The 72089-nt window shown below is 41.9% G+C and overlaps 1 protein-coding gene across 3 annotated transcripts; it reads right to left on the reverse strand.

Annotated features, from left to right (window-relative positions):
* Nucleotides 1-1156: 1156 nt before the first annotated feature.
* On the reverse strand, nucleotides 1157-45574 carry LOC108710367 (beta-1,3-galactosyltransferase 2). 3 transcript variants are annotated; one of them, XM_041587240.1, is made up of 2 exons: nucleotides 45335-45574; nucleotides 1157-2889 (listed from the first exon to the last, which is right to left on the reverse strand). In XM_041587240.1, exon 2 carries the CDS (start codon nucleotides 2875-2877, stop codon nucleotides 1909-1911), a length of 969 nt encoding a protein of 322 aa, XP_041443174.1. In that variant the 5' UTR covers nucleotides 2878-2889; nucleotides 45335-45574; the 3' UTR covers nucleotides 1157-1908. The 3 variants fall into 3 exon arrangements, with proteins under 3 accessions (XP_041443174.1, XP_041443175.1, XP_041443173.1); XM_041587241.1 differs by lacking the exon at nucleotides 45335-45574 and adding an exon at nucleotides 31085-31768; XM_041587239.1 differs by lacking the exon at nucleotides 45335-45574 and adding an exon at nucleotides 23494-24159.
* Between the last annotated feature and the right edge of the window lie 26515 nt (nucleotides 45575-72089).

Consider the following 72089-nt stretch of genomic DNA (forward strand, 5'->3'; position numbering starts at 1 on the left):
CCTTTAGGATTATAAAGAATCCCTATGCTCACATGTGCTTTATCATTACAAAATAGTTGTTGTTTGGGCAGGATTTATTGCTCCCTTTAGTAAGCAACACTGGGACTTACTATCTCTTACAAGGTCAGTTTCAGAATTTCCGATTGAAATTATATGTCGTAATGGATAATATATGCAATACATGCAAACAAGATAATTCCATAAGAAAAATAATTTAGTTTTTTTTTATTGCATAAACAGACAAGACAAACAAACAAAAATGAGCACTTTAATAAACCGGAATGTTTCACTGAAAAATTGTTGAGGTTTTGGGCCGATTAGGGCCTGACCAGAGTGGACTGGAGGTATTCCTTTAAAGGGCATGAAAAGGCAAAAAAATAAAATCCTATTTTTACTTTCTTTAATGATAATGAAATCTATCTCAATATAGTTTTCATAAAAAAATGTGTGCCGTTTTTTATAAGAAACCTGACTGTATGCAGTGAAACTCTCCCTTCATTTACTGCTGTGGATAGGAATTGTCAGACGGTCCCTAACTGCTCTGCAGGGAAACAATCATACTTATGAACAGCAGGGGGAGCCCCCGCCTTACTTCCCAGCCATGCAGAACTCAAGCAGCTTTGTTTGTTTCCCTGTAGAGCAGTTGGCGACTGTGTACAGATTTGTATTGGATGCTTGTCTTTACATCCCCTTTACCGTTTCCAATTGCAGCTGCAGGGACAACGATCATCAAGCCAGATTTAAACAGATAAACTGGGATTCTATTTGGAGGATTATTTTGCTGCAGCCACTGGTTCTGCAGAGTTGATAAAGGTTTCTATTAAACAATACAAAAACTATAAAATCCACATTAGATTGCATGACAACACAGGAGCCAGTGCAGTCTGTATATTCTGATTATTAATCAGTCTTGCTGTATCGGCTTCTGGTAGATATTATTTGACTTGTGCTGTTTTGATCATTTATGACGATCCCTAAGCAGCCCAGACCACACTGAGCGTGTGCACAGTCTTGGTCTTGCAAAGATGTATAACAAAGTTACAAGATGGTGACCCCCTGTGGCCAACTTTGAAAGCATAAATCATTTGTTTGATTAGGCTTGTGGTACAGTAAGTTCATGTTTTTGTTTAGAATACAAAACACAGCATTTCTAGTCTTATTCTATTTTAGACTTTACTTCCCCATTAAACAGGTTATTGTTATCAGCTGTATAACTAGCAGTTACTGTGCTTCCCAGAAAAAGTAATTTGGGGACCACCAAACTTTGGAAAGGAGATATTTCTTTATATATTATACAAACGGCCCTCTGGGTTCACTATACTTCTGCCTACCCACCAGAAGTAACACAGTTTCTCTATAGAGATGCCCCTGGTTGTTGGGTTTACCTGCTTCACTCCTTTGTAAAAGTCAACCCATCTCCAGCAATGGGCCATCTTCTCCACCCTAAAATGCATCTAATGTTCATTTATCAGCTTTCCGTCTCTTACATTAGAGGCTACCAGTGTCACTGTACTCATCTCATGTACGGTGCAAGGAGGAAGAGGATTAAGGAGCAGTGGTATAATTATAGAGAAAGAAGACCCCAAGGTTGAAAAGGGTCTGTAGCAATAGGGAGCCTGTGAGGAGGATGTCGCAGGTGAACCACAATTTAACACTTTAGAGGAAGCATTTTTGGTGGAATGAAGGGCAGTGCTGGGCTCACAGACAGGAAACATTACTATGTTAGAGCAAAATTCTCCAAAACAGAACTTTGGAGAACCCAGAAAAAACCATAGTTTAGGCAAACTTCTGTGAAACCTGTGAAAATACTGTTATGTTTAACCAACAGCATTAATAAGAAGGGACCAAGGAATAATATTATGAGTCCATTGTTTACATAAGTTGAAGGCGCCATTATAAGACCTCCTACTATCCATTGCAGTCTCCCAGAGCCTTGAGGAAATCAGGCCATAACTTCAACAACTCGTCAGGACTGTAATGATGAACAGTAACAAGTTTGGTAAATCGACACCTATTATATTCTACCCTTTCTCCTATGAACCATTCTCCCCCAGACTTGGAGAGGTGAACCCCCATCCTTTCTAAGCAGATACCTAAAAAGACATCCTCAAATGGAAAAATGGTCATCCCCTTTGCTTCTTTGTAGATCCTTGGTGACAAGTCCCCAGAAAAGACATAGCCTGTGCCAGAACAATAGTAAGGATATAAATTTTTAGAGTACATTTCATATGATATATACCACTTGCTGTCCTTGTTCCTGAAGGGTGCGCCTCTCACTACCAGCCCTGTGAAGAATTCCAGCTTGAGGGGCTTCTCTGGCTGTAGGATCTGTCTTACCAGGAACCAAGGGTTGAAGAACATGTCACCATCCACCTTCATGACATAACTGGCTCGGGGGCAGAGACGACTCACCCACTCTATACCCATCAGTGTTTTGATGGTCAGATTACGGTATGTGTCCAGGAAATCCTGTTGGATGATGTCATGGAATGTAGAACTCTCTTGTTCCACAGATACTTCAGTGTCATTAACAAAGGACCTTCCCAGAAGGAAAATCCTCTTGATGGAGATTCCAGGGACTAAGCTTTCATTGGCCCAAGTCTTCCTCAGGACGTCCCTGATGAGAACATCTTGTGGCATTGAAGGAATGAGCAGCAGTAAGAATGGGGGGTCTCCTCTACATTTTGATGGCTCCTCGATGAGATAAGGGTACAAGGATTCAACAGTTCTGGGATGCACTGTGCTCGGAACCAAATTCATATTGATAGAATGGTAGTGGAATCCCATGAAGGCCATTGTAGCCAAAAAAAGAAATAAACAGAGCTTCAATATTTTCGATTTGATTGTCCATAAACTTTGAGTAATACTTTTGTTCATAGTAGATGTTTCCTGTTAGGCACAAAAACAAAAAAATTATATTATTATTAATTATTATTATTAATCTGCCACTCATGGCAAAATTTGTTTCCTATGGTTTCTCTGGGAAGGGAGTGTGACTGTGGGATAGCAGGTATAGTAGGGAGAGATGGTGTCTATAGTAACAGTGGGATAATAGTCTCTGGGAAGGGAGTGTGACTGTGCGATAGCAGGTATAGTAGGGAGAGATGGTGTCTATAGTAACAGTGGGATAATAGTCTCTGGGAAAGGAGTGTGACTGTGGGATAGCAGGTATAGTAGGGAGAGATGGTGCCTATAGTAACAGTGGGATAATAGTCTCTGGGAAGGGAGTGTGACTGTGGGATAGCAGGTATAGTAGGGAGAGATGGTGCCTATAGTAACAGTTAGATAATAGTCTCTGGGAAGGGAGTGTGACTGTGGGATAGCAGGTATAGTAGGGAGAGATGGTGCCTATAGTAACAGTGGGATAATAGTCTCTGGGAAGGGAGTGTGACTTTGCGATTGCAGGTATAGTAGGGAGAGATGATGCCTATAGTAACAGTGGGATAATACTCTCTGGGAAGGGAGTGTGACTGTGCGATAGCAGGTATAGTAGGGAGAGATGGTGCCTATAGTAACAGTGGATAATAGTCTCTGGGAAGGGAGTGTGACTGTGGGATAGCAGGTATAGTAGGGAGAGATATAGTGTATAGTAGTAAGTGGGTCTCTGGGAAGGGAGTGTGACTGTGGGATAGCAGGTATAGTAGGAGAGATGGTGCCTATAGTAACAGTGGATAATAGTCTCTGGGAAGGGAGTGTGACTGTGGGATAGCAGGTATAGTAGGGAGAGATGGTGCCTATAGTAACAGTGGATAATAGTCTCTGGGAAGGGAGTGGCTGTGGGATAGCAGGTATAGTAGGGAGAGATGGTGCCTATAGTAACAGTGGATAATAGTCTCGGGGAAGGGAGTGTGACTGTGGATATCACATAGTAACAGTGGGGTAGGGAGTAGGAGAGACGGGGGTTGTAGGAGAGACGGTGCCTATAGTAACAGTGGGATAATAGTCTCTGGGAAGGGAGTGTGGCTGTGGGATAGCAGGTATAGTAGGGAGAGATGGTGCCTATAGTAACAGTGGATAATAGTCTCTGGGAACAGAGTGTGACTGTGGGATAGCAGGTATAGTAGGGAGAGATGGTGCCTATAGTAACAGTGGATAATAGTCTCTGGGAAGGGAGTGTGACTGTGGGATAGCAGGTATAGTAGGGAGAGATGGTGCCTATAGTACAGTGGGATAATAGTCTCTGGGAAGGGAGTGTGACTGTGGGATAGCAGGTATAGTAGGGAGAGATGGTGCCTATAGTAACAGTGGATAATAGTCTCTGGGAAGGGAGTGTGACTGTGGGATAGCAGGTATAGTAGGGAGAGATGGTGCCTATAGTAACAGTGGATAATAGTCTCTGGGAAGGGAGTGTGACTGTGGGATAGCAGGTATAGTAGGGAGAGATGGTGCCTATAGTAACAGTGGGATAATAGTCTTTGGGAAGGGAGTGTGACTGTGGGATAGCAGGTATAGTAGGGAGAGATGGTGCCTATAGTAACAGTGGATAATAGTCTCTGGGAAGGAGTGTGACTGTGGGATAGCAGGTATAGTAGGGAGGAGAATTTTATTAAATAAATTAAACAATAACAATAAAATACAATTACATTATCATCAGATCAAAAGCAAGCAATTAATCAATTATACATCAAATTAGAAAATGAACATTCCTCCAAAGCATCATGTTTCCCACAGATTTCTCGGTTTCCTTTGTCTTAATGAAAAGCAGTTCATTCACAATAACTTTTGCAACATGTTCTGCAGGATCCTTTGTCTGTCCAAGAGTCCATTTGCATCTCATGTGCCAGAGATGATACCTTATCACCATTAAAATTATATACAAGGTTTCCCTTTCCACACCATTCTCCCTCCCTGCACCCACCACTCCATAAGCAAATTTAGAATAACTAAGGTCTTTTAGCATTTCAAGATGTAACATTCTCGCCAGCAGACTTCTTACAGCTTTTGATGTATGACACACAATCAGAAAATGCTCCTGTGATTCCTCCTTCCTACAACCCCAGGGACAGTCTCTATTAACAACACTCCGGTACTTAAGGTTCCCCCTCACAAATAACTTCCCATGAAAGGACAGCCAAGCATTATCCCAAAATTTTCTTGGAATTCTCCTACTGTTCAGGTATCCTAAGCTTTCCTCCATTACACTATTTATGCAGTCCTGCAATATTGGGGGGGTGCAGAAGAAAAAATCCAAAACCCTTAAATAAATACTCTTCCTAGACTCTTCCTAGAAAAAGAAAACAGTTCTTGCTTCTCAATATTCCATTTCCTCAAAAGCCTTACTGCCTGGCTCCGAAATGATGGGATGCTCCCTCCTCTCACTCGAACCTCCTTTACCCTGTCTCCAAGCAGCCAGTCCTTGATTAGCGGCGATACCCAGTCCTCGACACTGATTTCCTACAGCAATTTCTTTTCTTGTGTCAAATTCTTAAAATTATATTTCAGGAAAATGACACAAAAAAACCCCACTGGGCATAACATGCCCAACCCACCTTTTTTTCTCTGCAGGAAGGTCACACCCCTTTTTATTGGATTGATCCTGCTCCCCCATAACATCTGGAAGAACAGGCACTGGATCCTGACATACAGAGCCTCTGGCAATAAGAAGATATAGGAAACAAAGAGAAACAGAGGAATGAGATAAGCCTTGATAATGTCGATCCTTTCCCTATAGGTCAGTTTCCATGCCTTCCATCTCTGAACCTTTGCAATGCCAACATCCAATTTTTCTTCCCAATTTACCTGAGCATTGTCACCTCTCCCAAATTTGATACCCAGAATTCTAACCTGCTCTGGGGCTACGGGAAAATTCTCAAGAACAAAACTTGATCTCCCTTCTAAAATCCAAAGAGCTTCTGATTTTCCATGGTTGATTAGTGACCCAGATGCTTCAGAATAACTGTTGATGTGTTCCAATACTAATGACTCCTCCTCTGGACAAGATAGAACCAAAGTCACATCATCCGCATAGGCTACTGACTTAAAAGACTGACCCATGGGAAACGGAACACCCTCCAAACCACAACTCTGCAAACCCCTTAAAAAGGGATCCAGAGCAAAGGTGTAAAGGAGTGGGCTAAGAGGGCATCCCTGTCTCACACCAGCCTGTACTTCAAAGTCTTCACCTGCCAACCATTGATTAAAGGGAAGCTCTTCGCCCCTCCATACAAAACTCTCAACCATTCAATAAACTGACCCGGGATGTGGTAATTTTGCAAAGTAGCCCATAGGTATTCGTGATCGACTCTATCAAAGGCTTTGGCCTGATCTAGTGACAGAAAGTACCTTCCCCATTTATTCTGTTTACACCTTTCCAAAGTCTCCCTGAGAAGTAGAAGTGCACCATAAATGTTGCGTCCCTCCACTGAACAGAACTGAGAAGAAGATAAAAGAAAATCAGCAAACTTTCCCAACCGTGCAGAAAGAATCCTTGCAAGAAGCTTCCTATCGCAATTAAGAAGTGCAATAGGCCTCCAGTTCTCAATGTGTTGCGAATCCTTCCCCTTTGACAACAGAACTAAAGAGGAGTGCTGCATGGAAGAAGGAAGGCTCCCTCTCGTTAAACTTTCATTAAACACCTCCACCAAGATTGGTGCCAACTTCACCTTAAATGTCTTATAGAACTCCGCTGTTAAACCATCTGGCCCAGGAGCCCTCTTCTTCTGTTGTTTGTCAACAATTTGCAAAACCTCCTCCACTGTTATTTCTATCACCAAAGGGGAGAAGTTCAAATCCTCAGTGTTAGGGCCTGGGTTTGCCTCTAGGAAAGCTTGCATCTTTGCCCTATCCAAAGCTCTTTTTCTGAAAAGTTCAGCATAGTATGATCCTATGACTCCCAGAATCCCCTCTTTACTGTTCTGTAACTGACCCTGGGAGTCATACAGACCCTCCACCGACTTTCTCTTCACTGTCTCCTTACAATTTTGATAGGGATCTGGAGAGTTAGACACCCCATAATCCCTTTCCAAAACCAAGGACTTATAGCGGCTATACTGCTGCTGTCTTAACAGATACTTCAGCCGGTTCACTTTTTCCCCCACCTCTCCTTCCGAAACACAGACCTCAAGCTTCCTTCTCAAGGACCAGCATTTTTTTTCTCTTTCCCTCCCTTTCTTAAAAGAGACAGACTTGAAGAATGCTCTAAAAGAATCCTTGGCAGCATCCCACCATTCCAACAGTGAGTCAAAAAAATCTATCTTTGTGACTTCCCTCTGCAATAAACTCTCAAATGACTTCCCCACCTCTGTATCCTCTAGAGAGCCTGACCCCAGTCTCCACAGCCCCCTCCCAAATCTGGGTTTCCCTACAGAACCATAACAAAATGATAGGGCCATATGATCAGAAAATTCTACTATTGTTTCTTTAACGTTAGAAAAAATGTCTCCTTTCTTAACAAAAACAAAATCAATCCTACTGCTTCTCCCACCACAATAATAGGTGTGCCTACCCTCCCTCCCATGGGCTGTAGCAATGTCTATAAGACCTGCCTCTTGCACCAGATTCTTCAGAAACAGGTTCTCATATTTTTTATACCTTCCTGTTCTATCCACTTCTCTCAGAACCTGATTAAAGTCCCCAGCAAGAATCACAGGAACAGAGGTGTATAAGAACTGTTTGATTTCAGTTAATAATTTTCTCCTCTCTGAAGTGAGCTGGGGCCCATATACATTTATCAGCCTCACCAGCGCCCCATCAATCTGCACATCGAGCATTAAGCATCTTCCAAGCTGTATATCCACTACCTTTTTTACCTCAATTTTCCTGCACCCTTTAAAAAGAATACCCACCCCTCCAGCAGGTTCAGTAGCCACTGACCAAAAAGAAAGTCCAATTTTCCAATCCCTTTTAGCTTCCCTTATCTCTTGGACAGATGTCAGTCTTGTCTCTTGCAGAAATATAATGTCTGCAGCTACTGACTCGAGAAAATTAAAAGCCATAAAACGAGTCTTTCTGTTCTTAATGCTGCTACATTCATGTTTAGTAAATATGTATCAAAAGCCATCTTTATGTTTTTTGTTTATAGACCTTTCTGAAACTTTCCCAGCTGATCTTTTTACCTGAATTTTTACACCTGTCTCCTGATTTGCCTTTCCTCCTTCCTCCTCCAACTCACCCTCCTCCAGTGACTCCCACTCTGTCTCCTGAGATTCAAAAGCCTCTTCCCTTTTACTCTTCTTCCTCTTAGAGATTATATCAGAAGAGAGACTTTTCCTTTTCTCATGTGTTTCCTCTTCCCCTATTCTCTCCAATTCTGCCTCTTCTTCCTCTGCCAAATCTCCCCATGATTTCCCTCCTGGCAAAATAAACCTATTTTCAGTTGTGATGGTAATTTCACCTGGGCTCTTATTTTCCTTAACCTTCTTCTTCTTTGAGATATTGGCCACAACTTTCCAATCTTCCCCTCCAGCCCCCTTCTTTTGGGATGTCAGTAACTTTACCTTTTTATTCCCCTTGTCACTCTTCCTTTCATCTTTCTCTGCCTCCTTCCTTCTCACCTCTGTTTGGGGCCCCCTAGCTGTTTCTCTTACCCCTTCTGTTCTCTCCTCCCTCCTTGTCTCAGTCTGTGGCAGGTTCTCCCCTGGCATTGGGGTGCTCATCTCCTGTGCCAAATTGGGACAAGCTCGCTGAATGTTGCGCCAGGCTTCGGGGCATGATCTATAAGCATGGCCTGACTTCATGCACAGGTTACACTTTATTGCTTGGGCACATTCTTTGCTCGGGTGCCCAGTCTCCCCACACAAAGCACATTTCTGTACATTACATTTCATGGCATAATGCCTGTTGGACCCACATTTATAGCATAGTCTGGGCTGACCCACATAGAAGCAGACACCCCTTGTTTTCCCAATGAAAAAAGAATTTGGGAGGTGTCTCTGAACATTGTGCTCTACATGCACATGTTTCACTTGGACTTTATAACCTCCAACCCAGAAACCCTCCTCATCAAACAGTCGCACCAGGGGGGATAAGACAGTGCACTGGAGCCTGAGCCATATGAGGACGTCCTGCTCATGTACCGTCTCATTCTTCATCATTATAGTCACAACTTTAGTTTCAGGTTTGGAGACAGGTATTACCCTAAACCCCTCCCACTCCTTGGCCTCTTTCTTCAGATGATACCTCCTCCAGAATTCCTCCAACCCTTGGGATAATTTAAAACTAACATCAAATTCAATATCTGTGACACTTGTCAGAGCATAAATATCTTGTGGGGTGAAATCCAACAACCGTTTAATTATGTTTCTGGCAACAAACCTGCGCCCCGGGAAATCCTCTCTCTCATTCACCCACTTAATTTTAACTACATTTATTCTCTTATCAATCTGATCATCAGAGTCATCATCCCTCTCACGTGCGAAGAACCTCCTCCCTTCCCAAACATTACCACCAGCAGCCCTCTCACTCCCACCTTGCACATTGCTTTCGCCAGCAGAATAAACACCATTTTTTCCCTCCCCTCCCCCACTCACTTGTATTGCATCAACCACATGCACCTCAGCTGCACCTCTCTCTGCAACTTGCTCCACACTGCCCCCAGCACTCACCGCATTCATTGCACTTACTCCCCCTCCCCCCTCAGCCAAAGCAGCCTCATCACTCGCATGCATTGCATTAATTGCATCCACCTGCACCTCACTGCCCCCAGCACTCACAGCAGTTGCACACACATTATCAGTATTGTTTAAGTTGGTATTAACAAGACTACTTTGAGTTATATCTGCATTACTGCAATATTCTGCATCATTTTTTGAACTCTTTGTTTCTTTAAGCAGTTCAGCAACTTTAAGCAGTCTCTCAGCAGTCACTTTGCCTTCCTGCATCTCCTTAAACCTCTGACGGTTTCCATAAAGCTCCTTCCATGGCTCAATAACATTCAGAATGTCTTTAATATAAGTCTCTGTCTCCTCCAATTCCTTATTTAGGAAAGTCAACTTCTGTATAAACTGGTCTTTTCTCTCTCCTTTCAGTGACTTCACTTCTTTTAGCAGTTTATCAATGTCTCTATTTAAACGGTTTTGTTTCTCCTCCAAACTCCTCAGCTCCTTCAATGCATTGATAATTGTATCATATTGTATCACAGTCTCAGTCACTTTGTGTACATTACTTTCACTTGTTTCTGCCTTCCCCATGGGGGCCATTACCTGCTCAGTCGCCTGGGCCACACAGCTTCCATGCTCCTCACTGGCAGTAGCCATTTCCAGGTCACTCAGGGCACTTTCTGCAACCTCCAGGGCCACATGGCTCCTAGGCTTCTCACTGTCAGCAGCCATCTTGTACCCATCAACCTCTGTTCTCTTCTCCTGGCTTGCCTCTGTTGCAGCTCCGCAGCTCCCTGCAGTCACTACAACACCAGCATCCAGTTCCACAGAGTCAGAGTCACTCTCCATGCCGCTTTGGGAACAGCTTTTAAATGTCTTTTTCTTTCCTTTAATGGAGCAGGAAACATTGCCCTTTGCCGCACGCTCCACGGTCACCTCCATGCCAGTACCAGCAGCCCTCCTGCTGCTGCCCAAACGGGTCTTCACTGTGCGGCTTGTAGGCATAATAACTTTCTTCCCCATGAATTGGGGAAAGGCAGCAAAATTAAGGAAAGGATTCCACAAACTAACCCCCAGACCCAGCCGGGCCTGGGAAAAAGTCACAACTCCTCAGAGCTCTCACAGCACCTCCACTCAGTAGCAGTATCAATTAGAAAATGACCTCTGAGAAGGGGGTGTGGCTGTGGGATAGCAGGTATAGTAGGAGAGATGATGCCTATAGTAACAGTGGATAATAGTCTCTGGGAAGGGAGTGTGACTGTGGGATAGCAGGTATAGTAGGGAGAGATGGTGCCTATAGTAACAGTGGATAATAGTCTCTGGGAAGGGAGTGTGACTGTGGGATAGCAGGTATAGTAGGAGAGATGATGCCTATAGTAACAGTGGGATAATAGTCTCTGGGAAGGGAGTGTGACTGTGGGATAGCAGGTATAGTAGGGAGAGATGGTGCCTATAGTATAAGTGGATAATAGTCTCTGGGAAGGGAGTGTGACTGTGGGATAGCAGGTATAGTAGTGAGAGATGGTGTCTATAGTAACAGTGGATAATAGTCTCTGGGAAGGGAGTATGACTGTGGGATAGCAGGTATAGTAGGGAGAGATGGTGTCTATAGTAACAGTGGATAATAGTCTCTGGGAAGGGAGTGTGACTGTGGGATAGCAGGTATAGTAGGGAGAGATGGTGTCTATAGTAACAGTGGATAATAGTCTCTGGGAAGGGAGTGTGACTGTGGGATAGCAGGTATAGTAGGGAGAGATGGTGCCTATAGTAACAGTGGGATAATAGTCTCTGGGAAGGGAGTGTGACTGTGGGATAGCAGGTATAGTAGGGAGAGATGGTGTCTATAGTAACAGTGGATAATAGTCTCTGGGAAGGGAGTGTGACTGTGGGATAGCAGGTATAGTAGGGAGAGATGGTGCCTATAGTAACAGTGGAATAATAGTCTCTGGGAAGGGAGTGTGACTGTGGGATAGCAGGTATAGTAGGGAGAGATGGTGCCTATAGTAACAGTGGAATAATAGTCTCTGGGAAGGGAGTGTGACTGTGGGATAGCAGGTATAGTAGGGAGAGATGGTGTCTATAGTAACAGTGGATAATAGTCTCTGGGAAGGGAGTGTGACTGTGGGATAGCAGGTATAGTAGGAGAGATGGCGCCTATAGTAACAGTGGATAATAGTCTCTGGGAAGGGAGTGTGACTGTGGGATAGCAGGTATAGTAGGGAGAGATGGTGCCTATAGTAACAGTGGATAATAGTCTCTGGGAAGGGAGTGTGACTGTGGGATAGCAGGTATAGTAGGGAGAGATGGTGTCTATAGTAACAGTGGATAATAGTCTCTGGGAAGGGAGTGTGGCTGTGGGATAGCAGGTATAGTAGGGAGAGATGGTGCCTATAGTAACAGTGGATAATAGTCTCTGGGAAGGGAGTGTGGCTGTGGGATAGCAGGTATAGTAGGGAGAGATGGTGCCTATAGTAACAGTGGATAATAGTCTCTGGGAAGGGAGTGTGACTGTGGGATAGCAGGTATAGTAGGGAGAGATGGTGTCTATAGTAACAGTGGATAATAGTCTCTGGGAAGGGAGTGTGACTGTGGGATAGCAGGTATAGTAGGGAGAGATGGTGCCTATAGTAACAGTGGGATAATAGTCTCTGGGAAGGGAGTGTGACTGTGGGATAGCAGGTATAGTAGGAGAGATGGCGCCTATAGTAACAGTGGATAATAGTCTCTGGGAAGGGAGTGTGACTGTGGGATAGCAGGTATAGTAGGAGAGATGGCGCCTATAGTAACAGTGGATAATAGTCTCTGGGAAGGGAGTGTGACTATGGGATAGCAGGTATAGTAGGGAGAGATGGTGCCTATAGTAACAGTGGATAATAGTCTCTGGGAAGGGAGTGTGGCTGTGGGATAGCAGGTATAGTAGGAGAGATGATGCCTATAGTAACAGTGGATAATAGTCTCTAGGAATGAACTGGAGCTGTGGGATAGCAGTTATAGCTGCCCAGCACTACTATAGGAGTAAAGAAAGTGCACGATGCAGAGAAATGCTGAAAAATGTAGAGAAGAGAGAAAGGAAGGAATTTACAGATGAATTCAGCTGGGTTTTTGCTTTTTGTTTGAAGCTCTAAAGGTTCTTTATCAAGTGTAACTATCAATCATTACCACAGTTTTATACACAGGAAGTGATGTACAGGAAATGGACCCTAAAGGGGTGTGTTCAGAACAGTGAGGTAAAGTTCATTTTAAGAAATCAAGCTTTTCACACATAACAGTCTAATTCAGGAAAAGTAATATTTTTATAGGGGTTGTTCACCTTCCAAACACATTTTCCAGTTCAGTTGTTTTCAGATTGTTCCCCAGAAATAAAGACTATTTTCAATGACTTTTCATTTTTTTTATCTTTTACTGTTTTTCCAAAATCTAAGTGTAAAGTTGAATGTCCCTGTCTGGTGTTTGAGTCTGGCAGCTCAGTAATTCAGGTGCAGACTTTAAGGGCAAGGCCAGACGTAGCATTTATACGTTGCGTTTTTTAGCAGAAACACCAATACGTCAAGAAACTACCAAATCAATAGACTCTATGGGATCTGCAAGTTTGAAACCACACTTTACGTCAATACGCAGCGTATTTTAAATACGGTGTCCAAATTCTCACTAGATAAATGACGCATATACGTTTTTAGGGCCGGTAATGTAATTACGCTGCGTTCTGACGATCATTCCTTCTCCATTTTGCATGTAAATAGTCTTTCATGCGTGTTTATTGTCTGTAATGGGGAGCACTTCTGGTTGCCGGATTTCTGTTCTCTTGTGTTAGACGCTGGTACACTGTATCCCACTATTTTTCTTTTAAGGCATATGGGGTTTAGTTACCTTAAAGATTTGGTCAAACACGTTATAAGTTTAGAAAAGGGTAAGATAAAGAGACTGATTGTAGGAGACAGGAAAGAACTGTGTCCCACGGTCACAAGCAAACTAGTTCGGTCATCAGCATAACTAATGTGAAAGTTTCTATTAAAATATAACTTTTATTATAATCTACCAATAAAACCGCTCCTATAAATACACACCCACTGCCTACCTTGACTGTTGGCAGTGCTGGACTGTGTCCATAAAAACACAAAATTAAAAACTGCAATTTATGAGCAGATTTCAAGCATCTGCCCCTGGCTGGTAATAGCAAATAGTAAAAGTAAGTGCTATATAGCACAGTCGTCCGTCTACGTAGGGACTAGATGGGAGCTAGGTATCCCACAGTCCACCTATGCCAGCCCGACGCGTTTCACCGTGAACAATGGCTTCCCCATAAGTGTTGAGCGTGCGTTTTTGAAAAGTTTAAATAGGCTTTCTGTAACTATCCGGTAAATTTCCATTCATGCGTTTACTGAAGCGCCGTTTCCGGTTTGTCCTGCGCTTTTCTAATTGTTTAATGATTTCAAACTTGCGGAACAGCAGCATACAAGTCCTTTAGGCTTAACATTTGTAAGACGTTATAAGTTAAACAATTTTATTTGTAGCAGAATCGTCTTAGAGCCCAACGCGTTTCGTATTAAAAAATACTTCCTCAGGGGAAATTACCCACAATACACTTCAATGGTATTTATCTAATCGGTGGGTGGTTCCATCAATTGACACAATTAATACATTTAGTACGTTAAAAGATAAATCAATTTATACACATGAACTTCTTATAAATTGCCTTGGTTTAAAACTTAATGAACGTTTGATAATCGATAAATAATACATAAATGAATTAATCGTTTAAAAAGCATTTCAAATCAATTTCAATATTTAGGCCACTTGGTGTGAGTGTTTTTAATTTGTGAATCCAAAAAGTTTCTTCTTTAGATATTCATTTAATTATGTCACTGACACGCCAAAGTGCCTTTTTCTGAACGATCCCCACAAAAGTTAATAGAGAATTATCTGAATTATGGTGACTTTTAAAATGAGCCGATACGCTGTGTGTTAGTCCACCTTTTTTGATATTGTTAATGTGCTCTCATAGGGGCAAATTCACTAAGGCGCGAAGCGCCGAACGCTATCGTTAATTCGCTAGCGTTTGGCATTTTCGCTACTGCGCAAATTCACTAACGAATGCTGGCGTAGTTTCGCTAGTGTTACTTCGCAACCTTACGCTAGGCGAATCTTCGCTAGCGACGAAACTACGCAAATTCACTAACTTGCGCAGTGTACTGAACGCTACCTTTTACGCTAGACTTCCTTCGCCACCTCAGACCTGGCGAAGCGCAATAGAGTAGATAGGGATTGTTTAAAAAAAAGTCAATTTTTTTTCTAAGTCGCTGGCGTGTTTTCTACATGATGGCTGATAGGCTGAAAAAGATCGAAATTTTTTTGGGGCTCCCCTTCCTCCCCCCTACATTTCCTGACTCATGGCAACTTACCTAGACAGTGGGCACATGTGTAGGGCAAAATAAAATTTTTATTTGCTGATTTGAAGGTTTTCTAGGCATTTGTAGTGCAGATACGTGTTCCTCCATTGAAATTTGAATTTCGCGCCGTATGCAAATTAGCCTTCGCTAGCGTAACTTTGCTTTATATAGCGAATCAACGCTAGCGCAACTTCGCAACCTTGCACTACCCCTGTGCGCAACTTCGGATTTTAGTGAATTTGTGGAGCCCTGGCGAAACTATGCCTGGCGAAGTGCGGCGAAGCGCGGCGAAGTTGCGCCTGGCGCAACTTCGCATCTTAGTGAATTTGCCCCTTAGTCTTGTCTTGAGACTCCTGTTTGAACATCTGAGCGCAAGAATACAAGCTGGATATTGATTTTATCCTATGAGTGTGGAATGGCTTTCTCGCCCGCTAAACCCCCTACATATGATGTCCACTGGATTGGAGACCAGTAAGAGGGAACCAGCACACCATTAGGAATGGACACATTGACAAAGTGGCCACATCATGGACTTGTGAGTTTTCTTTTCCTTCTCTCTATATCCTCATCGGATCCAATTCTCCACTCTCACTTGTCCGAAAATGTGAGACTCACGAGTGTCCTCATTATATACTCCATGCTGGCTTTAACCTACATGTTCACGTCTCACTATTTGAATGGAATAATATGGCACTGGGCAGTTTTTATGGACACAAGTGAGGGTATTGTGAGTGAAATGGCGGTGACACACACGAGTGCCTCGGTGCTGGCTCCATGGCGCGCTGAGACGCCGGGAGATGACGTCGGGGACACGTGATACACGCGCTATAGGCATATTGGAGTATAAAGCAGAGCGCCGCAACCACGCCACAGGATACACTGGGGAAGGCATCGTTCCTTGAGCGCAACCGCTTTGAGCAGCGCTGAACAGGAGAAGGGACAGTGCGGCTGTACAGGAGTTTTACCACTGGACACCAGGGACAGTTGGTGGAGGAACGTCTGCCGACTGGATCTCTGCTGGGGTCTCCAATACGCACAGCGTCACCTAACAACAAGAGGTGAGATTGATGGGCGCCATTTGCGCCGTGATTTGCTGCATACAACTAGGTTTGGGAGCGAGTGAGGGCCTGGGAAACTTTGGCTATAACGCCCCCCCCACAAACTTTAAATATATAATTCCTTCCTAGTTGCGGGACATTAAATAAATCCGGACAAAGAGGACGGGAACACGCTCAAGGAGGAAGAGTGCCACGTGGTGAGAGACTTTAACAGTTTATGCACGTGGCTCTGCCATTTATATATATTTTTATACTCTCTGCCTTATGCCATTTCATGAGACTTGACAACAGATATCTGATTAAGGACTTACACCGAGTAACCCTACACTTTTGCTATGATTGTTGATAAGCACATGTGCCTTATTCCCCTATTATAAAATTCCTCTTGGAAACAAAAAGAGCTGGGATTTTATGAGGAACATTATATCCTGGGAACACCTATTAGAGGGCATATTTCAAAAACTACAGCTATCTTGCAGTTCCTCTACCCTTCTTCTCTTTGCGCCCATTCATTTACCAATACTAAGGAGGATCTATTTTATATTCTTATTTATTTATCACATTTCAAAGAGACATGTTTATATTTATCAGTTTATATGCATATATTTTAACACAGCTAAACACAATGGAGGAACAGGCAGGGCAACAGATTATGGAAACACAGGACACAGCAGTATTCTGTATGAATGATATTGATACATTGAATCTTACACGGGAGAACAGAGCGGATGTTCTATTCACAAGTGGAAATTTTGTCCAACATGATGTGGGTACAAAATCTATGCCATTATTGTTTAACAAGATGGAAAAACTCATGATGAGGGAACAGAAAACTTGGTGGGATTTCACCACAATGCAACGATATTTAAATGAAGGAAGAATACCTAGGGGACTAAGAATTAACAAATACCCCTCCTTCTATGTGGATTCACATGACCAGGACTTTATTACATCATGGAATGAGGTTTTAACACAATGTTCAAGGTCTCTTATGGGTTTAATAGTGAGTCGAGAAAAGAGTAAACATGCAGGATTGAAAACAGATTAATTTATTGTAGACAGAGATAAATAGTTTATCTAAGAACAATGATTTTTTACAACGTGATAAGAAATGGAGAACAAAGTTGAATTTAAATGAGAACAATATTATGCAATATAAACAGCAGAAATATAACTGGGATAAATTAGATTTTGATAATGTGTACACCTGACATAAAGATGGATTGTCGCAATCCCCTAAATCTGTAATAAAAACAGAGAACTTTTGGGAATGGGAAAAAGAAATCTAAATCTAAAACTGCACAGGTTGACATGTCTTCTACCCGGGTCTCGTTCTCAGACATGGCTAATACAAGTGATGAGGATTCTGAGCCCAGTTTGAGAGAGAAACCTAGGTTCTTACAGAATGCTAAAAGGAAGAGATTTTTGGAGGGTGGGGAAAAAAACTAGAAGTGCCCAACACTATAAAATGTAATGAGAAAAGTAATATTATAAATGTATCGTCACATGTTTTAACAGCACCCAATAATGATTTTCCACTTTTTTCCACTATTTTAGATTTAAATAAGTTTACTAGGAAACTCACTTTAAAGAGATGTTTTCACCAACACATTGGAGAGCAGCCTAATCCCACAGATGCGGAGACTTTAGCACCTATTGAACACATCAGTGATGAACAGGTAGACACAGAACCGACACATTCTCAAATGATTTCCTTTTCTTCTTTCTTTGAGCACTGAAACACTATAGACACTGATTCAGATAGAATTAGATACACAGATCTTCCCACTAGTTCCTTCTATCCAGCCTCTAATAGAGGACACTATATAGACTTGTTTCAGAAACTTGTGGAACAGGACCTCATTACAGGCCCGGACTGGCAATCTGTGGGTTCTGGCAAATGCCAGAGGGGCTGCTGTACGGCTCCATAGAAATTTACCATATAGTGGGCTGGTAGCGGTCTCTTTGGTCTGTTTGGGCCTCTGTGTACTTGGAATGACAGGGCCTATATAGATTCCCAGTCCAGGCCTGCCTCATTACATTAGACCAAAACATAAAGGTCAGATCCAGAAATAGAAAGAAGTATGACAACCTGAATAGAGCAGAACGTATGGCATTAAAACAGTTAAAGGACAATTTGGATATCATCATTAAGGGTTCAGATAAGGGTGGTTCAGTAGTAATAATGAATCGATTAGATTACTTCAAAGAATGTTCTAGACAATTGGATGATTGTGAAACATATGAACCCCTACCATGTAACCCGACTAGTGAGTATCAAGCATTATTGAAACAAATATTTCACTATGGTGTAATAGCCAAAGTTTTTAGTATAGATCAATTGAAGGACATAGTGGTTGATACTCCAAAGATACCAATTTTTCATATATTACCCAAGGTTCATAAAGGTTTAGAGAACATAAAAGGGAGACCAATTATCTCGGGCATAGATGGACTTAATGAAAAACTGTCTAATATAATTGATATGATGTCACAACCAATTGTCAAAGCCCTACCCTCATACTTAAGAGATACGGGACATTACCTGCAAATAGTACAAAATGTAGAATGGATGGGGAGTTATAGTTGGTTAACGTTGGATGTAACCTCATTATATACCAGTACTGAACATACTATAGCAATTGAGTTTTGGTTGCGATATTCCGATCTATATGATGATACAACACGGGAGTTTATTTTATTAAGTATTGAGTATTTACTTAGCCATAATTAGAACTGCCTTTCCTACGGTCTAGAATGTAAATCGCCAGAGGGATGGCACTCGGAATGCTTTATTTTCAAAAGTCGCCTCACAAGGAAACTTCGGGCGACTTCGGAAAGCTGAAGCAATCTGAGTGCCATCCCGCTGGTGCTTTAGATTCTAACCAGCGTGTAGGCAGTTCGGGAAGATTAGTCGCCCGAAGAAGTGATTTGTCTCCCGAAATAGCAGCGTGTGTCTCTGCCCTTAGACAAAAGTTTGAGCTTGATTTGTAACTTATCATCAGCCTACTGTGTAGCTTTGTAAAACACTAAACGCACAAAGTGCAGGTGAATGGAAAATGAATATAAAGTGAAAGAATTCCATTAATTGTTCAAATGGGCCTTTCAGTATTAAAAAACGTCAGTAATTAAATCACTATGTAATGAAGACTTACAGAAACACAGCCCATGTTAATATACAGAGTTGCTGAGGATACACGTGAAACTGGATTTGGTGCGCTGTATTCCCGAATGGCAATAGCCTAAAAATGAAATAGAAGAGGCCTAGATAGTGTATTAACCTTTATGTACACAGATATTTGTGCGCTCGGACTTACTCACATGGAGTTAGCGATAGTTAGGCAGTTCAGATCCGTGATCGCTCCCGAGTCGGGGTGTATTCTGTCCTCTCTGCTGCGTGCCTGGCGAGGAAAAGCTTCCAATAGTGTAGAGCGGCTTGCGTTTAGGTGCAAGATAGAAAATTTCTGCGCTTACCGGACGAAGAATAATCAAGGCGCGTTCGGTCCTCTGGGGGTAGCGGTCCGATGCAGCAGTCCTTGTGGATGGATTCGCCGGTGCGGTTTGCCGTTCTTACCAAATTCAGCTGGGAGATGAAGTTCGGCAGTAGGCGATGGATCAACCGCTTGTCACTTCCGGAGGGTAGCTCTCAGCCTGTTATCCACGCTTCCGAGTGAGGGGTTTGTCTCCGCTTATTCTTTTTTAGGCATTAACACATTCAGGCACGTTAAGGGGAATGAATGGATATTTTTATTGGAATAAATAATTAAATAAAAACTTTTACAGAGCTTTAGTATCGCCCATAGCCCAACGCGTTTTGTATCCTGGAATACTTCTTCAGGGGCACTATTGTAAGCTTTTCCTCGCCAGGCACGCAGCAGAGAGGACAGAATACACCCCGACTCGGGAGCGATCACGGATCTGAACTGCCTAACTATCGCTAACTCCATGTGAGTAAGTCCGAGCGCACAAATATCTGTGTACATAAAGGTTAATACACTATCTAGGCCTCTTCTATTTCATTTTTAGGCTATTGCCATTTGGGAATACAGCGCACCAAATCCAGTTTCACGTTTATCCACAAGTGGGCCCACACTCTCGGTGCAGCTGTCCCCCCTCCCCCTCCCCGTTCCCAGCTAGCGCGGACTACAACCCCCTGTACCCAATCTCTGCTGAGGATACAGTATCATATTAATGTAACACCCCTATCTAAAGCAAGAAACATGAACAAGTGCTGCATAGACAGTCTACAGGACTACATATCCCAGCATGCCTCAGAGCTGAGGACCTGGCTGGGGCTTTAATCCACCAATGATAAGAAAGGGCGCAAAAGGTTTTGAGGACCACACTGCTGGACTATAAAAAAGGGAGAGAAGTGTGTGCCTGCAGGGGGAAAAACTGCTGACTGCTGCCTACCTGCTCTGCGTGGGAGAGCTGCCGGAGGGGAGAGACATCTGCAGGGATCCTGCCCCAGGGGAAGCTGCTACTGGGAGAAGCTGACCCTGCTATCCCAGTCCTAGACTAGCACCTGTAAAAGAGCTATCAGTGCTAGCCAGAAAGGGAGCAGGGGGAAACGGCCTGCAGTTGGTGGGAGAGTCCTAGGCTGACATGCTGCAAAGAGGCCCAGGTGATTTCAGCTGCTAGAGAACAGAGCTGCCTGCATCCCATCTGAGGTCTGTTACTAAAGGTGATACAGAGTTTGGAGCACAGACTGTGAGTAACCTGCAACACCACACACTATTGGGGAACTGTGTATTATCAAACAATAGGAGCTCATCCATCTGTTGCTGAACTATACACTCTGCCAAGTCATTTCTCACCTGGGAGGAAAGTGTTTCTTCACTAAGTTTATAGAGTTATACTGCTAACCGACAGAGGAAAGGATCGGTGCTATTGGCCAATAAGCTAAACTCAATAAGGGCCCCAACGTGCACAAATCATCTGGGACTGTGACAGGGAAATTAAGTTACAACATTTAGCACATATATTTTCTGCATACTTTGTATTAGCAATTTAAATGGTGTCATTGTTGGTTGGTGTATTGTTATACATATAGATCTTGCTTTAATATTTTAAATCATAGTCGGATCCCTGCTGATTATTTGTTACGCTTAAGAAAAGGGATATCACTGTTTATCATTATTGTGGTCCGTTCAATGGGGTGTCACTGAGCGTGCTGGAGTTACCCATATATATATTAGTCTCACTCAAGGGTGTGCTACATTAATACTAATCACCAACTGCAGCAAACCCCCAGTATCAATGTACTTAACTGCCATACTGAGCACTATCCCCCCATATATACTGAAACAAACGATCAGCTGCAGCAATAAACCCAACATAAACATACAGAGTAGCAGTAACATTAGAACATAATAATCATGTGCCGCATTATAGTCAGTACCAGTATAAAACTACAGTACCATAGTACTGACCAACTGCAGCAGTGCAACTATTACTGATATACTGAACTGTTGTGCCTTAGTAATGATCCTCTGTAGTCATTTACCAACCTGCACAGCAGCGTAACTACCATACTGCAGACCTTACCCAGATCTCCCTCTCCAGTCCCTCTTCTTCCCTAAAGGGGAGGTGTTCACCTTTAAATTAACTGTTAGTATGATATAGAGATTTGTAGTCTGAGACAATTTGCAATTGGTTTTCATTTTTTTATTATTTGTGGTTTTTGAGTTATTTAGCTTTTTATTCAGCAGCTCTCCAGTCTGCAATTGTAGCAATCTGGTTGCTAGGGTCCACATTACCCTAGCAACCATGCACTGATTTGAATAAGAGGCTGGAATATAAATACGAGAGGGACTGAATTGCAAGATGAGTAATAAAAGTAGCAATAACAATAAATTTGTAGCCTTACAGAGCATTTGTTTTTTTTAGATAGGGTCAGCGACCCCCATTTGAGAGCAACATTCCAAATGCTGTTCTTTAGATCTCCTGTAGGGTTCCTGCCTAACAAGAGGTAGTTGAAAACAGGGCCGGAACTAGGGGTCGGCAGAGTAGGCAAAGCCAGGCACGTAACTTCTCTGGCTCCTACCCCCTAGTCTGGTCCCCTCTCTCCTGTCTGGACTTTCCGCACCTGCTCGCTCCTGTCGACTTGCGCCAATTCGCGCGTGCGTACCCACTTCAATTCACGCATGTGCACCAGCATCTGTACATGCAAGCGTCTATTTGCGCATGCATGTCCCACTTCGGCACCATGGCCGGCCAGGTTGCCTAGGGTGCCTGCCTGGGTCTGGCTCTGGATGAAAATATCCTGTTTTAATATGGATCGGGGGCATAGTCACCCCGTGTCTAAACCTGATCGCTAACTTTGTTTGCGCCAATTTCCCTCCTGACTCCTGCACTTTGCATTCAAAGTTAGCATCATTCCCCCTCCGTTATGGCGCCGCAATACTAAATGCACGTGCACTAATTGATCCTGCTCACAAAGGAGTAGATGGATATTTTGCGCATGCATCTACTACGAATCCCATTAACTGCGCATTTGCGCAGTCTTGGTCTTGGACAAGGAGCAAAGCTATAGGGGTATTTTGTTTCTCTATCCAACAGTTTTCCGGAAAGCAAAGATTTATATCTGATAAATGGCTTCAGCACCATAAGTGAATGAGACGGACTATCAGAGAGGATTGAGGTATGCCCTTCCATAGACATGGTATTGTATTTGGACTTTCCTTAGACGTAGAGAAGCACACACATTATTAATGGCCAGCAGAGGCCATGTGAATTTGTGCACAAGCGTTTGTAATTTTCGCCCCTTATATGAGTTTGCCGCCGTCATTTTCAAATTGGCGCGTCACTTCCGCCTTGTGCTCCGTCATTAATGCGCATGCGCCTCCTTCGTGACCCACATTGTGACAACATCATTTACATGTATTGAGTACACTGGGTTAGACAGATAAAAAAAAATACAGGATGTAGTTTAAAGTCAAAATAAAATGAGTCTTTTGCTTTATGCCTTAGTACAGACCTAAGTCAGACAGACCCGATCCTTTGCTGCCTTTTGTAAAGCTCCCCTCTTCAGCTCCTGCGCTCGCTCACTGACAGACTGTAAATTAAAACCAGAGCGAGCGCAGGAGCTTCCAAACTTCCCCTAGTTTCCTGGCAAAGGGGAAACTGCATCAGCTATTGGAGCTCTGGAACAACAGGAACAAGACAGACTGGACTTCGCACCCCCCAGGAGTCATCAAATAAATAGATTGTTAGCTACATACCCATTAATTCCTACATAGGATCATATACTTAATTTTGAGCTAAAGTTCTCACACTGTTACTATATATTGTTTAAAAGAAATGTTAAGAACTTATTCTTATTATTATGTACGAAACTGCATAATGGAAACGAACTTTATTATGTGATAAAATATTAAATAAAAACACGTTAAAAAAAACCTACAATAAATAAATAATGAGGATCAATTGACAAGTTGTTTAGAAATGACCATTTCTGTCCAATCTTTACATTTTGCCCAGCATCACATAAAACCCACAGCTATTACTCACCAAGTGTATCCGTTCCCATGTTGGAAAGTTTGGGTGTGTGCTGGCTAAAACCTGCAGCAGATCACATTTAACATTTCCCATTTTTTTTTATAAGCTTTTGATGTTATTTTACCTGTTTTTATGTGTGTTTTTTATTTTTAATCATAAGATTGTAAGCTTAATTTTTGGGGAGGTAGGAACCAAAATATGTATTAATACAAATGTATTTTTTTGTTAATGGTTTCTACTTTATTGTAGTTAAACCTGCCTTTGGGCGCTAGGGCTGCTGGGAAAGACTCCCATATTTATGTAACTTTCCAAATGCTGTTCTTTAGATCTCCTGTAGGGTTTCTGCCTGACAAGAGGTAGTTGAAAAAAGGGCCGGAACTAGGGGTCGGCTGAGTAGGCATCATTCGCCCTCCGTTATGGGGCCACAATACTAAATGCACGTGCACTAATTGATCCTGCTCACAAAGGAGTAGATGGATATTTTGCGCATGCATCTACTACGAATCCCATTAACTGCGCATTTGCGCAGTCTTGGTCTTGGACAAGGAGCAAAGCTATAGGGGTATTTTTTCTCTCTATCCAACAGTTTTCCGGAAAGCAAAGATTTACATCTGATAAATGGCTTCAGCACCATACATTAATGAGACGGACTATCAGAGAGGATTGAGGTATGCCCTTCCATAGACATGGTATTGTATTTGGACTTCCCTTAGACTTAAAGAAGCACACACATTATTAATGGCCAGCAGAGGCCATGTGATGTGGTCAGCACCGATTTTGGGGCTGCTGCCGCCTGAGGCAGCAGCCCAGGTACAGCCCCCCTTCTCCCGCTTCGCACTTAAAAATCAGCATCGGAGCAAGTCAAAAGGGGGCAGCATCGCAAGTGCATTGAGCACAATTGTGCTCTTTGCACTAGCAGAGCCAAATTTCCAGGTTAAAACCCAGAAATTTGACTCTTAAAGTTGCAAGAGGCAGCTTTTTGCCGCCCCTTGCAACTGGCCGCTCGCTGCCGCCTGAGGCAAGAATCTCACCTCGCCTCATGGCAGGAGTGGTCCTGGATGTGGTACTTTCTAAATACCTTAGAGATAGAGGGAACACCTACCATCAGAGTTGCAGGTGATCCTGGGCCCTGTGCTACCTTGAGATGGCTTTCCCATTGTCACTCAGAGTAGGACTGGGGTAGGGTAGGACTGGGGTAGGGTAGGACTGGGGTAGGGAAGGACTGGGGGACAGTTGTGTAGGACTGGGGTAGGGAAGGGTAGGACTGGGGTAGGGTAGGACTGGGGTAGGGAAGGGTAGGACTGGGGTAGGGAAGGGTAGGACTGGAGTAGGGTAGGACTGGGGTAGGGCAGGACTGGGGTAAGGTGGGGTAGGGTAGGACTGGTGTAGGGTAGGACAGGGGTAGGGTAGGACTGGGGTTGGGTAGGACAGGGGTAAGGTAGGACTAGGATAGGGTAGGGTGGGTAGTTCCATACCCCCAGGCCACTGATCTCCATCCCCCGACATGCTGAAGGTAGGTTTAATTTACGTGTGCTCAAGGGGGGTGGGGCATGGCGTGGCCCTGCACCCACCAGTTCAAGCCTGTTGTCATCAGCAGTTTAAGCATCAGATCTGATCAAGGGGGAGGCAGCTGCTTCCCTTGTGCAGACAGTATAATTGCATGCAATAAAAGACCTGAAATTCCAGCTCTTCTAGCCTGTGGCCTATGACCAACTTCAAAGGTACACCAAATATTAAAGAGGTGTTTCACCTTTAACTTCAATTTTTCTTTTTTTATAGTTTTTGAATTATTTGCTTCCTTCTTTCGACTCTTTCCAACTTTCAAATGGGGTTAAAAAAAGATAGAAAGAACCCCTCCTCCTCCAGTGCTGAAATTCCCCAATGTTACTATATAAGGTACCACCCTTGATTAAAATAAATGCCACTCCCAACTTAACCTCGATACTGGCGTTAACCAGATTTTATATTAAAGTGCTAGTGCATTTGATATTAATAAATATATGAATATCTAAGTGGAGAACATTTGGTAGTACCTTACAAAGCTATGCACATTAAAGTGCTAGGTATGATAAATTATAATCAGTTGATTATTAAGTTCAGACAATTAATAGTTTTTAAAGTTCAATGCTATTGATTAATTCAATTCATACGTTTTCCAGTAAATCAGTTAATTCCTTAATATATTATGAATTATTAAAGTGCAGTGCTAATAAATAAATTGTCCCACATGATAGTGATTTAATAAATAGTAAAATTCATTGTGACCAGTTAAGGATAAATTAATTCCATTGGACTCAGTTCAACTGAAAATATTAAGAAAAGGAAAAAGAGAAGGTGGAGTTGTCCCAAAAACTTCTGCCTATATCATTACTAATCCTGGGACACCAGAAAGATGGAGAAAGGCAGGGTAACCAAGACTGTGGTCTCAATTTTAACTTGCCCTAACTTATGAAGAACTGGCCTAACCTCAAAAACCACAAATCAATGGTCCCTTAGGAATCCCAGTGCGGGACTGGAATAGAAGAGGGAGAAGGAGATTGAACCGGATGCCAATTTGAACCTCAGCCGACCCTGCCTGACCAATTTCGTGTTAATTAGAAGGCTTTTAAGCTAAAATATCTTAAAAAACAATTCACACAGCAGATATTCTGCCAACGCTCGTTTCGCTAAAATGGCTTTTTCAAGGCGAATAGCGGCTGCACCACAATCCCCTGTTGAAAGGGCATGTAAAGTCTAAAATAGAATAAGGCTAGAAATGCTGTATTTTGTATATCAAACATAAACTTACTGCACCACAAGCCTAATCAAACAAATGATTTATGCTGTCAAAGTTGGCCACAGGGGGTCACCATCTTGTGACTTTGTTAAAGATCTTTGCAAGACTAAGACTGTGCACATGCTCAGTGTGGTCTGGGCTGCTTAGGGATCGTCATAAACAAAGCTGCTTGAGTTCTGCATGGCTGGGAAGTAAGGCGGGGGCTCCCCCTGCTGTACATAAGTATGATTGTTTCCCTGCTCAGCAGTTAGGGACCGTCTGACAATTACTATCCACAGCAGTAAATGGAGGGAAAATTTCACTGCATACAGTCAGGTTTCTTATAAAAACGGTACACATTTTTTAATTAAAGTATATTGGAGATAGGTTTCTTTTTCATTAAAGAAAGTAAAAATGGGATTTTATTTTTTTGCCTTTACATGCCCTTTAAATAACTTCTGTGTTCTACGTCACACCCAAGGTCCCGCGAGAGTGCTGTTAACTCGCATACTATTCTATCATGTGAACTTGAGGGTCGTCGTGTGCTACATTAACAAAGAGATCGAACTGCGCATACTCCCTCAGGCAATTCCTTGGGATTGACGTCACATAAAAAGAATGCCCATGCCATAAAAAATATACAGGCATGACGACACAGATGTTGAAAATGAGGTTACAACAACATTGCAGGGCCATTAGAACTGCCGGGAAAGTAAATAAGAATCATAAAACACTGTCTACTGTTGCAGATACCACTTTAAAGTATTCTATAACATGGATCCGACAAAGATAAAATTTTGGGCATTGGAGAAATTAAATTTAGGAATACGCAAAGGTAATCTGGAACAAGCCCTCCTCAAATGGGAAAGCTACTGGATTTTTAAATTAGATACCATTTCCCCCAAGGGAATAAATGCAAACAATCTATACACAGCTTTCATTTAATCATGGTTTTAATATTTACAGTATTTCATGTATTTTATTCAATTTTTAATTGACTTAACTAATAAAAATTCATTTTAATTATGATATATTTAAATCATGAAGAAAATTCATGAATCATTTACAAGGGTGAATATGGGGTCAATTCCCCTTTGGGAACACACGTATTATTTCACTGTACATAAAATATAATTATATTAAAATAGAAATCTATAAATTGGGGGATTTAATCACCCAAAAGACTAATGTGAATTCATAAGTAACAACCCATATAATGAAATGTAGTCATATCACCTTTAAATGATTGCAATATAAGGGCTCTTACTGACAAGGGGTTGAAGCTGCGCTCCCCTGCGTTCCGTTTTTCAGCGTTCAGCCGCAGGGGAGCGCAGGAATAGACGCATTTAGGTTTTTTCAATGGGGCTGTACTCACACAGTCGCGTGTAGGCGCCGAAAGCAGGTTGAGACGCAACATGCTGCATTTTTCCTGCGTTCTGCGCCTACACGCGCCTGTATGAGTACAGCCCCATTGAAAAAAGCTTAATGCGTCTATTCCTGCGCTCCCCTGCGGCTGAACGCAGAAAAACGGAACGCAGGGGAGCGCAGCTTCAACCGCTCGTCAGTAAGAGCCCTAATAGTCACAGCAGAAACATTTGGTTGGCTCTCACATCGGGATCCCCTCTGGTTTTTGTAATACAAAAGCTGACTAAGTTCGAGCGCATATAATTGGATATAGAACTGTGTGACATCAATCCCAAGGAATTGCCTGAGGGAGTATGCGCAGTTCAATCTCTATGTTAATGTAGCGTACGACGTCCCTCAAGTTCACGGTATAGAATAGTATGCGAGTCAACAACACTCTCACGGGACCTTGGGTGTGACGTAGAACACGGAAGTTATTTAAACAGGGGATCGTGGTGCAGCCGCTAATCACCTTGAAAAAGCCATTTTAGCGAAACGCAATTTGGTGGAATATCTGCTGTGTGAATTGTTTTTTAAGATATTTTAGCTTAAAAGCCTTCTAATTTAAACACAAAATTGGTCAGGCAGGGTGGGCTGAGGTTCAAATTGGCATCCGGTTCAATCTCCCTCTTCTATTGCAGTCCCGCACTGGGATTCCTAAGGGACCATTGGTTTGTGGTTTTTGAGGTTAAGACAGTTCTTCATAAGTTAGGGCAAGTTAAAATTGAGACCACAGTCTTGGGGGCAAATTCACTATGCGCCGAAGCGCCTAACGCTAGCGTTGGGCATTTTCGTTTCTTTGCAACGGACGCTGGCGTAACTTCGCACCCTTACGCCTGGCGAATTTGCGCAATGGACGTAACTACGCAAATTCACTAACGCGCGCATTGTTCTGAACGCTTTTACGCTAGACTTCCTTCGCCACCTCAGACCAGCCGAAGCGCAATAGAGTAGATAGGGATTTCTTAAAAAAAAATAGTATAGTAAAATAGTATTCCTCCATTGAAATTTGAATTTGGCGCCGTATTCAAATTAACCATCGGTAGCGTAACTTCGCTTCGCAAACAACGCTAGCGCAACTTCGCAACCTTACGCTACCCCTGAGCGCAACTTCAGATTTTAGTGAATTTGCGGAGCGCTGGCGAAACTACGCCTGGCGCAACTACGAATCTTAGTGAATGTCCCACTAGGTTACCCTGCCTTTCTCCATCTTTCTGGTGTCCCAGGATTAGTAATGATATAGGCAGAAGTTTTTGGGACAACTCCACCTTCTCTTTTTCCTTTTCTTAATATTTTCATTTAAACTGAGTCCAATGGAATTAATTTATCCTTAAATACTTAACTGGTCACAATAAATTTTACTATTAAATCACTATTATGTGGGACAATTTATTTATTAGCACTGCACTTTAATAATTCATAATTAATTAGGGAATTAACTAATTTACTGCAAAACGTATGAATTGAATTAATCAATAGCATTGCACTTTAAAAACTATTAATTGTCTGAACTTAATAATCAACTGATTATAATTTATCATACCTAGCACTTTAATGTACATAGCTTTTTAAGGTACTATCAAATGTACTCCACTTAGATATTCATATATTTATTAATATCAAAAGCACTAGCACTTTAATATAAAATCTGGTTAACCCCCGTATCGAGGTTAAGTTGGGAGTGGCATTTATTTTAATCAAGGGTGGTACCTTATATAGTAACATTTTAGATAACATTGTGGAATTTCAGCACTGGTGGAGGAGGGGTTCTTTCTTTCTTTTTTAATCAATTTAACTTTATCTGAAAAATTTCAGACCTCAATTCCACTAAAGGGATAAATAAGTAAGGGGCAGATGTATTAAGGGTCGAATATCGAGGGTTAATTAACCCTCGATATTCGACTGGCGAATTAAAATCCTTCGACTTCGAATATTGAAGTCGAAGGATTTTGCGCAATTCGTTCGATCGAAGGAATAATCGTTTGATCGAACGATTAAATCCTTCGAAGGATTTTAATCCATCGATCAAAGGATTATCCTTCGACCAAAAAAAGATAGCCAAGCCTATGGGGACCTTTCCCATAGGCTAACATTGACTTCGGTAGCTATTAGGTGGCGAACTAGGGGGTCGAAGTTTTTTCTTAAAGAGACAGTAGTTCGACTATCGAATGGTCGAATAGTCGAACGATTTTTAGTTTGAAACGTTTGATTCGAAGTCGTAGTCGAAGGTCGAAGTAGCCCATTCGATGGTCGAAGTAGCCAAAAAAAACACTTCGAAATTCGAAGTATTTTTTCTTCTATTCCTTCACTCGAACTAAGTGTTAATCAGGAGTATCTAACTCTTTTCAATATAACTTTCAAATGGGGGTCACTGACCCCATCTAAAAACAAATGCTCTGTAAAGCTACAACCATATTGTTATTGCTACTTTTTATTGCTCACCTTTCCATTCAGGCCGTCTCAGAACTGACAAAATCAGAATGTTAACTGTGTTAGAGAGAAGCTGAGCTGGAGACAAACCCCTAAGCTCTGCATTGAATTCACATCTATAGATAGACCTGGTCAGTTCAAGCAAGAATAATAATGTACCTAGTTATTCTCTGATACTCCTACTGGAACCCTGACAATGGAACACGAAGAAAAGTTTCATAGCCAAATACAAGGTATAAAACGGGAATCAGTTTATCAACATAGGCTTCTGAAGTGTCGGGCTATTTATGATAGATAATTACAGTCACATAAACAGTAACCGAAATATAAAAATCAAAATTAAAATTTCCTGAAAAATTGTAATAGGAGGAAATCTTATTATAATATGCCCGATTAAGTTCAATATTATTGAGTCTTCTCCAAGCTACTGATACAAAGAGTGAAAAATCATGACAACAAATTAAAATAATTAATTTATTAAAAATATATAAAGTTGTTATAAGAATAAAATCACAAAACACTTCTTGATATAAGCTGACTATATAAATTCAGAGCAAAATTGAACACAGTTGAAAACTATTAATTGCAGTAAGTTGTGCAACCTCTACATGGCATACATTTACTTTCAGCGAGGCTTAGTTATAATACACAGGCTATTTTGAAAACAAAGCGGATATAAAAATGATCTAATTTGTCTAGCCTCTTCAATGCATAATCACAAGAATAGCCCACATTATATTTGACTATAACAACGACGCCATTGGAAAACAAAGGAAGGAATACGAAAATTGGAAATTAATGAAACTTTTATATTAACCAATCTCTTTAATAATATCTTGGGAAACGTATGGACCCACAATAAATACATGTGTCAATGGTTTGCAACTCCATTGAAGTTAGTGTCTATTAGAGTCTGACTATATGATATATATATATATATATATATATATAGAATCAACAAATATCCAAGTGTATAGCTCAATGTGCTTTAATATAATTGAAATTTATAATTACCAAGTATAGGATTCTGTTGGCGTACAATGTTATCCTTTCTATCCTTGCAGTTGTCTGATCTGGCAGAGTGCTTAGCAATTGCTTTAAGTATGAGATTGCGTGTGTGGGATCTGAATCCTGTCTTCTAAAATTTTTGAAAGTTCTTCCCCAATTGTCTTCCAGTTCTTAGTTTCTCTCCTGTTCTTAGTTCCTTTCTCTAGTTCTTTTCCTCCATCTACTTTTTTCCTTTTTTCTTTTCTATTCCCGTGTTTCCCATTATATCCTGTTCTTATCTATCATCCAGTCCCTAAAGGATTAGCTACTACCCAATCGGAAATGATGGGGAAGTCACTGGGTAAAATATTACTCAGTGAATCTCCATAAATCAATATATACATTGTCCATTTTTTTCCTTAATGATGTGTAACATTTTCCAGCAGGGGGCACTATTGTCTTACATATATTTTATTCAAAATCTCCCCAAATAAACTTTGACCTGCCGGCCTTTCAATAAACAATATGTTTACATTTCATTTTGAGTAGACAATGGTCAGTAATCTCTTAATACCTTCCAATACTTGGGAATACACAGCTGGATAAAGTCAGTTATTCTGGCAAACAGTTGGTCATCTTGGTCAATATAGTTGTGTCTCTGTGGGGCAAATTCACTAAGATTCGTAGTTGCGGCAGGCGTAACTTTGCCGCACTTCGCCACACTTCGCCAGGTGTATTTTCGCCAGAGCTTCGCAAATTCAGTAAAATCCGAAGTTGCGCTCAGGGGAAGCGTAAGGTTGCGAAGTTGCATTAGCGTTGATTCGCTAAGTAAAGCAAAGTTACGCTAGCGAAGGCTAATTTGCATACGGCGCGAAATTCAAATTTCAATGGAGGAATACGTATCAGCACTACAAATGGCTAGAAAACCTTCAAATCATCAAATAAAAATTTTATTTTGCCCTACACATGTGCCCACTGTCTAGGTAAGTTGCCATGATTCAGGAAATGTAGGGGGGAAGGAGGGGAGCCCCAAAAAAAATTTCAATCTTTTTCAGCCTATCACCCATAATGTAGAAAACACGCCAGCGTTTTTTGGGACTTAGAAAATTTTTTTACTTTTTTTGAAACAATCGCTATCTACTCTATTGCGCTTCGCCAGGTCTGAGGTGGCGAAGGAAGTCTAGCGTAAAAGGTAGCGTTCAGTACACTGCTCGCGTTAGTGAATTTGCGTAGTTACGTCGCTAGCGAAACTTCGCCAGGCGTAAGGGTGCGAAGTAACACTAGCGAAACTACGCCAGCGTTCGTTAGTGAATTTGCGCAGTAACGAAAATGACAAACGCTAGCGAAGTAACGCTAGCGTTCGGCGCTTCGGCGCTTAGTGAATTTGCCCCTAAGTGTCTGGCTAGCACAGGAGAGCTAAATAATTACCCTTTTAACAAACATATAGCTTCGTCTGTCTTCTGTAAGAACAGACCTTTTAAAGCTCTATAGATATATATCTTTGATCAATATGGGATAATTCCATTTTAATTCTACTATCTATACATATTTGGATATGATATTCTATTCCTAACGTTACCTTATATGTGGCATATCCTACGAATAATGATATCTATATATATAAATATATGAGCTGATTCCTAACTTCAGGTCATTTCTATTCTTTGGACTTAGTAAACAGAGATACTTGGAATCATTCAGACAGAAACACTTCACAAATATTGGTCCTATTCTAAAGGTTGTGTCAATACCTGTCTCAGCATTCTGTCACTAGCTAAAAATAAAGAACCTCTCTGAATTTCTTCCTAAGTCCAGATTTTTCAATATTAAATTGTATAAAAAAAACGGGAATAAAATACTTATTTCTTCCATAACCATGTGACCAATTACACCTATACGAATATCAACACGCTTACCAATATCTATAACAAACGATATCATTTTGAGGTTATATTCTATAAGGATAATAACATTTTATATCATTTTATTCAATCATAAATGTATTAATTAATCTCTTGATTTGGAAACCCGACAGAAGGTGAAACAATGATATGGGCGAGTCAGGAGTTGGCTAAGCATTGCCTCCAGCTTCTGTGAACCTACTAGCACTTGCAATGCTTGTAAAGGCCAAGAAGGATTTTTATGTTATAGTTCAAAACAAAAACTCACTTCTACAATACTTTTTGTATTTGTTTGTTTTTTTATGTATTATTTATGTTATAGTTAGGAGACACTGATAGCAGGGTTCAATCTGACCTATCAACTCAATAAACCTAAGCTACAACTCCACAAGCAGCATTCTCATGTACCCCTGCCAGACATGGAGACAGCTGCCTTCCCGTAACAGGACACAATCCCAGGGCATGTTCAAATTCCTTTTATAGGAAGCACTGGCATCAACCTTGAGCAATATCCGAATATCAGAATATTCTTAAAGGAGAACTAAAGCCTAATTAAAAAAGAAGTAGGTAGAAATGTTGTACATGATGTTTTGTGCTTCTGTACCAGCCCAAGGCAACCACAGCCCTTTAGCAGTAAAGATCTGTGTCTCCAAAGATGCCCCAGTAGCTCCCCATCTTCTTTTCTGCTGATTCACTGCACATGCTCTGTGCTGCTGTCACTTACTGAGCTTAGGGACCCACTCACAATATACAGTACACATAGAATAGAAATGTCACAATATAAGGCTGATTAGTAATTAATACACATAATTACTACATGGCAGCACAGAAACCAGTGCAATTAGCATCAGAATTTAATAATCAGCAAACCTGTAGCATCAGCTTATATTACAGCCAGGGAAGCTCATTTTCTGCTGGATAATTAGTGACGAGCCCTAAGCTTAGCTTCTCAACAGCCAATCAGAGCCCACTGAGCATGTGAGTGTCACAGACACTTTCCAAGATGGTGACCCCCTGTGACAAGTTTGAGGTCCTGGATCATTGCTGCTATTGACAAGCTGAAACTTTACGCTGGTGCTCTACATTCAATATATAAAATATGGCATTTTCAAACATTTTAATTTTTAGGGTTTAGTTCTCCTTTAAAGATAATGCAGAGGTCCATTGATAGAAAAACCTTGTCTCCCCCCTATAGGCCACCTTCCTGGTGAGACTGACAGCAATGGATCCTGCAAAAAAAGTAGTATCTGCCTGAGGTCCAAGGCAGAAGATAAAAGAACATTATTGTATTACCAAGATTCTCTTCTCCTGGCCTCCTCTCTATAAATACAAAAAGAAGCAAATGGCTAATGTTCAGGCCCTTCCTAGCTCACCACAATATAATGATAAATCCAAGTACAAAATAAACATGGAGGGGCACGTTAAGAATAATGAGGGCAGGCAGAAGAAAATCTTGTCAAAAATTATAATGGTTTTCTCTTTAACTGTTCATCTTGTTTAAAAACCCAACGATGGGTATGAAATCCCAATGCAATGAAGAGAAGAGAAGAGAGGACGAGGAAAAGAAATAGAAGAATAACTGATTGGCCATGCTAAGCTTGAGAAAATGACAGAACATTATTTTTGATGAATATATTCAGGGTTTACCAAGTTGCTGCCTTGAAGATTGTTTCCTTCAGGTCTAGGAATCCATTTGGAACCCATTAGGAAATTTTTACTCCATTATGACAGAGGATGGCCAGGAAAAAAAGTCTTTAAAGTTTTAGCTAGAGGATGGTCTTCTCCCTGGGGTCAAAGTTAGGAGGAGCAAGTTTTGGCTGAAAATATCTCCATTTAAGATAACAATGAACTTCTGCATTAAAAGGACCAGTAACATCAATGTTTTTTTTAAAAGAAATCATTAGCATACCACAAAAAACCCACCAAGACTAATTAAACTTTAAAATCGCACAGCCCTTATTAAGAAATACCTTACCGAAAACTCCGCTTGCGCTTCTCTTCAGAAAAGGCGATCTGGCAATCCATTGTGCCGCGCTCGATTCCTCCTCCCTGCCTTCCTTATAGGAGATAGCCAGGGAGGAGAAATCGAGCGCTGCACGATGGATCGTCGACCTGTCGCCTTTTCTGAAGAGGATCGCAAGCGGATTTCGGTAAGTTATTTCTTAATAAAGGCTATGCGATTTTAAAGTTACATTTTGGTGGGGGGTTTTTTTCGTGGTGTTTTTTTTTGGAAAAAAAATGATGTTACTGGTCCTTTAAGGTTGCTAATGTTAAATGAAAATATAGTCTGAGAGTGAGAGAGAGAAAGAAAGAGAGATAACCTTTAGGGGGTTATTTACTAAACACCGAATTTACCTAGTCTGGCTTTTCATGATAAAACTTGAATTTTTCGAGATTTATTAAAGCCTGATGCAGCATAAAGCTAAATTCCGAAAATCCGCCATCTCAGACCTGCTGTGGTTGTGTATTATTCAGTAGCAGAGGTCCCTATTCTATTTGGAAGTTTCTGTGGTCTGTGCTGGAATTAGCCTGAATATCTGACCATTTAGGGCAAAAATCCGAAAAATTCAGGCTTTTTGGAAACAAATTAAAAAAAAATTGAGCAATTTGGGAAAAAATATGATTCGGGTTTACGCTCGATTTTATGGAGTTTTTACCCGAACCAATTAAATGTGGCTTTTTTTTAGTAATAAATTAGTTAAAATCGGGTATGGGAGTTTGGTCGTGGTTTTTTTTCTTGAAAAAAAACAAATGAGATAAATTCGGATTTTAGTAAATAACCCTCCCCAAATCAGGTTACTTCCAGGTGACTCATTGTCATTAGTTCATAAAAAGATTGTTTACACTGGCACTTGAAAATTCAAGGTTTTGTAAATCTTCTAAATACGACTTTACTACATTAATGATATATTGACTCAGAAACAAACATAATGTGCTCAGTAAATGTTCGTCTATCATATTTGGCCCCAGTACCCTAAACCTGACGCTTGGAAACCCACGTTAGTGTCACATTTATGTGACTTTTCCTGATACTTGCACATACAGCCTGCGCGGCTTCCCAATGATCAGTTTAACCCAAATAACAGAAATAAATTAGAAAGATAAGGTGTTACCTTCATCCCGTCTCTGTTACTTCTTCTCTCTTAGTGACAAAAATCTCTCCCAGCAGACTAATTAATATTGTTATTAGTGAACAAAATGCCATAGAGAATATCTACTTTATATACCAGAGAACTCTGCTTGCAGCTGCCTAATGTCAATCCCTCAGTAATGGTATATGGTATATACTTCCATTATCACCCTGCAGTGGGAGGGACAGACTCATGTCCCATAGTTCCCTCCTGTCTGTGTCACTGTATCACCCTGCAGTGGGAGGGACAGACTCACGTCCCATAGTTCCCTCCTGTCTGTGTCACTGTATCACCCTGCAGTGGGAGGGACAGACTCATGTCCCATAGTTCCCTCCTGTCTGTGTCACTGTATCACCCTGCAGTGGGAGGGACAGACTCACGTCCCATAGTTCCCTCCTGTCTGTGTCACTGTATCACCCTGCAGTGGGAGGGTCAGACTCATGTCCCATAGTTCCCTCCTGTCTGTGTCACTGTATCACCCTGCAGTGGGAGGGTCAGACTCTATGTCCCATAGTTCCCTCCTGTCTGTGTCACTGTATCACCCTGCAGTGGGAGGGACAGACTCATGTCCCATAGTTCCCTCCTGTCTGTGTCACTGTATCATCCTGCAGTGGGAGGGTCAGACTCATGTCCCATAGTTTCCTCCTGTCTGTGTCACTGTATCACCCTGCAGTGGGAGGGACAGACTCATGTCCCATAGTTCCCTCCTGTCTGTGTCACTGTATCACCCTGCAGTGGGAGGGACAGACTCATGTCCCATAGTTCCCTCCTGTCTGTGTCACTGTATCACCCTGCAGTGGAGGGACAGACTCACGTCCCATAGTTTCCCTCCTGTCTGTGTCAACTGTATCACCCTGCAGTGGGAGGGACAGACTCATGTCCCATAGTTCCCTTCCTGTCTGTGTCACTGTATCACCCTGCAGTGGGAGGGTCAGACTCATGTCCCATAGTTCCCTCCTGTCTGTGTCACTGTATCACCCTGCAGTGGGAGGGACAGACTCATGTCCCATAGTTCCCTCCTGTCTGTGTCACTGTATCACCCTGCAGTGGGAGGGACAGACTCATGTCCCATAGTTCCCTCCTGTCTGTGTCACTGTATCACCCTGCAGTGGGAGGGACAGACTCATGTCCCATAGTTTCCTCCTGTCTGTGTCACTGTATCACCCTGCAGTGGGAGGGACAGACTCATGTCCCATAGTTCCCTCCTGTCTGTGTCACTGTATCACCCTGCAGTGGGAGGAACAGACTCATGTCCCATAGTTCCCTCCTGTCTGTGTCACTGTATCACCCTGCAGTGGGAGGGACAGACTCATGTCCCATAGTTCCCTCCTGTCTGTGTCACTGTATCACCCTGCAGTGGGAGGGACAGACTCATGTCCCATAGTTCCCTCCTGTCTGTGTCACTGTATCACCCTGCAGTGGGAGGGACAGACTCATGTCCCATAGTTCCCTCCTGGACAGAGACTCAGGACAAATATGCTTCTTTTGGTGATCAACCTTTTTGTTCAAGTGAAACCTGCTTTGCGGAGAGCAGGGTTGCGAAGTCTAATTTTCAAAATCAGCCCAAAACAAGCCAAGAGGCACTTCAAAAATAGCCCCAAAAAATAGCACAATATGTGGAGTGAAAAAAAAGTCTAAAAATAAATGAATATATATGAAAATAAGCCTTTTTTAAATTTTCACTGTTTCACATATTTTTTCAGGAGGCAAAATATAGATCCGGCCATCACCAGGGGAGTAATAACAGAGGGGGTGTAGGGACCCCATAAGGCCCTAATACAGATACAATTTCAATAAATATCGGTAAAACAGGTCAGACATTTTGGTGGCCAGCAGATTTTTGCCCCAAAATTGTCTGAAATTGAGGAAAGTAACCAGAAAATGGAGGAACGCTTAAGAGTGACGGGAGACTTGGGTACAGAGCCCAAAATCTGGCAACTCCCGACATTTACACAAGTCAGTCCCATTGCATGCTGGGTATTGTAGTCTTACATTAAACTTGGCAGTCGGAAAATTGTTAAACAAAAACAACACTACCCAACATGCATTTGGAGACGCAGGCTTGGCACATTAGGGCAAGAAAAAACTTTGACTGGTTTCCAAAGTACAGACCAGCCAAAGGCCCAAAACCATACCTCCCAACTGTCCCTTTTTCGGAGGGACAGTCCTTCTTTTGACAGCTCAACCTGCAGTCCCTCATTTGTACTGGAAAGTCCCTATTTTCTCTGCACTGAACAGCCAGAAAAAGAAACAAAGTTTCTCACTTAATTGGCTTTTAGCAGAGAGCACAGAACAGGTGCAAATAAGATACTTTGTAACAATTTTGAGACACAAAAAAACAGTTTAGATAAGGAGAAATATTTTCAAACCTTCGTAACCTTCCAAATTTTGTAAAATGAACATGGTAATTCGGGGGTGTGGCCACAGAAAGGGGCATGGTCAAAAATGTGTTGTTCTACATGCAAAAAAATTTTTTGTCCCGCAATTGTTCTTGTGTCGGCAATAGTTACACCTATTCATGGAGGTGAATGTGTAATACCTGTATCAGGTTCTTAGAAATGCATCTAACGCGTCCCTGTAGTTACAGCCGCCATCATTTTTTTTATTGACACCACCATGGGTTTACATCGCTGAGCCGGAAAAGTGCACCTATAGAGGTGCTTCATCAGATAAAAAATGTAAAAATACATTTTTCATCAAAAAGTAATTCTATAGGAATCTGTTTTTTCGATAGGAAACTTTTAAGGGAGGTGATATTGAAAACAAATAGCTTTTTTTCAAGCAGAATACATACAGAGGAGCATTTTGCATCAACAGGAAGCCAAAGGGCCGGATTTGAATATCGGGACCCCCTAGGCCTGCTGACATTCATCACCCCGTCCCCTCCTTTTTATTTGGGAAAATTGGTATTGGCACAAGGGAAATTAAAAAAAACGATTGTATCTCTTGCACATCCCCAGTGTTTCTGAACCAATGTGGGTGTGGTTTGGCCCGGGCCTTGGTGGCCTTTCCACAAATCCAGGCCTATGTAGCCATGAGACCCAATTACTGCTCAATAATGCTCGACAACTCACCCAAACAGATCCGGCTGTGTCTCATTCCCATTCCTCTCTGTCTTTCTGTCAGCAACATATATATAACCAGGCTGTGGCTCAGTCTGTAGATGAATTAGAAAAAACTAAATACCACAAATCATGTGCTGCTTCCTGGCAGAGACTGTTCTCTGAGGCTCCAGAAACCCTGCTGAGTGATGTTGTGATATTTCCTTCATGCTTGCTTCTCTTCTTGAGCAGGCAATATATCCAGGGCTGCAATTCAATGAATATATATATATATATATATATATATATATATATATATATATATATATATATATATATATATATATATATTGTTATATATGTTTTTCCCTGACGAAAGTTCCTGTGAGGAACTGAAACGTTGGTCTAAATAAACCTCTACTGATTTTCAAGCAGACCCTGTTGTAAAGATGTCCGTGGTGTGCCCTCAATTTGCCTTCGATTTCTATTATTTTTAGACTGGCACCCAGGCTGCGAATGGAGTGCGCTCTGTATACTCTCTCTGTAAATATATATATGTTTATATTTAATATAGTCCATATTCATTTAGGAGGCCTATTACATATGTCCAAGTATACAGCATATCAGTAGCTAGAAACAGAAGTACAGAGTGCAGCTAAGTGGTTAACCTCTAAGCAAAGCTGAAGAATAACAGAGCACTCAGCATTTGTTCTAGAGAGAAAAATAAGTAGAATTACTGTCTAAAAAACAACAGTTTTTAGACCAGGGGTCCTCTAATGCCGGGCTGTCTTGAAATGGGCCATTGAGCCTAGCGACCAATTAAAGCGGCACGCTAGAATTGGAAGCCTACTGTTATCTACTGTGTATCCTGTACTTGAATGGCTGCCCCCATGGCTACACAGCAGCTTGTTTATATAAACTATAGTAGTACTTATCTGTTATCTACTGTGTATCCTGTGCTTGAATGGCTGCCCCCATGGCTACACAGCAGCTTGTTTATATAACTATAGTAGTACTTATCTGTTATCTACTGTGTATCCTGTGCTTGAATGGCTGCCCCCATGGCTACACTGCAGCTTGTTTATATAAACTATAGTAGTACTTATCTGTTATCTACTGTGTATCCTGTGCTCGAATGGCTGCCCCCATGGCTACACAGCAGCTTGTTTATATAAACTATTGTAGTACTTATCTGTTATCTACTGTGTATCCTGTGCTTGAATGGCTGCCCCCATGGCTACACAGTAGCTTGTTTATATAAACCATAGTAGTACTTATCTGTTATCTACTGTGTATCCTGTGCTTGAATGGCTGCCCCCATGGCTACACAGCAGCTTGTTTATATAAACTATTGTAGTACTTATCTGTTATCTACTGTGTATCCTGTGCTTGAATGGCTACCCCCATGGCTACACAGTAGCTTGTTTATATAAACCATAGTAGTACTTATCTGTTATCTACTGTGTATCCTGTGCTTGAATGGCTGCCCCCATGGCTACACAGTAGCTTGTTTATATAAACTATAGTAGTACTTATCTGTTATCTACTGTGTATCCTGTGCTTGAATGGCTGCCCCCATGGCTACACAGTAGCTTGTTTATATAAACCATAGTAGTACTTATCTGTTATCTACTGTGTATCCTGTGCTTGAATGGCTGCCCCCATGGCTACACAGTAGCTTGTTTATATAAACTATAGTAGTACTTATCTGTTATCTACTGTGTATCCTGTGCTCGAATGGCTGCCCCCATGGCTACACTGCAGCTTGTTTATATAAACTATAGTAATCTTTCTGAAGCAAACACACCGGATGTACCAGTCCAGGGCAACAGTACATTAGTCATTTCTTTAAAACACTTTAATTTCTAGATGTTACTGTTCCTTTAAACTTTATGTAGCTTAGCTTTTGTCTGCTTTTCTTTTATAATAAACACCACTTTAGCTAATGTACAACACTCAGTGCCACATCTCCCACAACTTGAGTTTCAGACCCACATCTCTTTTTTTAGGAGCAGGACATCAAGGTGTTCATGGGAGTAAAATAGCAGCGGCTAATACTGACGCTGCTTCTGTAAAATAAATGAAATCCCCCAAGCTGCTGACTCTCTGCTGGGCAGGTGAGTGGTGTCCTTGCTTTGGGCAGGATGATAGAGGAAAACCTCCCACCCAATCAGATACAAGTAGCTGGCCATAGACATAGTGCAGATTTTACCTTTGTATCCGACAAACAAACAGACGCCCCAATCTTCCGACCTGCCACTAACCGTTCAGATTAAATAAAGTAGTAAAAGATCAGATGATATTGACAGCAATCGTACGTAAGTTATGTCCCACAAATTCTAGTGACAAGGTCCCATTGATATCGTCAGATGGGCAATAAATGCAGAGAAATCATCTGACAGAAATCTTCTAACCGGTCAAATCGACTAAACGACCAAACGCCATGGTACGAAAAATGTCGGGACGATCCACACACGGTCTGGAAATCATAGGAAACTTCATTTCGTATGACTCTATCTTTGCGTCGATGGCCAGCTTTATTAAAGGGATACTGTCATGGGAAAAAACATTTTTTTTCAAAATGAATCAGTTAATAGTGCTGCTCCAGCAGAATTCTGCACTGAAATCCATTTCTCAAAAGAACAAACAGATTTTTTTTATATTCAATTTTGAAATCTGACATGAGGCTAGACATTTTGTCAATTTCCCAGCTGCCCCTGGTCATGTGACTTGTGCCTGCACTTTAGGAGAGAAATGCTTTCTGGCAGGCTGCTGTTTTTCCTTCTCAATGTAACTGAATGTGTCTCAGTGGGACCTGGATTTTACTATTGAGTGTTGTTCTTAGATCTACCAGGCAGCTGTTATCTTGTGTTAGGGAGCTGCTATCTGGTTACCTTCACATTGTTCTTTTGTTTGGCTGCTGGGGGGGGAAAGGGAGGGGGTGATATCACTCCAACTTGCAGTACAGGAGTAAAGAGTGATTGAAGTTCATCAGAGCACAAGTCACATGACTTGGGGCAGCTGGGAAATTGACAATATGTCTAGCCCCATGTCAGATTTCAAAATTGAATATAAAAAAATCTGTTTGCTCTTTTGAGAAATGGGTTTCAGTGCAGAATTCTGCTGGAGCAGAACTATTAACTGATTCATTTTGAAAACAAAATTTTTTCACATGACAGTATCCCTATAAGTGTAGGATTACAAGTAAAAACACGAAAAAAAAAAAACCGAAAAAAAGAAGAGACCGCTCAAGCTCACTGCTCGTTCCTCCCCCTGCCAGGTGCTCAGTCTCCAGTGTCCCCACTGTTTCCAATAACAAAACTCGACATAGACGGCACCATACAGGGGGTGACATGGTCTATAGATTGAATTTAAGAGAGGCATTGTGGATTCTGAAACTAGAAACCAGAATTCCAAATCAACTATAGACATGACATTAGTTACCAATGCTAAGGACCTAGTAATAAATACTTGAGCTTAATCCACGTGAAGCCTCCGTCCATATATAGCGGCAAAATCCCCTCCTTTATTTCCCTCACCCCTGTCATCCGTATAGAGACACGTAATAACTGGGCACCAATCTAAACATTTATAATAATGTATAATACACAAAAGCCATGAATATCCTGTAAATTATATCCTTATAAACGGTGAGTAGTGATGTCATCAGTTATAAACGGTGAGTTCTGATGACATTTCTGTCACATGACTCACTGAAATTTGTGTATTATAATAAATAAAGTGCCCCCAGTTGTAAAATATGAGGATATTAGAAGTTACCTCGGAGTTCCATGACCTGTATAAAAACACTCGGCCTTCGGCCTCGTGTTTTTATATGGTCATGAAACTCCTCGGTAACTTATAATATCCTTATATTTTACAAGACGGGGTACTTTATTCACTATATATTGAAAGAAAATAAGTGAATAATTTTATAAAACGAAATAGAGGAAAGAATACTAGTGAGAAAATAAAGAGTAGAAGTGAATAATTTGATAAAATGAAATAGAGGAAAGAAAGAATAATAGAGAGAAACCATATTGAAAAATAGAAGAACGTTCTTCCTAAAGTTTTTTTTTATCACACCATAAAAAGCAGAAAAAGTACAATTTAATGATAAACCTCTCCATTTAGTTCCATATATATACATATATATATGTTATGTGCAGTACGGCTGGGTTTTTATTGAAATAAATCGATAGAGATCATTTTTAACTTTTTCAATGATGGTTTTAAATGATTTAAATAAAATATGGATTTTGTTTGATTACCCACTAGGGTTCACTTGAACGATGTGTATAAAAGAACAGCGGTGTTCAATGAAATGGTAACCTATGATTAAAGGACAAGTAAACCTTTAAAATAAGTGAATGTAAAATAGATAGCTATTCTAAGAAAATTTGCAATATACATTTATTATTTATTTCGTTTTTATTCCAAGATATTAAGAGATACGGGTACTGTTAATATGAATGAATTTTGCTACAACAGAGCCACCTGCTGTTTCTGACCAGTCTGACCACCAAGTAGTCAAGGAAGTTGTCAGGATAAAGAAAGAGGCTGCTCTGATGTTTTTCTGCTTAGGAAAGATTTGAGAAAGGGTTCTAATATTTTTCCTAAGCAGAAAAACATCAGAGCAGCCTCTTTCTCCTGACAACTTCCTTGACTACTTGGTGGTCAGACTGGTCAGAAACTGACCAGCAGGTGGCGCTGCTGTAGCAAAATCCATTCATATTAACAGTACATGTATCCCTTAATATCTTGGAATAAAAACAAAATAATAATGATTATACATTGCAAAACTTCTTAGAATAGCCCCCTCATCAATTTTACATTCACTTATTTTAAAGGTTTACTTGTCCTTTAAGGGATCTGATCCTGAAACACGTTAGGTTTTGTCCAGCAAGCTGCTATTTAAATAGTCCAGAAGTGCCGTCTATGTGGAGTTTTGTTAAGTGTAGGATTGACCAAGGATGACAGTGACGCAGTTGGCCAGCTTGAATATATTGCAATATATGGATAGACAATCTCTGTTTTGTTTAGGGCTGAGACACACGCTCAGATTCTGGGAGTTTAGTCGCCCAGCGACAAATTTTCGTCTTCTTCCGGACGACTAATCTCCCCGGACTGCCTCCCGCCGGCTAGAATGTAAATCGCCGGCAGGATGGAAATTGGTGCTCTTTGTTTTGCAAAGTCGCCCCAAGTCACCTCACGAGGAAACTTCAGGCGACTTCAGAAAACGAATCGCTCTGAGTGCCGTTGCGCCGGCGATTTCGATTCTAGCCGGCGGGAGGCAGTTTGGGGGGAGATTAGTCACCCGGAAGTAGAGGTGATTTATCGCTGGGCAACTAAATCTCCTTGAATCTGAGCGCGTGTCTCTGCCGTTAAAGGGGAAGGCATTTTTTATAATATCTCAATGTCCTTATACTGTCAGGGGTGTAATACATCACCTCTGCAATTCATTAACCGGGAAAGGCTTTTCATAGGGTTATTTAATGTATTTGAATGCTGCTTGATTAATATACATGTGGAATTCTCTCCCTGGAGTGTTTATACTGGCAGATACATTAAAACGGGTTTGATGGCTTTTTAGCAAGTGAAAATAGACACGTTTTCACCCAAAATGACAATGTTAACTGTTTCAGAAACTTTGCAATTGACTTTACAACTTTACAATTTACAGTTGAACAGCAGAGAGACTAAGGTGGCTAATCAGTAGCCCTTCAAGTTAATCCGAATAATGAGTGCACTGAATATGCTTGAAAAATATGCCTTTGAGTTAACTTTTAGCATGATGTAGAGAGGGATATTCTGAGACAGTTTGCAATTCGTTTTCATTAATTGTGGTTTTTGAGTTTTTTAGCAGCTCTCCAGTTTGCAGTTTCAGTGATCTGGATGCTAGGGTCCAAATGAAACCATGTATTGATTTTGAACAAGAGACTGGAATATGAATGGGAGAGGCCTGAATAGAAAGATAAGTAATAAAAGGTAACAATAACAATGCATTTGTTTTTTAGATGGGGTCGGTGACCCCCTGTTTGAAAGCTGGAAAGAATCAGAAGAAAAACTGTAAAAAAATAAATAACGAAGACCAATTGAAAAGTTGCTTAGAACTGGTCATTATATAACACACTAACAGTTAACTTAAAGGTGAACCATCCCTTTTATTTCAGCTACAGAATAGAAGTGGCCAAATATACTTACAGTAAATCAGATGCTCATTTAAACTCCTTCTGCTTTGAACCTCCGTTGTCGTTGTGTAGCTGCACTTAGAGATCCCCCATACAACGAACAGTCGCCTGCCCAGCAGTCCCAGCGATCTGTTTATACTCAGTGGAAACCAAGTAAGAACCACCCATCCTTGGGGCAGGTTTATGTATGTTTGTATGTATATCAAACTTTAATTATACAGGTGTTACAAGTATATGCAGCACTGTACAATTATATCATGTATAAAGGTGTCTCAATCGATATCTATTAGAGTCAAATTGGAAGTAGAGAACAGTAAACATTAATTGTAAGCATGCCGGAGACCTCTAGTGACCAAACAGAGGTATAACCAAATACTCAATAATTTCTCCAAGGCATGCTAATAAGTAAAAAAGAGAGATAACCCCTCTAACGCCTGACGCGTTTCATGCTTACCCAGCACTTAGTCATAGGCAGAATCAATCGATATCTGGCCAATTTTTGGCCAGATATTGGTTGGGGAGGCCCATTGGAATGCCCCATGCACTGGCAGATAAGGAGTCAAATTGGCTGCTTAAATCTGCCCATGTATGGCCACCTTAAAGAGATTCTGTTATGATTTTTTATTTTGTCATTTTTATTTCTAAATTACACTGTTTACACTGCAAATAATTCACTCTACAATATTTCATTCCCAGCCCCATCAGTGTATTTTTTAGTTGTAATATTGGTGTGTAGGTGCATCTCAGGTCATTTTGCCTGGTCATGTGCTTTCAGAAAGAGCCAGCACTTTAGGATGGAACTGCTTTCTGGCAGGCTGTTGTTTCTCCTACTCAATGTAACTGAATGTGTCTCTGTGGGACCTGGATTTTACTATTGAGTGCTGTTCTTAGATCTACCAGGCTGCTGTTATCTTATGTTAGGGAACTGTTATCTGGTTACCTTCCCATTGTTCTGTTGTTAGGCTGCTGGGGGGGAAGGGAGGGGGTGATATCACTCCAACTTGCAGTACAGCAGTAAAGAGTGATTGAAGTTTATCAGAGCACAAGTCATTTGACTCGGGGCAGCTGGGAAACTGTAAATATGTCTAACCCCATGTCAGATTTTCAAATCTGTTTGCTCTTTTGAGAAACCGATTTCAGTGCAGAATGGGTACTTTCTTTTCTATTACTGATATGTTCTGTACAAAAAACGGATTTTTTTTCCCAACTTGTTTTTATTTATTTTTTATATTACATAATAATCAGTACAGTTTTTTCAACAGTTTTCAACAATGGTTTTCCAAAACGTTATGAAGTTTACAGCTCAAAATTAAGTTTATGACCCTATGTAGGACTTAATGGGCGTGTGGCCAATCGTCTGTTTATTTGATGACTCGTGGGGGGTGCGAAGTCCAGTCTTTCTTGTTCATGTTGCCATGTTGCTACTGCTGCTAGTCTACTGATCATATTTTTCTCTGGTTTTGATAGTTGGGTGTAATTTGTGGTATTGCTGAATAATGCCCATTCAATTTGTATTTGGATGGGTTTCCCAGCCATCTGTCCACCATATGCGACTACCTCTTGCCAAAAAGTTTTGAGCATAACCAAAGGTTGTGTATTAAATCGGCTCTGGGGGAGCAGCATCTTAGACAGTTATCTGAGGAGAGATTTCCCATTTTCTGATTGGGGTTAAATAAGAATTATGCAGTATTTGGAGAGTTTTAGTGTTTTTCCATATTTTAGTTAATGGGTTATCTTTGTCTCTGTTTGATAATTGAGTAGTTGTGTGGGTAGCAAAATGGATAAGTTGTAGTCTCAGGAATATTTGTGGTATTGTAAACAGGTTTTGTTCCATGAGTTTTGTTTGGGTGATTATTGAGTGATTATCATCTAGTAAATTGTTAAGATTATGAAGTCCATTATTGCGCCACTGAAGAAGTATTGGATTTCGTACGCCTATTGGGAATTGTTTGTTTCCTATCCATGTTAGATATGGAGAATATGTGGTGATAGACCCTGTTTTTTCCTGGTTGATTGCCATGCTTTATGCGTGTCTGTGAATAAGGGATTGTTTCGTATGGGTAATGGGATCTCAGTTGGAGACATGTGTAAGAAGTAATAAAGGGAATAATCTTTGTTTAAATATTGGTCTAAGGATGTTGTTGTATATAGATCTTTATTAAGTAACCAGTTTCCTGCGTATCTTATCAGTGCTGCTGTATTATATTCTTTGATGTTGGGGAGGTTAGTCCCCACCAGAGCTTTGGGTTGTTCTAGTTTGAATAAGCTGATCCTGGGGTGTTTTCTGTTCCAGATAAAAGATCTATATATATATATATATATAAATATATATATATATATATATATATATATATATATATATATATATATGATTGATTCTTTTGATATCTGTTGGTTTGCTATAGTAGGGTAGCATTTGTAGTGGGTATAGAAGTTTAGGAAATATGATCATTTTAATTAAGTATATTCTACTTATAAATGTCAAATGTATATGTTTCCATTGTAGTGTTTCTTGTTGTATGTCATCTATTGTTTTCCTTATGTTCAATGTATATAGGTTTTTGTGGTGTGATGGAATTTTGATTCCTAGGTATTTTATGTAGTTTGCTGTTTTTTTAAAAGGGAAATGTGGGAGCCAATCTGTAGGTTCTGAGTCATAAAGTTGAAGTGCTTCTGATTTGTTTAAATTTATCTGGAATCCTGCTATTTTCACAAATCTTTGTATGATTTTGAATAATATGGGTATATCGGTTTTAGGTTGACCAAGGAATAAGAAGATATCATCTGCGAAGGATTTAACTTTTAAATGTATTTGTCCTAATTGTATTCCTTTTAGATTTGTGTTTTGAATTATGTGTTTTATCAATGGGTCGATGGCAATGTTGAAAAAAAGAGGTGATAGTGGGCATCCTTGGTGAGTTCCTCATTTGATTGGGAATCTATCTGTGTTTAGGTTGTTTATTGTCAAAAATGTTGTAGGTGTAGAGTATAAGTGTAGCACCCTATTATGTGTGCAGACTGTTTGAACATTATAATGCGGGACTTTAATTAGTATTAATGGACAATGGATTACAAAGTTGCTCCCCTGATGTGATAAAACAGAGACTGCAAACGTTTGATATTTCTGGAGGCAGAACTGTTGCTTGGGGTTAAGAACTACATTTCCAACAAGCCCTTGCTACAGGAAGTGCACGGAGACAGCCAATAGGAGCCCAGCCCAGAGAACCGGAAGGGGAGGGGGAATTAACCAGCAAGGAGGACTGTGCTATGCTGGAAGACTTGGTGACTGGGACAGTTGTGTTGCAGCCAGTTTTAGTGATTTGCCAGAAAGAGAAGCTGTCACTTATCTGCAGAGGTAGACACTGCAGTTTTGCTGAAAGCTGGTTCCTGTTATTCCCTGGAGGGAAAGTGCACAAGGTCCCAGTAGCCAGTGTGATCCTGGGTTGTGGCCTTCCAGCCAATTTGATCAGGACAAAGTTATAGTGAGAGGAGAAGCAGAATTCCCTTTGAACTGTGAGTCACCTTTAACCCCTGCCTTGCCATTTTGGGAGATTATTATTCATATTGTATCTGTGAGACTGTGTGGCTTCTATGGACAGAGGAGCACCTAAGTTGCTGGATGTTTCCACAGTGCCCAGATGTGTCTCATTATTAAAGTCATCATCTGAGAGTGTTTCAGTGAACCTGCAAAGCTATTGAGGTGACTTCAGGGATTAAACAGCCACCTCATCCACCTGCAAGGATTGTAAGTAAGGCTGACAGCATTGTTTTCATCACAAGGGGCCCCCACCGGTGTACACTATATCCAGCTGGCAACTTGTCGGGGGGTAACTTAGGTGTGCACACCAGGGTTATGCTGGGGCTATTCTTATTGAAATCTCATTGTTGTTACAGTAATACGTTACCTATTTTATTTCATATCTAACCTTTTCTTACAGCTTCAGCTGTTTAATAAAGTAAGGCTGTGCCTGTTGCATTGTCATTCTTGTTTTCCTGTTCACTGGATCTGGGGTGTCACCAGTATACTTTGCAAGATCATACCCAATAGCACAATTTCATAACACACTCACGGGTGTGCTACATTTGGGGGCTCGTCCGGGATTGGGCTTCACTTACTGGTACTGACTATGCCTATCTTCCTCAGAAGTTAACAGACATTCCAAAGATTAAATATAGATCCTCAAGCTGTTGCATTGCCTGGCACTGCTGCTTCGACAAAGGATATGACTTCTAAACAGATATTATCAGCTAATGGATTAGGTAATTCCCCAGAGCCGCTGCTTCATAAGAGGCATGAAAAGAGACCCTGTTACTGATACCACTAATGCATTATTGGAATGGGATTGCCAGATACTAAGCTTGGATGTGCCCCCTACTATAGAGTTTGGAAAGGAGGGTCACAAAGTCCAGCTAGTCTTTCCCATAGAAAACCCACATGCCACTTCCACTGCTACTGGGTTATCTTCAGCTGCGTCTCCAACTATAGTTTCCGAATTTATAACAGCTCTAGGCACCCTTGTAGAGAAATGCAAAAAGAGCAGCGTTTCGTATCCTGGGTTTGGCTATCGCAAGCTGCGGTCCTTCTCTGGGTCACAACCTGTTCCTACAGGGGAAGATGATTTTGAGTCCTGGATGGAACAGACTATGCAAGTCCTGGATGAATGGGATATCCCTGAAGCCCACAAGAAACAAAGAATATCTGAGAGTTTGAGGGGAGCAGCTGCAGATACTGTGCGGAATCTGAAGCTCAGTAAACAAGACTGTACTGCCTATGACTATTTGGAAGCCTTGCAGGATGTGTTTGGCAGAGCTGAAAAAGCAGCTGACCTACTATATCAGTTTGAGCACACCTATCAGGAGCCTGGGGAGAAACTATCAGACTACATAAGATGTCTAGATAAGACCCTACACCAGATATTGCTAAAGAAGGGTTTGGATCCCAAATTGGTGGACAAAGTAAGAGTGAAACAGATTTGGCAGGGGGCCCAACCCCTTGACCCCATCATGCTAAAGTTGAGAATGAAAGGAGGGGAAGAAACTCTTATTTACAATCAACTGATTAAAGAAGTCAGAGAGGAAGAGGCCAGACTGGAGGAAAAAAGATCTATAGTGAACTCTGGATCTGGACTAAAAGTTGCAGTCAAAACTGTATGCCCTATGGAATCGAGCCAAGAGGTTACCCAGTTGAGGGCACAACTAGACATGCTAACTGAGCTAGTAACCCAATTAGCCAAGACTCGTGTATCTACTCCAGAGGTGGCTGGCACTATGCTCAGTACAGCAGCTGCAGAAACTGAGAGGCCTCTTCATACCCAAGCTAAATCTGGTGGAAATACAGAGATATGTTACAAGTGTGGAGAGCCAGGCCATTATAGAATACAATGTTGCAATGATCCAAATCCAAGGAAGGTAATTGACAAATTATCAAAATTACTGAATGAGGAGAAGAGAAAGGCACATGGGAACTACAAAGTGCAAGCTGAGTGCCCATCTAAAGAAAGCTCCTGGAAAACCTACAGGATTTCTAAAGGGCAAGAGGCAGCCACCCCAAACAAAAAGATTGACTCACTTTCCCAGCCTCCAATACCTCCCCATCAAATTAAAAAATATATAAATGTGATAGTAATCCACTCAAATGGCATACTGACACAGCAAAAGGACACCTGCGAAATCGAAAGAACAACATCAAAGTTAACTGTCAACAAGGTGGACCAGACCAAGATAAACTGTTGCAAAAGCCAAGGTCACCAAAAAGCCTGGTTGGCCCACCCCTCATTGTAGCTGTGCAAATTGAAGGTGTTTACTCCGAGGCACTCCTGGATACAGGAGCTCAAGTGACACTACTGTACAGAGATTTTTATAAGAAGTACCTATGACACATACCTCTGGAGAAGTTGGAACACCTGGAAATATGGGGTCTGAGTGAAACCAAATTCCCCTATGATGGTTATGTCAACATTAGATTAGAATTTTCTCCTCTTGTGGCAGGGACCAAAGAAGTATTTGAGACATTGGCAGTAGTGTGCCCCAGACCTCCAGGAGCCCTGCAGAACAAATACGGATTTGGTGAGGCAAATGTTAGCTCCTCAATTGCAGTTGAAATGGAAACAGAGAGCCTCCATACACCCATTGCTACAGCCAGTACTGACTTCCCTAACTCACCAGAAGGAGGAACCTTCAGAAGGAATAGGAAATGTGTGGTCACTTCAGAGGAAAGAATGTCTAGTACCACCTGGAAAAATCACCTGCATGAGAGCCAGGGTAAAAATGTGCTGGGAACATACTGGACCGAATTTGATGATTGAAGGTGGGCAAGGGATAGATCTACCTACTGGAGTAGAGCTGATTCCTGAAACCTTTCCAACTGATTGTCTGAAGAAGAACCAAGGCACTGTCACTGTTGGGCTGAAAAATACTACCAGTGAACCTGTTGTTATTCATTCACATATACTCTTAGGAAAAGTCTACTCAGCTAGTCCTATGCCTATGGGTAGCCTGGTGAGTGATAGAGCAGAAGCCACAGATGAAGACGAAATCTTCAATTTTAGTAATCCTTTCATTCCCCTTGAGTGGAAGAAGCGCTTACAGAAGCATTTGAAAGAGCACAGTGATTTATTCTCCAAAAGTGACATTGATATGGGATGCGCTGCCAGCACACAGCACAGAATCCGTCTCAGAGAAGATAGACCCTTTCGTGAAAGATCAAGGCGCATTGCTCCAGGAGACTTGGAAGATCTTCGCAGGCACCTGGAAGAGCTAAAAGCTGCTGGAATCATTAAAGAATCACGAAGCCCTTACGCATCCCCAATAGTAGTGGTACGTAAAAAGAATGGTTCAATCCGGATGTGTGTGGATCAGCGTACCATTCCATACCAGTATACCACTCCCAGGATTGAGGATGCCCTTAACTGCTTGGTTTGGAGTAAGTGGTTCAGTGTATTGGACCTGAGAAGTGCATACTATCAGATCCCTATGCACCCAGAAGACAAGGAGAAGATAGCATTCATATGTCCTTTGGGTTTCTATGAATTTAATAGGATGCCCCAAGACCTCTGTGGAGCACCTGCCACCTTTCAACGCCTCATGGAATGCACAGTAGGTGACATGCACCTTTTGGAAGTACTGGTATACTTAGATGACCTAATAGTCTTTGGCAAGACCTTAGAGGAGCATGAACAGAGACTGCTGAAGGTATTCAGTCGGCTTGAGAAGGAAGGCCTGAAGTTGTCCCCAGAAAAGTGTCAATTCTGTCAGCCCTCAGTGAACTATGTGGGCCATGTGGTGTCATCAGAAGGAATAGCCACTGACCCCAGCAAGATTGAAGCTGTCTCATCATGGCCCAAACCCAGAATTACTGAACAGAGGTCCTTTTTGGGTTTCTGTGGGTATTACAGTAGATTTGTGAAGGGGTTCTCAAAAGTGACTCAACCGTTGAATCAGTTGCTTCAAAACAGCTCTGAGATAGAAGAATCGAATGAGGGCAAGAAGTCCAGAGGCCAAGGATGGGCCAGAGAGTCCATAGAAGGTAGATAGACTCAAGAATGTGAACAAGCTTTTGACCAGCTAAAGTATTGCCTTACTCATGCACCTGTGCTAGCCTATGCTGATACATCTAAGCCTTATGTGTTGCATACAGATGTCAGCAGGGAGGGCCTTGGAGGTGTTCTAAACCAAGACTATAATGAGGAACTAAGACCAGTAGCTTTCATCAGTCGAAGCTTGTCACCCTCTGAGCGGAACTACCCTGCTCATAAACTTGAATTCCTTGTACTAAAATGGGCAGTGGTGGATAAGCTACACGATTACTTATATGGAGCAGAATTAAGTACAGACAGACAACAATCCACTGACTTATATCTTAACCACTGCAAAGCTGGATGCCACTGTTCATAGATGGTTGGCCGCACTAGCACACTACAAGTTTAGTTTGCGCTACCGACCAGGTCAGAATAATAAGGATGCTGATGGGCTGTCTACACGACCTCATGAAAATCTACATCCAGATGATGAATGGATTGAGATTCCAGCACCTGGAGTGAGAAGCATGTATCAAGGGGTGACTTTTAGACTAACAAGTGAATGTTTCGCAGAGAAGGTTGGAATGACTTCCAGTGGGTTTCCTAGGCTTTATTGCAATGTGACTTCTGTTGAGACATCCACCATCCCAACTCTCAGCAAAGGAGACATCAAGAGAGATCAAAGTGAGGATCCCCTATGTCAACTGGCCCTGGAGGCCTTAAGGAAACAACAAGCTGATTTACTCAGAACTGATCTTCATCCTCTGGCCAGATTGCTTCTGAAAGAGTGGCACAGACTGCAACTGCGAGGTGGTTTAGTATACAGACGGGCTCCAAGTATAGCAGACACTAAGAAATGGCAATTGATGCTACCATAGAAACACAGAGACTCTGTTCTTATGGCCCTTCACAATGAACATGGTCATCTGGGGTATGAGAAAACTCTAGGTCTTGTAAGGGATCATTTCTATTGACCATGTATGAAACAAGATGTAGAAGACTATTGTCGTACCTGCCTCAGATGTATACAGAGGAAAACTTTGCCAACAAGGGCTGCTCATCTTCTGCATATGGAAAGCCATGGGCCCATGGATCTAGTTTGCATTGACTTCCTATCTATTGAGCCAGATAAGGGTGGTATTAGCAATGTTTTGGTGGTAACAGACCATTACACCAGGTATGCCCAGGCCTTTCTCACCAAAGATCAAAGAGCCATTACAGTTGCCAAGGTTCTTGTGGAACGTTTCTTCGTTCATTATGGCTTACCTAGAAGAATCCATTCAGATCAGGGAAGAGACTTTGAAAGTAAACTAGTGCATGAGCTGTTATCAATGCTGGGAGTTCAGAAGTCAAGAACCACTCCTTACCATCCACAAGGTGACCCTCAGCCTGAAAGGTTCAACAAGACCCTGTTAGACATGCTAGGCACCTTGCCCAAAGAGAAGAAATGCAACTGGAGTCACTATATTGCCACAGTTGTTCATGCATACAACAGCACAAGAAATGATTCCACTGGGTACTTACCTTACTTCCTAATGTTTGGGCGTGAGGCCAGATTACCTATTAACATAATATTTGGGGTCACAGCTGATGACACTCCTGTCAAATCGCATCAGAGCTATGTAGAAAGGCTAAAGAAAAACCTCCAGCAAGCCTATGAAAGAGCTGAGACAGCGGCTGGTAACAAATGCAAGCAAAAAAAGCAGATATGACAAAAAAGGGAAATATCATGATTTGCAGCCAGGTGATCGAGTACTTCTAAGGAATATGGGAATCCCAGGCAAACACAAGCTAGCTGATCGATGAGGATCACAACCATATATTATTTGCTCCCAACTACCAAATCTACCAGTATACCAACTTCGCCCAGAAGGGAAGGACAGTCCTATAAAAACCTGGCACAGAAATCACCTTTTACCTTTAAGGGAAGCCACACGGGAGACAAGGTCTCAACCAGCAAAGAGACAAACGAATACTTAACCGAGAAGATCTCAGAGGCTACAAGGACAGACTCCCTGAAGGAATGATAATACCACATCTGAACAGTATTGTGAAGATAACAGTGATGATGAAGATGATTGGGGGTTAGATTACTTCTTCTCAGATGGTGCAGTGGAAGGAACTATCCATGATAACTCTGAAGTCAACAGGCACTTAAATGCCAATGCACCTGAGTTTGTCCCATGTATGCCAGAGTTACATATAGTAAATTCAGGGGCTTCTCAATCAGCCTTCAGAGAGCTTGAATGTGACTCAAATGGCGTAATACATTCTACAGAGACTGATCCCTCTTCAAGAGATCAGCTTGGACTCAACTGTCAAGATGAAGGTCAAGATTTAAGAGACTTAAATGAGGCCCAAGTAGTCAATCCAAGGGAGCCCAGAACTATTAGACCTCCTCAAAGACTGACTTACAATTCTCTAGGAAATAGTATTGAAGAGAGCGTTCTCACTTCACACAGATTGGTTTCTGCCCATGAACCATTCGTTGGAGAAAAATCTGGTGGCACCCCGTATAAGACTTGTGTTTGCAATGTGAAACCTAAGATTGAAACAACCGTATAAAGTATTTTAGGTGTACTAGTATGTATCTATGTGCAAGATAATATGTTTATGGTTAATATATTAATGCCATATTCATCTTGATGGGGCTCAAGAGTTATGGTGGGGGGAGAGTGTAGCACCCTATTATGTGTGCAGACTGTTTGAACATTATAATGCGGGACTATAATTAGTATTAATGGACAATGGATTACAAAGTTGCTCCCCGGATGTGATAAAACAGGGACTGCAAACATTTGATATTTCTGGAGGCAGAACTGTTGCTTGGGGTTAAGAACTACATTTCCAACAAGCCCTTGCTACAGGAAGTGCACGGAGACAGCCAATAGGAGCCCAGCCCAGAGAACTGGAAAGGGAGGGGGAATTAACCAGCAAGGAGGACTGTGCTATGCTGAAAGACTTGGTGACTGGGACAGTTGTGTTGCAGCCAGTTTTAGTGATTTGCCAGAAAGAGAAGCTGTCACTAATCTGCAGAGGAAGACACTGCAGTTTTGCTGAAAGCTGGTTCCTGTTATTCCCTGGAGGGAAAGTGCACAAGGTCCCAGTAGCCAGTGTGATCCTGGGTTGTGGCCTTCCAGCCAATTTGATCAGGACAAAGTTATAGTGAGAGGAGAAGCAGAATTCCCTTTGAACTGTGAGTCACCAGTATACTTTGCAAGATCATACCCATTAGCACAATTTCATAACACACTCACGGGTGTGCTACATAAGTTTTTGTATAGGTTGAATATATGTATGCCAAAGTGTTGGAATTTTAATATGCGTCTTAAATGTGCGTGTGATATTCTGTCGAAGGCTTTGTCTGCGTCTAAGTTTATTAACATGCCGTGTTTTTCTTTTTTCTAGGTTACTATAATAAATTGCAGTTATAATTTTCCAGAGTACCTGAACTGGGTGTCTATGTTTGAGGAAACCCACTTGATGTTTGGTAAGTATGTTAGGTAATATTTTTTGTAGTCTATCTGCCATGATTTTAGTCATGATTTTTATGTCTTGATTTAATAGTGATATTGGTCTATATGAGGCTGGATCTATTAAGTCTTTATTTTCTTTTGGAATCAGTATTATTCTGGCTACGTTTGCTTCATGCCATAATGGTTCACCTTTTAATATATCGTTATAATTTGATTAGAGTTGGTGCTATGTCTGTAAATAATTGTCTGTAAAATTCTGCAGATAGACCATCTGGTCCTGGTGATTTTCCATTTTTCAGTTGATTAATTGTGGTTAGTATTTATTTTTCTGTTATAGGTTCGTCTAGAATCTCTCTGTCTTGAACTGTTAGCTTCTGAAGATTGGCTTCTCTGAGAAATTGTAAACCATCATGTGGTTCATCGATGCTATTGTCATAAAAAATTTTGAAGTAGTCTGCTACTGTGTTTGTAATTTGTTTAGGGTTGTGTGTCCATCCATTAGATCTTTATTTTTTGTATAAATGTAGGTCTGTCTCCTCAGATGAATGCTTAAGATGCCGCACTCCTAAAGCAGAACTAATACATACCCTCTGGTCATGTCCTTTAATACAAACCTTCTGGAAGGAGGTTATTTCATACGGTGCACAGAGGATTGGACAACCCCTCCAAACACATATTGAATGGGCACTCTTCAGTAACACAGCCTCCTTCACACAAACTACAAAAACTGACAAACACTTAATGGGGAGATTAGCGGCAGCAGCCAGGAAAACAATACTGCAACAATGGCTACATACAGACCCTCCACCATTAACACTGGTAAAACAAAAACTACACCATATTTTTCATATGGATTGGCTAGAAACGATAACCAAAAAAGAGCATGACACACCGAAATTCTTTAATACATGGACGACCTACATTACACACCTTCCACAACAAATCAAACATCTTACGATTTATACCTTTAAACATACATCATGGTACGATGTGGAAACATTGAAAGAGCACCCTTTGATCATGGAATCATCCCAATACCTAGAAACTCTACAACAAGAACAACTACAAACTGATCAGGCACCTCCCAGGAGATTAATAGATTACTAACCTCCTATCTAAACTAATCCTCATAGGATCTACATCCTCATGCTGTCAATCACAACTGAGCTGAAAGTTATACAAGTTATTAAAATGTTCTATGTTTGATGTCCTAATCACAACAATTTCCGACTTATGGAAAATTTACAAATGTAACATGTGATTTTATTTTGTCATTTTCAATAAAAACAAATAAAAAAAAACAAAATGTGGGTCTGGTGTGTCGTTTAGGTAATTGTGCCAAAAGTTTACCTGATTTATTCCCATATCTGTAAAATGTGTTTGTTGTATGGCTTATTGCTTTGTAAGCTTTTTCAGTTAATAAAGTGTCAAAAAGTTGTTTTGTTTCTTTGTATTTATTTTTGTCTTCCTGTGTATTGGTTCTTTTAACCATTAAAGTGCCACAGAACGTAGAATCTACGTTCTGTGGCAAAGTAACTTAAAATACCACAGAATGTAGATTCTACATTCTGCAGCATTTCCCCCAGGCCAGGAAGCGATGCGCATAAAAAACCGGCACATCGCTTCTAACAGGCACAGATCCCCTTAGGCAACGAGCAGAGGCGGTTCACATACCCGATCGCTTCCTCGATCATCGCAGGCAGTCAACGGGAGCAGTGGAGACCACGAGGAGCACACTGATGACGTCTCCACTGCTCCCCCTATAAATTACTCCCCCCAACTGACACACCTTCCCTCCTGCTGTGCACTTTCGGTTGCTGGAGTTCCCCCTGCTGTCTGAGCTTTGATCGCTGGATTGGTTGCCTGGATTCAACATTGTGAGCTGAACTGCACCTCTCTACACCCTTTATTTTACATATTCTCTCTAAAAAAAAAAATCTTTTTTTTCTTCTGTCTTTGGCCTTAGCACGCTTACAGGCAACTTTGCCAAGCTCACACACACACACTCACACTTACACACTTACACACTTACTTTTTATCTCTACTTATTTTTTACTTTGCTTTCTTTAGTCATTTGCCTTTATTTGTTGCTCAAACTTTATTTCTGCTCTGATTTGATTGCGTTTTACTGTTTTTTGGCCATTTTCATCATTGGTTTGTGATTTTATTGCACTTTTATTGCACTATTACTTGTTTTTTTTCATCCGTAAAAAAGTTCTGTTTGCAGTGACGCTGGTGGATCTAGATTTCTGACCACCGATTTCACTCCAATAACTTCATTTTATTGCTTTTAGTGATTTTATTACGTTTATTCTTTATATTTTTCTTTACTGCTGGTTTAGTTTCCTAGAAAAGTTTTCCCCTACCCAAATAACTGTTCATTGTATTGCTTTTGGTGGTTTTATTACGTTTACCCTTTGCATTGTTCTTTGCTGCTAGTTTAGTTCCCCAAAAAACTTTCCATTTGCAGTGACGCTGTTGGATCTATAGTTCTGACCACCAATTTCACTCCAATAACAGTTTTTTTTATTGCTTTAGCTGTTTACTGCTTGCTTAGTTCCCCCAAAAAAGTTCCCTTTGTAGGACACTAGTGAATCTAGGACCCTTGACCGCTGATTTTAGTGTATTCGCTGTTCTTTTATTGCTTTGAGTAGTGTTGCATTTTAGGGATTTTTTCAGGAGTTTTCTTTGCACTGTTTATTGCACACTTTATTGCTTGTTTAGTGCCCCTAAAAGAAAGTTCCCTTTGCTGACACCATTTAGTGGTCTTATTCTGTTTTCTGATTTTAGGTGATTGTTCCAGAAAGTCAGGGATTACGTGGATTGTAAACTGTGCCATATCTTTATTCCATAGCATTCCATAAGGGTTCATTTGTTCAAGCTCAAGGTTTTTTCCTTCTGCTTGTTTGTATTAGCAGGGGTTAACTGTTGGTCATATCTTGCAGCCTTGCTTTTTTTTTTTCTTCTGGTTGTTTATATTAGCAGGGGTCTCAGTCATCTTGCTGGCTTGCTTTTTTTTTTTTTTCTTGTGGTTGATTGTATTAGTTTTTTTTTTTTATTATTTGTTTGTCTTGCCTATTGATTCTTAGCTTTGTAGTTGTCTGTAAATTTCTGGCACAATGGCCAAACGGTTTTATACCGCTGAGGAAGCGGCTAGGTATTGCGAGGACTCCAGCTCAGAGGAATTTAGCAATTCCGATTCTGAGTGTCCCATCTGATGACTCTAGTGAGGAATCAGAGATTGGTGATAGCAGCACTATTAGCGCAGAGGCTAGAAGTGGAGGCACGCTTACTGCTAAAGAAGCAGAGGAAGAGGCAGAGGCTGGTGGCAGTGTGCCAGATGCACCCATGGAGGTAGAAGAGGGTGAGGGTAGTGATGATGCAGCAGTTGGAGCGCCTATGTGGGGGCCTCCCTGTAATTATGCCCCCGAAATTCACCTATTCACTGCAGTCGCGGGCATCAAGGTGGACACCACTAACTTTGAAATCATAGATTTCTTCAATCTTTTTATCACAGAGACCATCCTACAGGACATGGTCCATTACACAAATTTATACGCTGAGCAGTATCTTGCCAGCCACCCTTTACCAGGGTATTCAAGAGCCCAGGCGTGGTATCCCACTACTGTAAATGAAATCAAAAGATTCCTGGCGCTCACATTGGCAATGGGACTCGTAGAACGCAACACCTTAGCTTCATACTGGGATACCACTACAGTCCTTTCCATCCCTTTTTTTTCAGCCGTTATGCCAAGAAACCGCTACCAAATTTTACTGCGGTTTCTTCATTTTAGCAACAATGCAGCACTGTTCCCCCTAATGAGCCCGGTCACGACAGGCTTTACAAATTGAGGCCCCTTATAGATAGCCTGTCTCAGCGCTTCGCAGAGGTCTATATGTGTGGACGAGTCCCTTTTGCTCTTCAAAGGGCGCCTAAGATTCCGCCAATATATCCCTAGTAAGCGTTCTCGCTATGGGATGAAATTTTACAAACTCTGCGAAAGCAGCACGGGCTATACTAATTCTTTCATGTTCTATGAGGGAAAGGACACTAATTTGGACCCCCCCGGTTGTCCCCTTGATTTGACTGCCAGTGGTAAAATTGTCTGGGAGCTCATATCTCCACTGTTGGGCCGAGGTTACCACTTATACGTGGATAACTTTTACACTAGCATCCCCTTATTTAGAACCCTTTAGTAGTTGGACACCCCAGCCTGTGGCACCGTTAGGCAAAACCGCAAAGGACTGCCTAAGGAACTGGTGCAAAAGAAATTAAAACGTGGAGAAGTAAATGCTCTTAGAAGTGATGAGCTCCTGGCACTAAAATTTGCAGACACAAAAAATGTTTGTATGCTTACTACAATCCACAATGAGAGTGTAGTTGTCCAACACAGACGTGGCAGGCCCGCAAAATCAAAGCCACTCTGTTGTAAAGAATATAGTAAGCATATGGGTGGCGTTGATAAAACAGACCAAATTCAAACTTACTATGACGCCACCAGAAAAACCAGGGCCTGGTACAAAAAAGCAGCAATTTACATGATTCAAATGGCCCTTTATAATTCCTATGTCGTTTACAAGGTGGCAGTACCAGGCCCAAAATTGTCTTTATACAATTATCTGCTGCAACTGCTCCCTGCCCTTTTTTTTAGTGATGTACAGGAGGTTCCAGAAATGCCTGGCAATGACAATGTTGCCCGAATGGTGGGTAAGCATTTCATTGCACAAATTCCACCAACTCCTAATAAAAGATATGCCCAGAGAACTTGTAAGGTTTGCCGTTCCAGGGGTGTTCGAAAAGATGTGCGATATTTTTGTCCCAATTGTCCTAGCAAGCCTGCTTTGTGTTTCCAACCCTGTTTTGAGGTGTACCACACTGTGGTACACTACGAGAGGACTTGAGTTGTTGTTGGTAGGTTAGGGTTCTCTGGGTTTGTTGGTGGTAAAAGGATTTAGTAAATCTGTGTAGTAAACTTGGCATGCTCTGTTTTTATGCACATGCTAGCAGTAGGTGTGCTGGCAAAGTGATGCTTTTTATTTCGTGTTTTTTTGAAGTTGTGATTGTGCAGTGGTTTTTCAGTGGTTTTTCAGGTTCAAGCCCCCTTTGAGAGATAACATTTCAAACGCTAGGTGTCTATGCACACGCTAGCAATAACTGGTTAGGTGTGCTGGCAAAACGATGTGCTTTTTCTTTTGTATTTTTTTCTTTTGTATTTTGTGCAGTGGTTTTTCAGGTTCAAGACTTGACAGACAGACGGCACTTCTGGAATAGGTTTATTGGGGTTGCTGCTGTAAAAACCTAACATGTTTTGGGAGTAGATCCCTTAGTCATAGGTTTTTACAGCAGCAACCCCAATAAACCTATTCCAGAAGTGCCGTCTGTCTGTCGAGTTTTGTAGCGTCCACAGTGGGGACACTGTTTGACTGAGCACCTGGATATAGGCAAGAGCGGTGAGCAGTAGCGGTCCTTCTTTGTTCTTTATTTTCCGGTTCAAGCCCCATATTGAGATCTAACATTTTACGCTCTAGGTTTTTATGCACACGCTAGCAATAACTGGTTAGGTGTGCTAGCAGAATGATGCGCTTTTTTGTGTTTTGTGCAGTTGTTTTTTGGATTCAAGCCCCCCATTGAGATCTAACATTTCACACTCTAGTTTTTTATGCATGAGCTAGCAATAACTGGTTATATGTGCTGGCAAAATGATGTGCCTTTCTTTTGTTTTGTGCAGTGGTTTTTCAGATTCAAGCCCCCCATTGAGATTTAAAATTTTGGCAGGTACCCACTTGGCTTATAACTAGGTTATAGATATTGGTAATAAAAAAAGTTTGACGAGGCAAAAGTTATTTTTCTGTATAGTAGTGATCTTTGATTTATGGTGTAGAATTTGGCACAGGGTGAGCAATTTTTTTGTGCAGTGTAGCAGTAAAAACAATTGTATGTAGGTTTGTTCTTAGTCTATGCATTCAGCTTTTGTGTTGAGCTATGGTGCTTTAGGCCAGTTGTAGTTTTATGGATAGCATTTGTATTGCGCTGGTGCTATAGTAAACTGAGGTGATGGTTGGTCGAGAGGGCGCACGATAGAACTTGTGGTGCGTGATGAATACATGGGATGATGTGCATCTCTAATGCTGATGCCACAAGTCTTTTTTTTTTTACTGGCACCTCAAAAGCTCCTCTATCAGCGCATTTATCTATAGTTTTGTCTGTATTTCTGGGCAACATTTGCATTTGTTTTTGTAGATTTAGGCATCTCTGGATTTGTGGGTAGCATGTCTTCAGTTTTCTTGTATAGTAAAGGTTTTTGAGCACAGGGTGGCGGAACACTATGGTCTTCCATTTGGAATTGTTTATAGTGTAGGCATTCAGAATTTTTTTTCTGAAAAGTTGTGGTTGGAACAATCCATTTTTTTTGTACTTGTAGCGCACATTGAATATTTATGCAGTATTTAGGTTAGACAAGTTGCAGTGGCTCTCTGAATAGGAATAGTACTTTGATCACGTGCCATGTCTGCCACCAGTAGGGCACCATCTTTTTTACAAACTTCTGGTGTGCACTTCTTAGGACACTTGCATAATTTATGGGTCAAATGTACTATGGATTCTGTTGGTAAATATATTTGCAAATGTGGTACAGATTTTGTCGTTGGTGAAAGTGTAGGAAGAAGCAAATAAATTGGTATCGTTGCACAACAGGACAGATGAAACTCAGATGCTCCACTAAATCGAAAAGGGTGAGTGAAATATATTTTTGGGGTGGTGGGGCCCAGATGCAGATCCATAAGAGTAGTCCCAAAATTATTGGGTATAAATCTAACTTTGTAAATTGTCTTTTCCTTTATTTCAGACCAAAGCACTGAGTTCTACAAAGGATTGTGGCCACAATTATATGCATAGTAAGGCATGAATGGCATCTCTGAATAGTTGAAGGTGTTAATTTTCAAGAAATCTATAGTTTGTGGGGGTTATTTTTTTGGTAAGGGACAGTTTAGGATAAAATATGGATGCATGCACATAACTTCACAGCCCCAATATTATTCATTGTGCCTGTGTTGGGGTGGCTGCATCTCTATGTGTATCCATACATATGGGGTATCGTTTTATTCAGGGGAACTTGCAGATTGTCATTGAGCAGGTTTTTGTTAGTTGTCATGGAAACTTAGGGAGAAATCTAATTTTGGAACTCTTTTTTCCTTTATTTCAGACCAAATCGCTGTCTTCTACAAAGAACTGCGGCCACAATTCTCTGTGTAGAAAAGAAAGAATGGCATCTTTGAAAAGCTGAAGAAGTGTACTTTTAGGAAATAGATGGCTTGTGGGGGTTATTTCACAGGTAAGGGGCAGTTTAGAATGAAAAGAGGAGAACTGCACATAAATTAGGTGAAGAAGTGTACTTTTCGGACATATATGGTGTGTGGGGGTTATTTCACAGTTTGGGGGGTGTTTAGACTGAAAAACTGCAAGTAGTACACTTAGAGAGCAGCCCCCAGATTTTCAACTGCAATTGCCCTTATGCGTTGCTCCTGTTTTGGGGTGTTTGGGGGCTACGTCTCTATGTTTATCCATACATATGGGGTATTGTTCTATTCAGGGGAACTTGCAGATTGTCATTGAGCAGGTTTTTTTTAGTTGCTATGGAAACTTAGGGAGAAATCGAACTTTGTAACTCTTTTTTCCTTTATTTCAGACCAAATCGCTGACTTCTACAAACGACTACGGACACAATCCTCCATGTAGAAAAGCAAGAATGGCATCTTTGAATAGATGAAGAAGTGTACTTTTCAGACATATATGGTGTGTGGGGGTTATTTCAAAGTTTGGAGGGTGTTTAGACTGAAAAACTACAAGTAGTACACATAGAGCGCAGCCCCCAGCTCGTTGGTAGCAATGTTTGTGATACGAATATATAATCAATTCTTGAGTGTGTGTTATGTACACCTGAATAAAATGTGAAGTCAACTGTAATTGGGTTTAGAGGTCTATATGTCTCACATAGTTGTAAAATATCACATAGTGTATGTAGTGGTTTCGCCCTGTTCCCTGAGTGTGTGGTTGGTTTACCTGATTTATCTATGGAGTCATCCCAAACCAGGTTGGCGTCACCTCCCAATATGATGTTCGAAGCCCCCCAGGAGTTCATTCGTTTTAGTACCTCTGTGAAGAAATATTTGTTATCATCATTTGATGCCTAGATATTTACGATAGTGTATACAGTACCATGAACATCAAGGTTTATCTGTCAGCGGGGGCCTGCGGCACCCACGGGGGGGGGGTGTAGTAAGGATCAAGGAGGAAGTCCTTTTCCAGTGAGTCCAGGCAAAGTACAATTCAAGGGAAATCCAATAGAGAGGTCAAGTCCAGGCAAGGGTTCAAGATGGCAGGCAGCAAGGTTCAAATGTCAGGAAACAGGCAGAAGATCAATAACAGGAAAAACAGGCAAGCAGGGAGACCCAGGAACACAATATAATATTGAGCTATACTCGGGCATCGAACCCGGGTTTCCGGCGTCCTTTTAAGTTTGAATTTGGCGCCACAGCGCGTGACGTCACCGCGCCGGCGCTCCGGCGTCCTTGCGCCCACGTGCAGTCCTGGGCTCCGCCATCTTGGATCCGCCGTGCCGAGAGTGAGGTAAGGAGCGCTGAGCGCTCATCGTGACAGTACCCCCTCCCCCACGGGGGGCCACCGGACCACCAGGACGAGGCTTCTGGGGAAACCGACTATGAAAGATATTCACAAGGCAGGGAGCATGCACATCTGAGTCCTTCTCCCAGGAGCATTCCTCAGGACCAAAGCCCTTCCATTGGATGAGGTACTGGAGAGATCCCCTGGAGAGTCTAGAATCCAGAATCTTCTCGACTTCGTACTCTTGCTGGCCGTCCACGAGGATGGCAGAAGGAGGGGACTGACCAGAGGAGAAGTGATTGGACACCACAGGTTTCAACAAGGAAACATGGAACACGCTGGGAATCCGCATCTCAGGAGGTAGTTGCAGACGGACAGCCACAGGTTTGATCACCTCAGAGATGGAGAAAGGACCCACGAATTTAGGGCCCAACTTAGGAGATGGAACCTTCAGGCGGATATTCCTAGAAGAAAGCCAGACTTTATCACCAACCTTGTATGGAGGGGAAGGCTTTCTTCTCCGATCAGTAAAGGTCTTGTGCACCAGGGAGCTCTTTTCCAAATTAGACTTAGTGGCAGTCCAGCTGTGAGCTGCATGATCTTCAGCAGCGGGAACGTCGGAGAGAAGAAAGTCCTGAGGAAAGGCTAGAGGATGCTGACCATATACAGACAGGAAAGGAGATCTTCCAGTAGAAGAGTGATTGGCATTGTTGTGAGCGAATTCCGCCCACGGGAGTAGATCTGACCAGTCGTCTTGGCAGAGGGAAACATGGTTTCTCAGAAATTGTTCAAGAGCTTGATTCACTCGCTCCGCTGCCCCATTGGTCTGAGGGTGATAGGCAGAGGAGAACTGAAGAGAAACCCCCAAAGATTTACATAGGGAACGCCAAAATCTGGAGACAAACTGGGACCCCTATCGGAGACAATTTCCACAGGAAAGCCATGTAGACAGAATATATGCTGTATGAAGAGAAGAGACAGTTCCACAGCAGAGGGGAGTTTCTTTAAGGGAATGAAGTGTGCCATCTTGCTGAAGCGGTCTATAACCACCCAAATGACAGTGTTCCCACAAGAGGGCGGCAACTCCACAATGAAGTCCATACCCAAATGAGTCCATGGGCGAGAGGGTACCGGTAGTGGTTGTAGAAGACCGCAGGGTCGAGAGTGGCTAGCCTTAGTGGTGGCACAAACATTACAAGCTGCGACGAAGTCTCTGACATCCTTGCGGATGGTCGGCCACCAAACTAGGCGCCGAAGGAGCTCAAGAGTATTTTCTGAACCAGGGTGACCGGCTTGTTTGGAGCTATGAGTCTGCAGGAGGATGGGAAGGCGTAACTCAGGGGACTCAAACGCCATTCCAATGGGGGTATCTGGAGGAGCGGCAGACTGGCAAGACATGATTTGTTCAGCGAATTGGGGTAATACAGCAGCGAAGATCCTGGATGGAGGGATGATAGGATCTTGCTCTATAGGAAGGCGGTCCTCTGGGGAGAAACTTCGAGACAGGGCATCTGCCTTCCGGTTCTTGGTCCCAGGACGATACGTCAGGACAAAATTGAAACGAGAGAAGAAGAGAGACCATCTCGCCTGATGGGGGTTTAGTCTCTTGAGGGATTGTATAAACTCTAAGTTCTTATGGTCAGTGTAAATCGTGACTGGATGAGGTGCACCTTCCAAGAGATGACGCCATTCCATGAGGGTGAGTTTGATAGCCAGAAGCTCAGGATTCCCAATGTCGTAATTCTGCTCGGCGGAGGAAAACTTCTTGGAGAAGTATGCACATGGATGGAGCTTACCATCTGCTGAATGTCTCTGGGAAAGGATAGCACCTGCCCCGACATCAGAGGCATCAACTTCAATGAAGAAGGGTAGGTGAGGCTCAGGATGCCGAAGAACTGAGGCAGAAATGAAGGCATCCTTCAGGGACTGAAAGGCTTCAAGAGCCACAGAAGGCCAACAATTGGGCTTCCCTCCTTTGCGGATGAGGGAGAGGATAGGAGCAATGCGGGAAGAAAAGCCTTTAATAAACTGGCGGTAATAGTTCGCAAAGCCTATGAACCTCTGGATCGCCTTGGTACTCTGGGGGAGTGGCCATTTCTGGATAGCTGATACCTTGGCAGGATCCATCTCGAAGCCCTCAGACGAAATAATATAGCCAAGGATGGAGATCTTAGGAACTTCGAAGGTACACTTCTCCAGCTTGGCGAAGAGGGAATTCTCCCTGAGACGAGAAAGAGCCTCCTAGACTTGGGAGCGATGGGTTTCCAAATCTTGAGAAAAGATGAGGATGTCATCCAGATACACAACAACCGACTTCCCCAGGAGGTCCCGAAAGACATCATTAACGAACTCCTGGAAGACAGCAGGGGCGTTGCAGAGGCCGAAGGGCATCACAAGGTACTCGTAATGCCCATCACGAGTATTGAAAGCTGTGTTCCACTCATCGCCCTCTCGGATCCTGATGAGGTTGTAAGCCCCGCGGAGATCCAACTTGGAGAAAATCTTGGCCCCTTTAAGCTGGTCGAAAAGTTCAGAAATAAGGGGTAAGGGGTATCTGTTCTTGACAGTTATCTTATTGAGACCCCTATAGTCAAAACAGGGGCGGAGACCACCGTCCTTCTTTCCCACGAAGAAGAAACCAGCTCCGGCTGGGGATGTGGAAGGACAAATAAAACCTCGCTGGAGATTCTCAGAAATATATTCCTTCATGGCAATAGTCTCCGCAGGAGACAAAGGGTAAGTCCGCCCACGGGGAGGCATGGTTCCAGGAAGGAGGTCAATGGGGCAGTCATACTGCCGATGCGGGGGAAGGAATTCTGCTGATTTTTTGCAGAAAACATCGGAGTAGTCCCTGTAGACAGAGGGCAATGAAGATAAGTTCGTTGAAGAAACTGTAACCCGTTGGATGGGCTGAGAAATTAAACAATGTCCTTGGCAATGTAGACTCCAACGGGAGATTTGACCGGAGGACCAGTCTATGGACGGGTTATGTAGTCGTAGCCATGGTAAACCCAGCACGACCGGAGTGGAGGGACAAGGGATGATCAGGAAGGACATCTTCTCCCGATGTAGTGCTCCAGTCTGAACAGATACTTCACCAGTAGATAGAGTGATGGTGTCAGTGGAGAGGGGTCTGCCATCAATGGCGAAAACTCGTATAGGAGGACACACGGAGGATAGAGGAGCTCCAATCTTTTTAGCAAAAGCCAAGTCCATAAAGTTTCCTGCAGCTCCGGAGTCAAGGAAGGCCGAAACAGGAATTGACTTGGAGGTCAGCAGGATCTGCAAAGGAACACGAAACTGATGAGAGTTTTCAGAGGACTTGGAACAGACACCACTGATAAAAGAAATTCCAGTCTTACTCTGGGTAGGAACATTCTTCAACTTTACAGGACAGGAGACAGCTAAATGGGATTGCCCACCACAGTAGAGACAAAGTCCAGCCGTACGTCTACGGAGCCTTTCTTGTTCAGAGAGACGAGCCCTTCCAACTTGCATCGGTTCCTCCGGAGGAGAAGTAGAAGCTTGAGAAGCTGGAGTATACAAGAGAGGCCTTTGGAAACGGGGTGCCAAAAAGGGTTGAAATCTTTTACAATGCTCCTTCTCTACTTGATGCTCTCTGAGACGAGTGTCCACCTTTATGGATAGTGCAATCAGATCTTCTAGCAGGTCAGGGAACTCCCTGGAGACAAGATCATCTTTAATGCGAATAGACAGTCCTTGATAGAATACAGCCTTATAGGCATCGTCATTCCAGGAAGTCTCAGCCATCAAAGTTCTAAAGTCAATAGCGTAGTCACTAACACTGCGGTTTCCCTGCCGGAGTTGCAGAAGACGAGAAGGAGCATTAGTGACCTGACCCGGGGCATCAAACACAGTACGAAATGCTTGAAGAAAAGCCTTAGCATCAAAAGTCAGTGGAGAATTCTTCTCCCAAAGAGATGTTGCCCACTCAAGCGGTTTGCCCATCAAACAAGACATTACATAGCCCACCTTGGAACGTTCATTGGGGAAGTGCAAAGGTTGAAACTCGAACTGGATCTGGCACTGTGTAGCGAAACCTCTGCAGGCCTGTAGGTCCCCACTGAAGCGAGGAGGAGGTGGAATACGAGGCTCACCAGACGAGAATCCTGAGTTGGACGAGGCGACCGCCAAGGGAGGATTTACAGCAGCTTGGGAAGCAGGGGGCGCTGGAGGCACACGAGAGAGAAGGGTATCGAGTGCCTGCCCTATGCGATACTGCTGGGCTTCATATTCCTCCATGCGGGATGCCAGTCCGCGGAGCGCACGTCCGACATCAGGCGTAACTTCCTCAGTAGGATCCATGGCCCGAGTATAATGTCAGCGGGGGCCTGCGGCACCCACGGGGGGGTGTAGTAAGGATCAAGGAGGAAGTCCTTTTCCAGTGAGTCCAGGCAAAGTACAATTCAAGGGAAATCCAATAGAGAGGTCAAGTCCAGGCAAGGGTTCAAGATGGCAGGCAGCAAGGTTCAAATGTCAGGAAACAGGCAGAAGATCAATAACAGGAAAAACAGGCAAGCAGGGAGACCCAGGAACACAATATAATATTGAGCTATACTCGGGCATCGAACCCGGGTTTCCGGCGTCCTTTTAAGTTCGAATTTGGCTCCACAGCGCGTGACGTCACTGCTCCGGCGCCGGCGTCCTTGCGCCCACGTGCAGTCCTGGGCGCCGCCATCTTGGATCCGCCGCGCCGAGAGTGAGGTAAGGAGCGCTGAGCGCTCATCGTGACATTATCATGACATATCTGCCATTACGATCTTTATATGATTTCAAGATATCACATTAGAGGTTTTTATTGCGACCCCCCTTGATTTTGTTTTGTAGGAGGCGTCTATTACTAATTGTAACCATCTATCTTTCAGTGTTTGCTTGTCTTTTCTACGACAATGGGTTTTCTGTAGGAGGATTATTTGGGCTTTTTCTCTTTTCAGTTTATCAAGCACTTTTCTCCTTTTTATTGGGGAGTTTAGTCCTCCTACATTCCAAGAAAGTATCTGGAGATCATCATTAGATTTATCTATCATAAGATTGGCCATTTTGTTTCTCAAACATTTGGGCCATTTATCCCACAGCTTGTCTGGGGTGGGTGTCAGTAAGAAATTGGGTGTTTTGGAAGTCCAGTCTGTCTCAGCGAGCAGACTGGTACTTCTGGGTTTGAGATCTTTGGTGTCTTAATCTAGTTAGGGTCTTGTTTGGTTCACATACAAATATTAGAGCTGTAATTAACTACATTAATGTCAACATTATGTTAATGAAATAAAATATAACAGTAAATAAGAAAAGAAGAAAAAAAAGTAAATTAAGGGTCGTGTAAGAATTTAGGGGAGAGGGATGGTGGGATAGAAGGGAGAAAACGAAAAATAAAGAAAAATAGTTATCCACTTTTCTTTCTGCCTTGATAGTTTAAGTTCAAATAAAGTGGTTTGACATGCAGAGTTTTGAAACCTAATAACTGATATTTGACTTCTGTTTCAATTTCCCCACGTTTTGGGGTCAAAGAATGAGGGAATCCTATCATATGTTTTATCCATGTCGGATATCTACAGGTAAAACAAAGCTAGGTTTCTTCATGTTTCTGATGTTTTTTCTTTGTGGAAGATCATGGCTTGTTTAGGGTTGTTTAGGTTTCCCTAAACAACCCTAAACAACCCTGTCAATGATCTTTAGTCTCGATGGAAATAACAGGGAAAATCGGTATCCTGAAGTGAAAATTCACTGGTGAAAATTCTTTCCGTCTTGAAGTAACTGAGACAGAGAAGTCTTGGAAAATTAGCATGCGGTTGTTCTCGTATTGTAAAGTTTTTATCTTCCTATATGCTGTTAAGATGTTGACTTTATCTGTGTAGTTAAGCAATTTGAATATGACTTGTCTTGGTCGGGCTTCATCTGTTGTCGGTGGAGGGCCAATTCTATGAAATCTTTCTATTATGAAGGTAGGTTATGAGTCACTCATGTTTAGTAAGGTTGGAATTTTTGTGGTCAACAGTAGTTCCAGTTCTGTTCCTTTTATTGATTCTGGGATCAAGTGTGCTAATTCTTTGTTCTGCTTCGTTTCTTCTTTGTGACTGATTGGTTAGTTGTTGGAGGACTTCTTTAATGGATTATTTTATGCCTGCTAGTTTTTATCCAGCAGGGGTCCTAATAGTTGTGTTAGGTCTTGTATTTGGGTTTGTGGTGACATGGGTGGGTTAGATGTTTCAGATTCTGTGTCACCGTCTTGTGTTCCCTTTTTTCCTTTGGTTTTGAGGTTTAGTTGACATTGCGATTTTGTGGCTGAGTGACCTAGATATTTATCCATTTCTTTTGTCTGAAGTTTTTAAGGATTTCTTTGTATTGATTGTGTTATTGTCTGCAGGTTCAGCGGAATTTTTTGGTTATGTCTGTGTAGTGAAGGGAATTTTGTATTTGTTTCTTCAAAACAAGTTTATCACTTGTTATTTGTTCTTCTTATGTTTTAGTTATTTGTTTCCTTGTTATAAGGAAGATGAGAGGTGGGGGAGCTTTGTTATTACATCGGGAGAGGAGTGACCAGTATTATCACTTTAAGCTTGGTGTTTTGTATTCTGATTGTCCAGTATTTAGTACTGTTGCTTTTTTTTTTTGTCTTTCTGTTTAATTTTGTAAAGAAAATTTTCCGGTGTGACTTGAATATTGAGGAGTTGTTTACGCAGTTTGTCTGTTAGCGTATATTCTTTTAATCTAGTGGGGACGCAGTAATTACTATATAGTCGTTCCCCTTGTGTGTTCCAGCGTTCAATAAGACACCTCAGGAGTTTTCTTGTGCTTGGTTTTATTTCCTTGCCCAGTTATCTGGGGCTTTAATTGAGTAACAAGATTTTTTTTTTCGAGCTTAGGCCTTTATGCTGTGGTGCTTATTGGTGGCAGCGTGGTTCAGTATTATATAAGACACTGCAGAATATTAATATCAGTTTTTGTTGTTTTGCCCAGTTGCCTGGGGCTGTTTCTGTTGCACTGTAGAGTGTTATGGCCTACTTATTGTAAGGTCTGGGCCTGTATGTTTTAGTGCGTATAAGTTATGGTTGAGCACCTTTAATGCCACCCTCCCGTGACCAGAGCCTCGTAAGTCTTTCAAAAAAAAAAAAAAGGCTGTCGGGTGGATCCCCACTCACC

This window comes from Xenopus laevis, chromosome 3L, assembly GCF_017654675.1.
Source record: "Xenopus laevis strain J_2021 chromosome 3L, Xenopus_laevis_v10.1, whole genome shotgun sequence".
NCBI classification, from domain to species: domain Eukaryota; kingdom Metazoa; phylum Chordata; class Amphibia; order Anura; family Pipidae; genus Xenopus; species Xenopus laevis.

Coding starts and splice junctions, on each gene's coding strand:
- LOC108710367 (XM_041587239.1), bottom strand. CDS start 23,574: ATGGGAAATGTTAAATGTGATCTGCTGCAGGTTTTAGCCAGCACACAC. Junction 2,890..23,493: donor CATGGGAACGGATACACTTG/GTGAGTAATAGC, acceptor TGTGCCTAACAG/GAAACATCTACTATGAACAA.